The sequence below is a fragment of the Poecilia mexicana genome, unplaced genomic scaffold (genome assembly GCF_051168715.1).
Source record: "Poecilia mexicana isolate PSO_F unplaced genomic scaffold, ASM5116871v1 scaffold_14, whole genome shotgun sequence".
Lineage (NCBI taxonomy): Eukaryota > Metazoa > Chordata > Actinopteri > Cyprinodontiformes > Poeciliidae > Poecilia > Poecilia mexicana.
The window spans coordinates 6,707,986-6,780,074 of NW_028263383.1; the positions used below are offsets into that span (position 1 = coordinate 6,707,986).

Genomic DNA, 72,089 nt, shown 5'->3' on the forward strand with positions numbered 1-72,089 from the left:
TATGGATTGAGCTAGTTAATATGAGGAGGTTGAATAAATGTCAGCTACCCACTCACTTCACAAGCTTCACAAAACAGTGGAATTTGTGTTTACAGCTTAATGACCTCCTGAAAAGTTTCCCTTCAATGAAATAAAACAAATAGATGTGCTGTCCTAACTCTGGTATCTATAACGCAGCTGGTGCAGAACCTTAGATGGGCTTGAAGCAGCAGCTATGAATAGAATATTACGCTGATATTTAATCAGCAGATGACTAAAGCAGAACACTTTTAAAGATGCATGAGCAGATAGGTTGGGAAGACAAACGAGGGCTTTTGTGTAGACGTTAAAACTGTGACCCAGGGGAAACCTCAGGTTGATCGAGGCTGAGCAAAGACTGGAATGCCTAGCTGCCATGGGAGGAATGTCCCGGGAGCTGCATGAGAGCGGTGGGAGTCAGGCGAGCGGAGATGTAAACCTAGCGGTGAAACGTGATGAACGGTTGCCAGCGCCGCTGTAATGACGGGATTTTCTGCTCTGTTTGTGCTGCAGCTAAATTTACCTCTCTGCTTAGTTAACTCTGTGTGTTGATGCTGTCAATGTCAGACAGCTGCTGCTTTGTTAAAAAAAAAATCACTGGTTCTCTCATGCACTGACTAAAACTATCATTTTGCATTCAAATGACTTTCCTTCTTCATGGAGATTGTTACTGAAAAAGAGCTAGCCTTGGTAATTTTGACCAGCATGTGTCCTATGTCCTATGTGTGATGATGTTTCAGTTTAATTACCAGATCTGACCAGTGGCTCAGGCGTTAACTCTCTACTTCCTCTAGCTGAAGCCTAAACATTTGAAAAAGTTTGACATTCCACTACATGAAACAAGTACTGAAGTGACATATGACAAAGAGCATGGCTTTAGCTCAGCTGGGAAATCAGAGCTCTTGTTGGGGTTCACAGCAGAGATTGCTTTAAGAGCTTAAATTACATTTTAGTCTTTTTTTTTTCAGTAAGTCTTTTATCTCAATCTTTTCCAAAAGCAGGCAAGGATCTCTTTCACACCTTTCTGCCTTAAAACTTAAAATACAATCCACACAGGCAAAGAAAGGGATGAATGTGAAAATTGAATTTCTAAATTTTTTGTGTGTATTTTACCTTCAATTCACATGAAGAATGAATATGAATGTTAGGCCTGTTTTGTTTACAAAATGTATGAAACAGCTGTCCATCACAGCAAGTCAGAATCATTTGAATCAGTTAAACTTTTGAAGGAGTCGTAGTCTGTGAACTGCAGATTAATGTGATTAATTTTAACCTCTTTGCAACGGCTTTTGCTACCTCTTAAGCATCGATTTTATGGTTGTCTGTATTTTATTTTAAATGTGTATTTTATGTCAATGGTGTGTTTTAGCTGAATACTTTTTTAGCTTCTAATCCCAGTTATATTATTATCTCTGTCTGGATTATCGTTGTATTGTACAGCAGTTTGTCTGTCCAGGGTTTTTAAAGGCTTTATTAATTCATTTTACAGACAAAATATTGCAATTAAATCCATGCTAGTTGCTAGATTAATGAATTACTCCTCTCTGTGTCTGTGCAATTATTTGCTTAATCAGAAACATTAATTATACCCTTAGTGCTTTGGAAAGAACAAGCATTACTCAGATTTCTCCTTTGACCCTGAAGTGTTCCTTTTTTTCCCCTCACAGCCGTTTGTCTTTGCAAAGTCCTCTGGAGCTTAGAATCTGTATTATAAAGAGGCACGGTGTGTCACACGATGCAGAAAAAAACCTCTGTAGGATTTAGTTTTGCAGTGCCAGTGTATTAAACAGTTAATTAACAGTTACTAAATGTCTCATTCCGATTATGCTCTATAAAATTGGGATGCTGTGTCCAGCCATTTTTGCGGGTTCCTTTTAGTGATTTTACAGGGTTCTTACAAAAAACGGTTGTTTATAATTTTAAAGGAACCCCATATTTTTGCTTATTTTTATGTTTTTACTTCTGTTTCCCAGAAGTAACAGCACGCAGCAATAGCAGCGTACACCTGTGTGTCCGCTGTTATAAGCCATGTGGATACAGGCGTCTAGACACAGCTCAGCTCAGATCACACAGGCTGATCATTTTAGCTGCACTCATGTCACTCAGTCCCCCACTGTTTGTTGACAGGAAACAAAAAGGTGCATCCCTCTTGCCAGAGGACTGCACATGATGAAAGTTACACGTTAGTCACCAGTCAGGCGTCACTGCTTTTCTGCCTTGTCATTGTGGTGACAGTTTGGTGTAAGAGGCAGATGATGATGCTCAACGGCACGGCTGAGTCGCTTAGGTGTCTGAACAGACTCACAACTCTGAGCAATAAAGGTCTACATAGTACCGTAGACCCAATTATCATTGATTAGATCTTTGACTGAGTGAGTTCAGACGGATCCAGACAGGTGAACTCCAATAACATTCCTTAATAAGTTTTAGACTGTTACTCATACTGAGCCGTGCTTTACTAAAGTTTTTCTATACCTTGAACCTTTTCGCAATTTATCACATTAAAAATACAAACTTCACCTTGCTTGATTGAGATTTTGTTTTGGGGACCGACAAAAAAGAGAGCGAAATTGAAAATTTGAAGGAAAAGCACATGAAAGATTTTCCTTAAAAATCATAAAGAGGTATGCAAAATGTACTTTTATTAGCTTTAAATCATGTTATAAAATGATCCCCTCATCACATACCTACCCAGTGTATTGCTTTGATTTACAACCCTCCCCAGCCAACTTGTCATCCCACAGATCACCCCACATGCGCCTCCTCCACTCAGCTCCTCCAGACTAGTGGCAGCAGCAATTAGCAAATACCTTAGGCCCCATAACACCTTGTCAAACTGCTTCTCAGTCAAACACTCCTCAGCATCATGCAGAAGCTTTGTTGTGCTGCAGGGGGCATATCAGAAAGGGTAGGAAGTTCTTAAAGAGACAGAGGCCTATTTAAAGAGACAGAGGCCTATTTCAAGGCATTCGAATCTAAAGTCAAATTTCTCATAAGTTTTGATATAGAGAGCTTTTTCATAGCAACTGAAGGTAACATCCCAACATGATTGTTTTATAAAATGACACCATGTGCCTGGAGAATACACAATAAACCAAAACAATGTGAGTGAGAAAAAAAATGATACTTTTAAATATTGTTGACTCAGTCAGGCACAGTTTTCTGATTCGGATTCTTAAAAAGTGGGATTGATGACTTATTTTCTTCTACTTCACAAGAATGTCTTAATGTTATGTTTATCTCACAAAAATCTCAGCATTGATGTTTGGTGCAGCAACCTGAGGAAATATTAATAGATTTAAAGAGTATGAATGCTTTTTGGACAATATTCAAGATCCAGTTAACATGTGGTTAACTGGATCTTCTGTCCAGTTAACCACATGTTCCTGTTCTGAGAGTTTCTGTGCATGCTTATGTTGAATAACAAAATGTACATTCACTGACATTTTTCACTGTGTGTGATGTTGATCTGTGTGAGCAAAAAGCCCATGGCAAAGTTCTTTTGTTTTCACAAAGCATTTGGTGTACTTTTCTTCTGTGCTTACAGCTCTTACGTAAATCCTTCCTTTGACCTTTTTTCCCTCCCTGAAACCACCCATATTATGGCAAACCTCTGAGCTGTCCACCTTTCCCTTTAACTGGCTGAGTCTGATACATTCTCACCTATCTGGACCCGTACTGTGGTCTGGTCCCAGTTTGACCAAGCTATCTGTTTGTGTTGCTGTTGTTCAGCTCAAGGCTTTTATTCTTTTAGTTATATAAAGAAACAAATTATTTCAGCACCAGCTCCTCTACCCTGTGGCACAAGCACTTATTTCCTTGAAATAATTCTCCGTGCATTTACAGAAAGGTACAGTCAGATAATAAAAAGAAACATGAGGGGACAAAAATCCATGCTTCATGTTCTATTTCTTTTGGATGTTTCACAGGATCTCCATCCATGTAAGGTTGGTATATAAGCTTACATAACTGGCTGTTCCGATTCTGATATTCTGTGTGCTAGAAGAGTAAGTGTCAGTACAAAGAGACTTTTACATTCACATTCAACTGAAGGGAGACACAAAATTGTTGTGTGTACAGAATACACTCTGAGAGGCGAATGATCTGTGTCCATATGTCCATCCGAGCTGCATGTATCTGTTCCTCATCAGAAAAATCTGATGATGCTTTCATTCCAACCGTCTCCTAATGAGCTCTGCTTCCAAGAGATGAAGATAAAGTGATTTAAATACCTCAGCAGGCACATAATTACATTGGCTGCTTATGTGTGCACAATGCCTAGCAAAAATATTCACATCCATTGAACATTTGCAGGCTCAGCTCTGATCAGCCTTCCTGCCCGAGACAAATAGAGAAAACCCCCTTGGTGTGATGCTGCCGGTACTATGCCTCAACATGGGAATGGTGTGTGGCTGTTCAGGGTGCTTTTTGGTCTGATCTTACAAGAGCACATGTTTAAGAGTCTGTATTGTTCCCTGGATAGTGACAATCGGCAAAAAGGACTTCTTCTGGATTAACTTTAACGAGGACTTTCTTGTTGTTCTTTAACAAAGGATTAGTTAAAGTGTGCACACAAAACTTGGTAATGAAGGTTTGTACACTTTTGAGAGCCGTTGCATAAGAACGTTTTTAGCTTTTGTGTGCAAATTCTGCTAAAGTCCTTTATTTGAATTTGTTCCTAAATAATAATTGAATGCTTGGCTCTACATAATCTTGATCAGGAATGTCATTCACAGAAGCCATGTGAGGTCTTGTCGTTTAATGCCACCGGCGGCAGGTCCAGTAAAGCCTTGCTTGGCTTAAGACTGTGATGACATCACATTTAAACCCCCCGCTCTTTGTGACTAACAATGCAAAGAGTTTTGAGTGCTCAGATGAAAGAAAAAGGAGAAGCACCTTTTTGTAAGCAGGCGCTCAGGTGAGTACATTTTGCTTTTGTCAGCCTATTTTGTGTGAAGCCTTATTTCTCACACAACTTTCTCTCCTACACCTGTTTTTTCTGAGGGCAGCCTTAATATTAACACAGCTGGCTAACTCTTAGTTTAAGGGAAAATTAATTTTTTTCTTTCTAAGCACTGATAAAGTGGTTTGCATTAGCATTTGCTCTTTTTTCAAATGACCATCTATACTTTAGTCATACTGCAGGAACTTCATCAGAAACAAAGTTAGCATGAATAAGGTGTAGCGTAAGTCATTATCACTAATAGTGGAGGTTTCAGAAATTACATTTACATTTCAGTGTTAGTTAAATGTTTATCTTAGTTCACTGACATTTCTTTAGCTGGATATCAGAGTAATGCATTTTAAAACTCTGTGTGCTGCTCGCAGCACGTGGCTGTCAGCGGTGTGAAGGGGATGAGAACTGATAGCTCTATATATAGACATATATGTATGTGGAGGCTGATGACTGGACTGTGCAGCAGATCAGAAGGCTGCCAAGCATCCTAATGAGACCTTTATTGATTTAGTTGAACAAATTCAGTAAATTTTAAAAGCAAGAATTGGGTTTAAACACATTTTAGATTTTTTTTCCAATCCAGACATTGAATTTACTATCACAAGTTTAAATATTTACATACAACACCAAGGATATTGGGTGAATTTCCCAAAGAAAATTGGTTGGGACATTCAAGAACAATCTAGGAGATTAAGTTGTTTGGACATAATGGTCAAAGGGTCAAGTTAAGACATTGAAATCTCATGGTACTACAAGCATGTTGGTGGCAGTATAATGCTAAGGGACTGCTTTTATGCCAGTTGCACTGGTGTCATGCACATAGGGAGCAAGGAAAAGCGTAAGGAGCGTTTCTTTTAAATTCTTCATCTTGAACTTGAACCGAACGGCTATGCTTAAAAGCATATCAGATCTGTGCCAGAAATCCAAGAAATTGGCATAAATTATGCAATTTCTATTAAAAAGAGTGATCAAATATCCACTCATATTATGCCAGAAGTTGCTTCTGTGTGTTGCTTCTCTGCAACTTCCTTAGCAAAATTCATCCATTTATCAGAAGAAATTCATTAGACTTGTTTGCTGTATAGAACTACACAGTATCACAGTGGATGGCACTGTTTCCTCGTGAGTTTCAAATTGTAGCCTCTATATTTGCATTGAGTTCTCTTGGTACTCCAGCTTCCTCCTACAGTCCAAAAAACATGATTGCCAGGTTAATTGGTCTTTAAACCACACTTTACCCTTGAATATGTGAGTGAATGAGGAATTCTCACCTTAAGTGCTTTTACAACTGTGATTTTTGTGTAAATTTTATACTGTTTTAAAGTAAATAATGAACAGAAACATGTTTACACTCTATTGAATAATTTCTTTCTTTTAAAGATTTAAAAACATTAAGGTCAAGCATTTTAAGGCAAAAAACAGACCATGGTAATTACATAGTGACAGATCTGTGGTAAGCAAGCTTTTAAACACTTTTTGTTTTTGAAGCCAAGGTGTGATGCTGTTGCTCAGTTAGTCGGTTAGAAGTAGGGCAATGTTTCAGGGAAAACTGCCAAGAGAAACTAGTTAAAACATCTGCAGTAGAGCTCTGGGATGCAGACAAACCGGATTAAAAGCACCGAGCAAGCTCCTTCTTTATTTTGTGCACCTTTTTTGTGTGAGAAAACATGACAAAAGCCTTTGTTGATAGAATGATCATGGAAAGAAAATCTAAATTTACAATGTACTCTTAAAAACTGTGTGATTAGTATTATTGTCCTATTGACAATTTTTCCTCCATCTGATGCATTTTGAAGGAAATGGATTCCATCCATAATTGGTAGCTACTTCACTGATTTTCTCATTGAACCATCAGCAACTTAAAATATTATGAGTTTTGCTGTCAGTACAAGCTCAAAGAAGGCTTTAGTTCACATGCAGCTCAAGGAAATTATTTATTTTGCTGAAACTCTGCATTACTTTTTCTGCTGCCAAAAATGTACTTACAGTTCCCAAAACAATTATATATACATATTATGTTGTTTTTGTTTTTCTACAAACTCACTTTTTATTTTTATTTTTTATTTATTTTCATTAATGAAAGATGGTTTTGATTCATTTTAAAAAAAAAAAGAAAGAACTTATTAAGCTTTATACCAGATTTTTATGGATTCAGTGTTTTATCCAGTTTTTTCTCTTTAGTTCCTGACCTCCGTCTCCTTCAGCTCCTCATCATCTCGCCTAAGCACCTCACTGTTATACATTTGTCATTCATCCCATCCTTAGCTTCTTATATCCCACTTATTCACCTCATCCCTCTCTTATCGGATCCTCAAATCCTCCCACATCCTTTTACACACTTCTCTGTAAGTTCTCATCATTTATACGGAATATTGTGAATGAATTTATACCTCTCAAACCTTTCCATATTTTTTCACTTTACTACAATTAAATGATAGATCAACAAAATTTAGTGCAAACTTGTGAACTGGAAGCAAATCAAAATAGATTTCCAAATTTTTTTAGCACAAAAAAAAAAGAATGAAAAGTGTGGGTTGTTTTTAAGTTATGTTCTCTAACAAACCTCTGAGGCTTTCACAGAGTGGCTGTATTTGTGTTAAGTATTTTTGAAAGGCAATATCTTTTTACATTCCATTCTTGCCAACTTATTTAGGTTATTTGCTGACTGAGAATGAAAACACATTTTGGATCTTGGAGTCTCACCAATCTCCAATCAAAAGACACGGCAGATGAACCTCAACATCAAACTCTTCTTCACCCATTCCACCCCTTTGATGAAACCTACATCGATAGCTTAATTATTTTTAATCATTAGAACAAATAAAGGCTGAAGTGCTGCTTGTGGGATATTATTTATTTCCGATGCAATGCCTAAAATGACTCTGTGGAAAGATAAAATTCTCTCAAATTGTTCAATCAAGGTAAAAACTGTTTCCTGAAATCAATTTTGAAATACTAGTTACCAGATCAAGTTTTACTAACCCATTTTAGAAGACCATGAAATATTTGAAACCATATCACATTGTGGGTGCCTCCACAGCAAATTCCTTGCTCTTTGGACTATCTCTGAGTTCTCTCCTCATCCTCTTGTCCCTGACTTCCTGCTACACCCACCGCAGCAGTCTGCAGGCCCATGAGTTTTGCATGTTGGGAGATTTTTAGAAAAGGTGTGGGAGGAACCAGAGGAAGCGGTACGGGGGAGGAGGAATGACTGAACTCAATCCGCACAGATTAATGGCAGATTGATGGGGTGAGAACTGTCACCTTCTGGCCCAGATTATGCTCCGACCACATCATAAGGACACAGTGCTTCAGCAGAGAGTGCAAAATTGAGTTATTGGCAGAACATTAGCGCCTTGTAAAAGTGTGCAATTTAATTTCATTATAAGTCCAGCTGTTCTGCAAAGGCTTCAGATGTTTACTGGAGAACATATGTGAACAAACATCATTGAAGACCAAGGGACACAGCAGACGGGCTGAGAAATTAGCCCAAAACACATCTTGTGTTTCTTCAGCATGGTCAAAGATGACAGATGGAGCTAAATGGTATGGTAATAATAGAGGAAACATGTAGACAAAAATAATAAACACTCAAGTGATTTAGAATTAAATCTAAATACAATTGAGAATTTGGGACAAATCTGAAAATTCATACTCACAGATGCTTTCCATCCAATCTGACTGAGTTTGATGTGCAAAGCCAACAGATACAAACAGTACAGAAAAATGACCATATATAATACTTATTCAAAATCAGCCCTTAATGGCTGCTGTCCTGTATGCTTGTTCAACACACCTGAACCAGACAAAAGGTTCATTGTCAGGCTCCTGATAATGAACCTTTCATCATTATCTAAAAGTAAATGGACTGAACTTATATAGCACTTTATCCAATCATTTTTGACCACTCAAAGCACTTTACACTAGAATTACATTCACCCATTTGGACTCACACATTTATATACTGATATGCAGCTTGGTAGGCAATTTGGGGTTGAGTGTCTTGCCCAGGGGCACATTGACATGTGACAGGAGGAAGCTGGAATCAAACTAGCAATCTTCTGATTGCAAGACAACTACTCTACCCACAGAGCCACAGTTGCCCCAAGAGACAGATGGTCTCTTGGGGAGACCATCTGTCTCTTATCAGATAAGAGGTCTGATAATGCAAGGACACATCTAAAACATGCAGGAAATTGGCCCAAGTGGAAACAGCAGTAATGATTCAGGAAAGACTATGTTTGCAGAATTTGACAAGCTGTGAAAAAAGTTGTAGGGATGTGAAAACCTTTCCAAAACATTGTGTAATGAAAATCCACTTTCAGTGAATCATGTGAGGCTTTTTTTCTTGGTTGCTTGTTGGGCTGAGGCTTACAGTCCAAATATGTTTTAATAATTGGACAGGAGACATTAGTAGTTAAATTCCATTGGCTTGCCTTTATTTTCTAGCTTGTGTTGGCTCTTGTGCTTGCTTATACGGCTGGTTAAAAAAAAATAAAATAAAAAGATGCTTTCCTTAAAAATATCTGAAGGAAAGATTAGTTAGTAACAAGAATTAATCATCTTTCAACAGACCTATACAATCATTGCATTTTAAAACTACACATTTTTATCTCGAGGCAGCAGTTTAGCATGATGGACATTTTTCTCTTTTTGTCTCTACTCTCACTCCCTCTGACTAGCACAAATTGTTGCCCTATGATGCAATCCTGCCATCCCCGCTAGCCCAAGTTCCCCAGCCAATCAGAGCGCGGCAGTAGGAGGGTAACCAGTCGACTCGTGCTTGTAAACAGCTCTGACAGTAGGAGGGCCTTTTTAAAATCCCAGCCCCACCCTCTGTTGTCATCTCCGTTCAGCCTGTTTCAGTGCGTATGATTTTACATGGAAATAGGAAAAGGAAGGGGAAGAGAGGAGATGAAAGTGAGCAGTAACGTGTGAGTCAGGGCGTACGGTTGTTCCTCAGGGAAACTCTCACGGACCAGCTATGAAACCTTCTACGCGGCTGCTGTCCTCTCTGCTGACAGTAGGTAGTGACTGTCAACTCTTGACTCTCTCTTTTAAGCCTTATGTTCGTGTTGTTTGCATGTGTGACTGTATTGGTGTTTGCACAGGCCGTCAGGGCGCATTTACTGGTGTTGTACAGGTGCATCATAGTGACCAGAAGCAGAAGAAAATATTCGTTGTATTTACAATATCTGCCTCTTCTTCCTTATACTCAGCTGTTAAATTGTAAGGTTAACACCGCACTGCTTTGGTCTATATTTAAATACATAAACCACAAGGAGGAGTACGCATACACTATGAGACTTTTACAGCAGAGGTTTTAGCTCTGAAAGAGAAAATGAGCAGCTTTTGTGTTCTACAAAGTCCACAGTGAAAGGAAGCATTGTGTGCCTGGGTGTTAGCTTTTCATTACAACAAAACAAATGCTGGACACATGCATTGCAATACACACCCATAAACAGTTTAGTTACACAGACACACACAAATACACACATAATCTGATTCTAAATTTTTTGGGGGGGAATTACTGAAGCCTGAGGTCATCCACAACATCGCTGCTGCTTCACAGTGAGCATCATTCAGGGAAATTAAAACACTCATCATTTTTATGGCATCAGCTGACAGCTCCCTGTAAGATGCTTCCTTTCATGAATACATTTTTTTTTAAAACTTCCTGCAGTCCTGGCTCTGTGGGCTTGGCATCTAGCTACCCCGTTGCGTTGGACTGCAGAGGCTAAATTCAAATCTGCACGCCTTCAATCACTTCAGAGTCTGACAGTCGACCAGTCACGGTTGCTTAAGAGCATCAAATCAAAAAACTCTGCCTCACTTTGGAGTTTAACTGTGCATGGATAAGTGCTTGGAGATATCAGCAATTTTCTGAATGCATTTAACATATATCTATGATTGTGCTCACCTCTTCTCTGATGCGGAGCAAGAGCTGTTGGATGTGATTTCTTTGCTCCCTTTGCATCAGTTTTGAAAATGTATTCATTTAATAAGAACTGAATCTGTTTTAAAATGCCTCTTCATGCTTCAGTCAAACATTTCAAGTGAAAGCTTAAATTAAAGTGACATTTTTTTGTTATTTCCTCCCTGTGCCAATAGATTCAAACACATCAAATGAAAATGTATTCAGTCCACATTTTATTTTCCTCAATTTATACATGAGATATCAAACTCCATTTACTCTATTCATTTAGTGCTTTATGTATTGATTGATGGCAGCCTAAATCTTCTTGGAGTTTATTTGAATAAACTCAGCATACCCTTTTCCTTCTGAGTTTTCCCATACTGTTTTCACTACAAAGTTTGTCATTTGATGTCTGAACTTTGACTGTACCCTAACAACTGGTGTATGCTACACCAGTTGTTGCTGCTCTAGCTGTAAGTTTAGGGTTGTCCTGCTGGAGGATGAACCTCCATCCTGGCCTCAAGTCTATTAAAGCCTCTAGCAGCTTTCCTTTAAAGGATTATATGTTTAGCTCCATCAATCAACAACAATCAGAGTAGTTGATTCTGCTGAAGAAAAGCATATGGTTCCTATCTTGCTATGTATGTTGGCTTTGACAAAAATATGTATTTTATGGACCTAAGCTTTAGGGAATTAATCGCCTTTTGTGAAACTTCATGTCCTGTCAAGTCTTTGTTGCATGTATGTTGCTTTTGAACATCCCGATTTAAACATAGCGTTCATGCATTGGAGTTAATGGTGCAGAATTCAGAGTTCTGCTGCATCGGGATGGGGTTTGTTACTTTTGCCATGATGTGGTTGCCTGTTTTACATTTATCTTCTAACCATCTCGGAATGAAGGTTCAGTGCTTTGCGAGTGCCCTTAAGTGTTCATATAATTATTAGCTGGATTAATCATAATGTATGTTGGGGACCTGTAAGGTGATGCATGCAGAGCTGATTGGTATTTGGTAGAATGAGATTTTAATGTTGGGTCATTTCTGAAACATTTGGATAGTGTCTAATTTAGCATGCTTCATTCTGTTTAAAAGGCAAATATGTGCTTTAGATAAGGTGTCTTAGCATGTAAAAGAATGTAACAGCCTAACTAAGCTGTCAATCAAATTGTGTGTGCTGAAGTATCCTACTCCTATTCCTAATGGTTGGCAGTCTTGTTTGTAGCGTACATATTGTCAGTGATTTCTTCATTCTGCATGTCGGGCAGCAATCAGGTCAGGGTCTGGCTAATGAAGTTGAACTCAGCTTTAAAAATTTGACATTAATCAGATTTAATTCATGATGTAAAACAGGGGCAAAGTCTGCTTTTGTACATAAAGCCAGACTGGTTTGGATGACATTGGATGAAAACTGCTTTTTGTATATTCACTCTGTTTTTTTTTTTTTTAAACTCTGTTTAGTTAGTTATGTGAAACATTTAAGTGTGATAAAATAAATAAATAAATAAGAAGAAATTCATAAAGGGCTAAATACTTTTTTCACAGTATATAGTGTGCTTCTTCGTATCTGGTTCATTAAAAATAAACTCTTCCCTTTTAGTTTAAAGCCAAGAGCAGAACAATGCATATTCACATAGATTTAGAGAAACTTAAGATACTTACTGCTAAACATTTTATTTGTTCACACTGTTCTCACATGGTGAAAGTTCTGTGTCATTTTCATGACTAAGAGCAACAGACATGACCTTTAACCCCTTCAAGGGCTGCATGTCATTGGATCTTCTCTGCAAATACTGGAAAGATACAGTTATGCTCTTAATCACCAAGATTGTATGTTTGCGTGTGACAATGAGGCATGAGTACAGATTGGATATCAGGGATTGAGGGCTGCATTATATTCAGGTTCAACAGATGTGCAGAGAAGAACAGAGTGGGGTGGGGGCTCATAAATCGAACTAAACCTTTGAGGATGAACTTAGATGTTCTTTTAACTGTAACAGTTGAAATCTTACCTCATACGTTCAATATGCTTGTTTCAGACACAAACTGCTCTCTGCTTAGTCTTTGAGCAAGGAAACGAGTGCATGCCTGATGCATAAATAATATATATGCTGACCTACTGAGCAAATGTGACCAAACCACATGGATGGAACCAGTTAGCAACACCGAGATGCAAACTAACATGTGCAGGCTAAAGCTCTCAAAGGACACAGCCACAAGAAATGTCCAGAACAAAAATACATCTGACATGGTGTTTAATTGTTTTATTGGATTCTTCTTTTATAGACCAGCTACAAAAATATTTTATCAGCTGCTGGCGGCATACTTTTTAAGTATAAAGGTTGTGCTTGCACAAATGAATATGGAAGTGGGCCATGCGTAGACAGGAGTGGTTTGTGTTGCTAGGCAGAATATCCAGATCTGCAGCTGTATTTCTAGATGAGATTATGTAAAGCTGGTGGCTCTGTTGCTCTGCTGACCCACAAAGATTTAGCAACCATTATATTTCAGTGTCTACGGCATTTAACATATCTTTCAAAGTGGGGATTTCAGAACAATTCAGGGCAAATATTTTCTTTCATTAAGTGTCTGAATCAAACTATGTCCAAAGGGATAGTTCAATGTATAACCGCAGTAATGTGGGAAACATGAATGTCTAAATGAACTTAACCATATTTACAACAGCGCATATTCTTTAAAATTACTATGTAATTTGTGAATATAGTTCAGATCTTTAGTTCTTTTCAGTAAAACCAGGAGTTCACTGGTTAAACAAGAAGCATTTACATCAAACTCCTGAAATTATTATGGATACTTTTGAGGTAATAGATGAGTGACTATGGTTTCACATGGCATATCCATATGTGGTAATGGCACTTCATTTTAAAGAAGCTTTATCAGAAAACATTTATTTTGTGCTAAAGGTGTGTTTTACAATACAGATTAGCTTTGAAAACCTATAAAAAGGCTGATTGTAATTTATTCATGTTTCAAGCTTTCAAAATGTTAGTTTTTCTGGCTTTAATATATTTATATCTGTGCTTTAAGAAGCCCAAAGTACCCAACCCCAAGTGATGCTTTTTATTGCATGTTGCAATAAAAAGCAAAATCTATAAATCGATTAGATCTATACTTCTCCCAGTTTACTTCTCCCAGTTTCACTATATAGGCTCTCATTCTGGTTTTCTGTTGTCCCATAAAAAGATACATTTCCATTGTTTGGGAAATCCTTTTTTTTTTTTTTTTTTTGTTGCCAAAAACGATTATATTTTAGCTCCAGTTACAGGTACCATCATTGTATCTAACAGTTGGCATGTTTTCCCTCACTGTGAGGCAAGTTAGAATGTGGCTGCATTTTTACATGTTGCTATCCCTGTTGGCACTTCTGAGCATGACTCAGTTGTTGAATTATGTCACATGCACCATCTACTCAATTTGGATATTCTGGCCTTAATCACTTCTCTGCAAATTGGAGTAAAATGCAAAACAACTCTGTTTTGCATTTTACATTTTTATCCTGGGGCCACTTATGCATCTCCCTCCTAATCTCTAATTTTTTCTGTGTGTACTTATTCTAACTAGTTGAACCATCATCAGTTTTATCCACATACCAGAATCCCTAATTCATTGGTTATTTTGTGTATTTTTTTAAACTGTGGATACAATTTTTTTTCTTTGGTATTACTGTTTTTTGTTTTGTTTGTTTTTTACATACTCAGTGTACACTCAGACTCCTATCTCGCCTGCTAACTGTTTTTTGGCTTTAACTTATAAATCCCAGCATAACAAAAACACTTCACACCTAATTGGAAAGCAGAGTCTAGAACCTGAGCACCTTGTTTGGTTTTTTTTATATTTTTCTATCCCCGCAGGTTGACTGCTGTCATTCTCTGTGGCTTTAAATGTCCACTGCTATGGCCAAGCGTGAGGCTGGGAGCGCCAGCCCTGTGGTGCGTCAGATAGACAAGCAGTTCCTGGTTTGCAGCATCTGTTTGGATCACTACCACAACCCCAAGGTCCTGCCCTGTCTACACACTTTTTGCGAAAGGTAACCATTGGGATTTGTAAACGTTGCACAACCAAGCCTGAAATGTCAGTCTCTAATAAATGTTGCATTTAAAAGAAAAAAAGAAAGGGGAAGAAAAAAAAAAAGGATGCAACACACTTGTTGAACTCTAACTTCTTCTGTGGTTGTGGTTCCTGCATCATATTCTGTTAACTGTGAAATTCTTGTTAGCACCACATCTAATTCAAATCCCTAAACACAAAACAACAGCTTAACATTGTTGACTCCTCGGAAAGGCCTTCTTTAGAAATGGAGAGTGTCTTTTGTTTTTAAAGACACAATTACAAAAACTCGGTCTAAAATGTCTCCTTAAAATGGAATGCATTCATTTTGTCTCTTCACAATAAAACATCCTTTTAATTTTTACATGAATATCTCTGTTAATGTTGTATCATGTTACATACTTGTTAACTTTCTCCCTGTAGCTGTCTCCAGAATTACATTCCTCCGGAGTCTCTGACACTCTCGTGTCCTGTGTGTCGACAAACATCCATCCTGCCTGAGAAAGGAGTGGGAGCTCTGCAGAACAACTTCTTCATCACTAATCTCATGGAGGTCTGGTCCTACATTACGTTTTATATCACAGAATCTGTCTATACCACAGATGAGGCATTACACAATACATATATACTGCAAAAATGCTAATCGGATACAAGCACACCTGTTGCTTATTGAAAATAAAAGATTAGAACAAATGAATAAAACCTGTATGTATTGCCTGTGTGAGCTTTTTTTTTTTTTTCGAGCTGCATTTAATTGGAAAGACATTGTGAGAGGGAGGGAGGACATTCTTCCAGACTGAGGTCATTCTGAAGACTTAATCTCTGGGAGGTTTTTTTAAGATCACAGCTTTTGAGAGTTTAATTAACAGTGACTGGAAATTTAAAAAGTAAATGTTTATGTCATGGATTAAAAACACTTTAAGGTGATTTAAACTGACTGTAAATACCATTGTGTAATTTCACAACACAATGGATTTAAAAGAAAGGGGTATTCACAGACGTGATTATTAAAAATAACTTATAATGAGGATGGTAATGTGTTGTGTTAGGTCCTGCAGCGTGAGCCAGAGTGTTCTCGGCCCGAGGCCTGCAGTGTGTTGGAGTCGGTCAGCGCTGCGGTAGCAGGGAAGCCTCTTTGCTGCCCAAACCATGAAGGAAAGGTAGGAAATCCTTCTCTGCTCGCTGAAAGATCCTAAATTGTCTTATTTTGTGCTTTAGATAAAATGAAAGCAATGTGAAATATTGACATCTTGCAATGCTTACTGAGAGATTATGATTACGTTTGGCTCCACCTGCAGGTGATGGAGTTCTACTGCGAGTCTTGTGAGACAGCCATGTGTTTGGACTGCACAGAGGGCGAGCACCGGGATCATATGACTGTTCCTCTGCGGGACGTAGTGGAGCAGCACAAAGCTGTGCTCAAAACACAGCTTGATGCCATTCACAGCAGGTCAGAACTTGATCTTTGAGGGGGATTTTAGCTTTGCCCCTTCATGCAGCGATTTAATTTCTTACCGAGTATCATCCTAGAAAGGAAGTTTTAAAATGTAACTTTAAAATTTGAGATATATATTTTTAAGGTCAGCTGAAAATATCTTGATGAAAACCTTTCCTTTGGTTGTCTTGTAGACTTCCTCAGCTGACAGCAGCTGTTGAGCTGGTGAGCGAGATCTCGCGGCAGCTCAATGAAAGAAAAACTGAAGCAGTAGCAGAGATCAACAGTACGTTTGAAGAGCTGGAGCGGGTGCTGCATCACCGCAAGACAGCCCTCATCACAGACTTGGAGAACATCTGCAGCTCCAAGCAAAAGGTCCATTTCATACACTTTCAGACATGCAGTAATTGCTTTTTTTTTTTTTTAAAGTTCTTGCTCTCCGGTTTTGTCAACCCATTTTCCACTTTTTTTTGAATGCAGGTCCTCCATGCCCAGCTTTCCTCTCTTCTCCAGGGGAAGGAACACATCCAGAGCAGCTGCAGCTTCACAGAGCAGGCTCTCAGCCACGGGAATGCAACTGAGGTGGACTCATAAATTATAATTTTCTGGCTACTCATAAGCCAACTAATCAGGAAATCAAATATAGTAGTGGATGTTGCATTTTTTTAAAGGAACAAAATGGTTAATGTTTTGTAAGTGTAGGTGCTACTGGTTCAGAAGCAGATGAGTGAGCGGGTCACAGCTCTGGCCAGACACGACTTTCCAGAGAAGCCACATCAGAACGCACATCTAGACTGTCAGGTACTATCCGCTGTTTGCTATGATTCAAACTCATCAATTTTAATCACCAGCAGCACCAACCGCTTTAACACTTGTGCGTTGATTAAAGCAGCAGTTGTGTCCTCTAGGTGGAGACTGAAGGCCTGCGGCGCTCCATCCAGAACCTGGGCGTTCTCCTCACAACATCAGCCGTGGCACACACGTCTGTCGCCACAGGGGAGGGACTGAGACATGCAGCTACTGGGCAGCACCAAACCATTACTGTGACAACAAAAGACAAAGTACTGACTTTTTTTAAAAAATTTTTTTATTCTGAGGTTTTAGTGCACCGTTATCATTTGGAATGCTACTTTCCTCTCTGAAAGTGTTTTATAGTGCCCTTTTACTATTTTACAGTGAAGTTTTATTATATTTTGTCATATTACAACCACAGATTCACTTGAGATTTTAAATAGCAAACCAACACAAAGCAGTGCTAGACAGAAAAAGGATACATAGGTTTTAGTTTAAGTCTTGTCTGACCAGACATTCTGTTTGCCTTCTGCCACACATGACTTGCAGGATGCAAGACTTATTTTTACATCTGTCAGCAGGAACTTCTTCACCCTCTCCTAATAAGCACCCCACTTAAGCTGAGCTGTGGACCACTGTAGCTCCTAGAGTCTTTGAGTCTTTTTGTTGCTTTTTGATAAATGCTGTCTTTGTCCTGCTGGTCCATTTAGGTGGATAGCCATATCTCAGTAACTTTGCAGTTGTCCCATAGTCTTTCCATTTTCAGTTGATGGATTGACAGTGCTCTTTTAGATGTTCAGATGTTTTAACGACCAAACAGTGCCTTAAGAAGTTCCAAAAATGTATCCATTAGCAGCAGCTGTATTTATATTTCATAAAAGTTTTATACATTCTGGTGCTCTGTCATTTAACTGGATTCTACAGCCAACTAGATTTTGTTTGCGGGTCAGAGTAGACATTGCTTAATGCAAGTGCTAAGCATATTTTCAAACATGTAGCTGTCAAACATTTTGAAAACTACATATCCTTTTCCTTTGCATGAACTCCAATGCGCCTGAATCAAACAATTGACTCATTACTTAGACCTTTGAAGAACTTAAGTCAGCCTTTTTGTTCTGGTGTGGTTAAGCATGGATTAATCTGAACATTGCAGGGCAGTCAAGGAGTTGGAGACTGCTCAAATAGAATTAAGTTTGGGGCAAAATGTGAGTTATTTGGGGTTATGAATGTAAGGCACTCTACCAAATCGAGTTTATTGCCACCAGATATTTTTATTTACACTTTACATATATACTTACACTGAAATTGTCTCTTTACAATGAGTTCCATAGTAATTGTTGTCATTATTTATAGGATGGAGAGTTGGTGAGGACAGGAAATGCTGTTTTAAAGGCTGAGATATTGTCGGCTGACGGTAACAGAGCTGCAGAAGTAGAAATAACGGACAACAAGAATGGAACGTATGAAGTGGGCTACACGTTGCGCTCCGAAGGAGAGTATTCATTCTGCCTGCTGCTGTACGGTCAGGCCATACGTGGCAGCCCATTCCGCCTGCGGGTGGTCAAACCGTCAGACGTGCCCCAGTCTCCGGATGATGTGAAAAGGAGGGTGAAGTCCCCGAGCGGGACAGGAGGCCACGTCCGTCAGAAAGCGGTGCGACGGCCTTCCAGCATGTACAGCACCACCAAGAAAAAGGAGAACCCCATTGAGGATGAGCTCATCTACAGAGTTGGTAAGACAAACTTCTAGGAGATATTTCAAAATGTCTCCTGTTAAGTAGGTTAACAATTTATAAGTTGTTTTTTCTTATTGCGTAACATTTTCTTAGTAAATTCTTGAAACTGGCAGATAAAAATGTTTCCAACAACAAGCAGAATTTTCATACTTTTCTCTGTCAAAGTAGATGCAACACAAAACTGGTTACATGCGCTGTTTACTTCCAAACTAATCTAATATTACCCACAAAAATTTGTCAGTGTGCTGCATTACCTACCTCTCAAATGAGAATTTCAAGTTTTAATTGCATAATAACATAATTCAAAACCGCTAATTGCCTGGTAGACTGGGAAGTACTCAATAATCTTTGCTCAGAATTAGCAAGAACATGCTAGTATGGGCTGTCAAGGATAATAAATCATACACAGTGAGAGTGTTAATAATAAACACAATTACTGAATGCCTAACTCTCCCATTAGGTTCCCGGGGAAGGGAAAAGGGCGAGTTCACAAATCTGCAAGGAATCTCAGCTTCCAGCAATGGTAGAGTGGTGGTGGCTGACAGCAACAACCAGTGCATACAGGTGAGCCAGACACATAGAAGCAACTGTGTAGGACCACTGTGGACTTAGAGACTACAACTTATGCGCTAAACATGAGTTCTGCAAATGGCTGCAGGTATTTTCCAATGATGGGCAGTTTAAAATGCGCTTCGGGGTCAGAGGTCGTTCTCCAGGACAGCTGCAGAGACCGACAGGAGTCACTGTAGACATGAACGGAGACATCGTGGTGGCCGATTATGACAACAGATGGGTCAGCATCTTCTCCTCAGATGGCAAGTTCAAGGTACACGTCATACACTGTCTCTTTGATCTAGGTCTCGGTAATGCCTTGTGAAAAAAAAATCATTAGTACTAATAAGCGCTGTAGCAAATATTTGTCTCTGTGTCCACAAAATGTAATCTCAAAGTGCATTATCTTGGTTGCTAAATGCCTACTTGAGGAATATTTTGAGAGAGCACATAAATTCAAATGGAGAAAGACCTTTGAGGTCCAGTGGGTTCCAAAGCCCACTGGAACCCACTGGACGTATGAAGTTCAGGCCTATGATTAAGGCCTGAAAACAGCCTTAATCATAGAAAAGAGCAAGAGTGGCTATGACGGGGTCAGATGACTGTTTACTTACTCAGAACCAACATGCTGTTGTGCTTCAGGTTACGCCTACTCTTTGTCCTCTCTCTATTGGTGAGAGGATTGACTTTGGCATCAGCAGATATTCTGTCAGCCCAGGAAGGTTCCTCTGAGGAGGCTGTTGGTTCTGAGGTACAATCTGGATGTTTTAGCAATTCCTCTCCTCGAATCAAAAATCAAATTGTAACCAACTGAAGAAAATCAACTTGATAGATGAGATGGATTTTCTCTACCTCAGGTTGATTCTTGCAATTGGATCTGTTCATTGATGGTTCTATGCGCTTGGTTTGGTCAACCCATAAGCCTCCCTTAATCCAACTCTCTTCGTCTCCAAACTAGAGCATTACTGAAAACAGAGGGATGCAGAACAGAACAAAGCCCTGTACAAAATACCCCTACAAATCCAACCAACAGGATTTTAGTTTGTTCAGTAATCCTTTTTGTCTTCTACCACAGAATAAGATTGGTGCAGGCCGTCTCATGGGTCCCAAAGGAGTGGCCATGGATAAAAACGGACACATTATCACTGTGGATAACAAAGCCTGCTGTGTCTTCATCTTTCAGTCCAATGGAAAGCTGGTGACTAAGTTTGGAGGCAGAGGGACGTCTGATAGACAGTTTGCAGGTGAGGAGGGACGCTAAGTCTATACAGAACTTTTTTGAATCCTGATGGAGAGGGTTGCAGACAAGCTGTCACAGAGAGTTTTAGGTTTTCTATAAATTGAAAACAGTTTTCAACCTCATATTTGTTCTATAAAGAGCTTCACGGGATGTTTCTCATTCACCTAGTCACACAAATATCCAATGGTTCCATAAATTAGCGCCATAACACTTCTTTTTGTCTCTGTAAAGAAATGTATTTAATAAATATATTGTGCTACATCTGCCATGAACTGGCAACTTGTCCAGGGCGTACCTTGCTTCTCGCCTGATGACCACTGGGAAGTCATTGTGCTCCTGTATGGGTTATAGTATATGATTAAAAGGGGCAGGGAGTAGGATGAGGTAACATGCAGAATTGACTTTTCTAAGCTCTATATCATGTTATAATGTCATCCCCTCATCACACACATACCTGGAGTGTTGCTTTGGCCCATTTATATACATTTTGAGGAATCCTTGAATCTCCCATGGCAGCCATTCAGGTGTCTCCTGTTGGTGACACTTCCAATTTTTCATCTGTTTACCCAAAACGACCGCAACAATTAGGAAAAACCTGGTAGATCTATGTGTCTGCTGAGCTTATCATGGAAGCTACAGCGCTCCTAAGATCAATTGTAAACGGCATCAGCAGATGGCAAGGAGAAGCATTGTTGGGAGGATGTGCTTGAGGTGTGTCAGAAAAGGTAGAAAGAAGGTTCTTAAAGAAACAGAGGCCAATTTCATGGCATCGGATACAACTATGATGCAAAGTCATTTTTCCAGTTGTTTATTTACCTGTCCCTGTGCCACAAAGCATGGTAAAGTAAATTAATGCTGCCAATATGGTGTATCCATCCCACTATGATGGTTGATGCACATTACATACACCAATTAGTTTATTGGAAACTCTTTGCCACCTTTTAGCGGTCCATGTTGTGCCCAATTTTGCTAAATTGCTCAGTATATATGTGTGTGTGTATTTTTCAATTGTTTACTATAGTTGAAATAAGAATTTAATTAATTTTGCACCTATTTGATGAAAAATAGAAAATATTTCTGTTTTTATGAATAAAAAAATACATCAATGACATTTAAATTATTATACATGACATAAACCATTGATGCCTTCAAATTTTAATCAGTTGACGATTATCTGTAGAATTTTGGCACTTTGGGCATTCCCTACTTTATGGGACAAAGGGTGAATTCAGTGTTTCCTTTTAGTTGTGACCACGCATGGCAAGGCTGAGGATCAAACCAAATCTATTTTAACCGGAAGAAAATTACTCTGTCCAACTCGGTATTTTAATCCACAATTGAGAAGCTAAATAATTACACTATATTTTTTGTTCTTCAGTTAATGGAATATGAGATGTTAAAGTTATTTGTAACTTTAACATCTTGCTGACATTGCTTGGTTTGTAGCAGCAACAGAAGGCGACTCTACAGATTGCCCTTAAGTGTTTTCTTTCTCGCCTGTCTTTATTTCTGATGACGTGCTTGTTCTTTCTTTCTGTTCTTCCTTCTGTTCTTGATTCAGAAAAACTTGGCCCAAACTTTAATAAATCTGGCTCAGTTTTCAGTAAGTACTAAGTGTGGCCTTGCTGCGACCTTAATCCCACGGTGTCCTCTGTCTAACCCAATTCCCTGATCACGTGTCTGACTTCCAGAGAAGACAGATTGTTGATAAAGATGGATGAAGATATACTTGTACAGAGATTGCTTGAAATTCAGCTACAATTTCATGAATAACAGAATCAACATGTTGTCATGTACACTGTGTGTTTTTTGTGTGATTATAAAAAAATAAGTTGCAAAAATACAGTGCTATGAAAAAGTATTTGCTCCATTACAGGTTTTCTTAGTTCTTGCTTTTTGTCATGACTGAATGTGTTTTAATAACGGACAGATATTTTCAAATAATTTTTTTGAAATGTCATTTTTAATTTTTATTTTAAAATACTAATCAAATTAATGTCACGCCATGTGAAAATATAATAGCCAAATTGTTGATTCATTAATTAACTCTCATTTTTATTTATTTATTTTTTTCAATTTCTCTAGTCACACTTAGGTCTGGTTGTTTGTCTGAATTCTAGAATCGACAAATAACTTAAAAATAATCTGTCTGACAACATAAAGTGGAGTAAAATATCTCAGAAAGCAACAGATTTTGCCCTGATCTTAGGCAATTCAAGAACAGATGAAAAGCAAGTGACTGACATCTGTCAGTCTGGAGAGGGTAGCAAAGTGATTTATAAGTCTTTGGTTCTCTAGAAAACCTGAAACAGGAAGAAATGTTTGCCGGTTGACGGGAAGCACACCAATTGCACTTCGGAGGCTTATTCATGGAGTCACAGAATAACCAAAGGAAACATCTATAGTCATCTAACGGTGAAAACCACTGATAACTACAATATCAGAAAACGGTGAACAGAAAGACACATCTTATGTTTGACAGAATATAGCTGTTTGTGAAGTGCCAAATAAAAATACTTGTCTTTGAGTGTGTATCCCTTTAACATCACTCATAAATCTAACACCAACATTTATGAAAACATCAGACTTATTAAAACAAGAGTTGATCAAAATTCAGCAACAGAGACGTAAGACTAATTGCCAGTTATTGTAAGACCTTAATGGTCGCTGTTGGCAACATGATTTATTGATTTTATGAAGTGCTGCTTTTTGAGATCTTTTATCCTTCTTCATGTCAGACTGTTTAAGAGATTTTGTCATTCTACATGTCAGGCAGTAGCAAGCTCATGGTGTGTGTAGTGGAATTGAACTAAAAACATTTAAGACATTAAAACAAAACCAGAAGAAATCTGTAATGGGCTGAATACTTTTTTTTTTTCACAGAACCATCCAGATGTTTTTTAGTGGTCTCTGTTAATCAACAATCCTTCTGTGTTTTATGAAAAACAAATGTTTGATTCTGAAGAACACCGAGACGGATGATCAAAAAACTCAAAAATAAACGCAGCTAACCCACGTTGCAATTTTTTTAAACCATCAGTACAATCACACATCTGTTAGCATGCACTAACAATGCAAAATATGATTCAAACTGGAAAGTCTTGCTCCTTACTACTATTTTAGAAAAGTTTCTAAATTTAGAACAGTACATAAAGTGTTTTACATAAATATGAACAGCAACAATCTGATCAAACATGCTTGACCGGCCTCATAACTGTGACAGGATTTGTGCAAATAAAATGAATATGTTTTTTCCAAAACTTGTATGATTCTGTCTCTCTGTTCAGGTCCACACTTTGTTGCAGTGAACAACAAGAATGAAATTATAGTGACAGATTTTCACAATCACTCTGTTAAGGTAAAAGAAATAGGATTCCTGCAAGTCTTCATATTCAGAGAGTGTATCTGGTGGTATGAATTTATTACTACTTGTTGCAGGTATACAGCGCAGATGGGGAGTTTCTATTTAAATTTGGCTCTCATGGAGAAGGCAATGGCCAGTTCAACGCGCCCACTGGTGTGGCTGTAGATGCTAATGGAAACATCATTGTAGCCGACTGGGGTAACAGCAGAATACAGGTAATGTTCATTTTTCTTTTCATCATCATTAATATGTAGCTATCATAATGATAACCTTAAATTCCAACTCTTTGATATAATACCACACCTTAAAAAATATATTTATACTCTGCGAGCTTTATATATATATATATATATATATATATATATATATATATATATATATATATATATATATATATATATATATATATATATATATATATATATATATATATATATATATATATACATATAATGTGTGTGTGTGTATATTTCAATTGTTCACTATAGTTGAAATAAGAATTTAATTAATTTTGCACCCATTTGATGAAAAATAGAAAATATTTCTGTTTTTATGAATAAAAAAATACATCAATGACATTTAAATTATTATACATGAAATAAACTATTGATGCCTTCAAATTTTAATCAGTTGACGATTATCTGTAGAATTTTGGCACTTTGGGCATTCCCTACTTTATGGGACAAAGGGTGAATTCAGTGTTTCCTTTTAGTTGTGACCACGCATGGCAAGGCTGAGGCTTTTTGTCATACTTAAATGTTTAAGATAATGAAAGAATGAATTGAAAGATAACCCAAGTAAAAGCTATCACAACCATTCATGACATTTGTAGTTTCTTCTCAACTGAGATCTTGATTACATCTTGGTCACTTCCCAAATCTCATGACCACAGATCAGAGTAGAAAAGTATGTAGACTGGTAAATTGAACATTGAGCTTTTTGGCTCCATCTTCACCATGTCAGATTGGGTCAGCACTCGAATCTCTGCAGACACACCAATCCGCCTAAAAATGTCCCATTTTCCCCTCACAAGACCCTGAGACACTTAAACTCCTCGTTTTGGGGCAGGACCTTGTCCTTGACCCAGAGAAGGCATTCTACCATGATCTCGTATTTGAAGGTACCAATCTTCAGCCCAGCTGCTTTATACTCAGCTGTGAACTGCTGCTGTGATATTCAAATTAGTTTCACAATCTGAAACAAAGATAAAAAAAAAAACAGAAGAAATGTGTAAAAAGAAAAAAAAAACATTTCCTGAAATGGTTTTTCAGAGCACTTTTTAATGGTTATTCCATTATTGTCAAAAAATTAAAAGGAAATCTTTTGTTTCTAGGTTTTTGATAGCACAGGGTCCTTCCTGTCCTACATTAACACCTCAGCAGACCCGCTCTATGGGCCCCAGGGCCTCGCTCTCACCTCAGATGGACATGTGGCAGTTGCCGACTCCGGGAATCACTGCTTCAAAGTTTACAGATATCTGCAGTAGGTAAAGGAAAGGCATCAACCAAACCTGCTTGAATAAATTAATATTTCACATTACTAGCTGTCATTAAGTTGCAATGTTCCTGCAGCCTGTTTGGGCAGGTTGATTCCTTGTTCATTTCTTTTCAGTGAAGGGTAAAGAAATTGCAAAAATATTAATATTAGAAGAAGAGAAATAAGTTTGATTTTTGCCAGTATATCCACCTGGACTCATCCTGCCAGATGTGGCATTTTGTGATAAACCTAATTTCTGGATTAGATTCATGACTTTTCCAGCAACCAGCAAGACAAACAAGCATGTACTATTTCCAACCATATTTTCAGAGGAAGGTAGACCTATAGTTCAGTACAGTTTGTAGTGAAGTTCTTTAAAAATGTTACAAGCAGTCAAAACCTTACCTGCTGTAGTAAACTTTCATGTGTTCTTCTTTTTGTTTTAGTCCCAGAGGCTGAGGCTAACATCCAGTCTAAAAGGTCCAAAACCAACAACTCCATGGAGACAGTCTCGAATGAGTTGAAGTTGATGCTAATGCTTATTTATGAATATTTAGAGAATAGGGTGAATATCATTGCAATGCAATGATCTAAAACTTTATAAAGCAGTGTTTGTATAAATCAGTGTGTTTTGGTTTCAGCCTCTGTAAACAACAAATCAACAAAATGAAGAACACGAGCGTTTTCTGCTGCAGGGAAGATATTTATTGCTCGAAACTTTTTAACAGAACATCATTTCAAAATCCCAAGAGGTGCCATTTTGTCACTGTGCACCAAAAATCCTGCTGATCCTGCCTTCCTTTTTTTTTTTTATCTGTATACAAAACAGAACATTTTGGAATGTGTAGTTGCAGGTCAATTCGTCACTCTGTACTTTTTCATCCTGCAAGACCCACCAGTCATTAGTTGACCTTTCTGCAAGGTATAGTTTATTCAATGAAGGATAACATCCAAACCAGTTCCACTTCTACAGGAAATTTCTTTTTATGGTCTTGCTGTTGTAATAACCAAAATAGATTTCTAAAAATTGACCCCATGGCTTTTTGCACTTTTGTCTGTTAATATCAAGAATTTACTGTAATTGTAAATATGCATATGTAGGTGTACATATGGATTTATTGTCCATGTTATATTGCTACAGTATATATCCTACATATTCCAGCATTTAAATGAAACTGAGATCATGCCAAGCAGTAGCCACCCGAATGACTGAAATATTAGAACCAAGTTGTAAACATTTGCTGTATTTTATTTTTCCAGATTATTTAAATTATTTTTGATTTTCTTTTCTTTATGATTTGTTGTACAAATTATTTTTCTAACTGTCGCGTTGGACACTTTACTCTCCGCCAAACATTGTGTTATAAGTTGTAGCATCTGAAATCTGATTTCTCCTCCGACTTCCTCGAAGAGCTTACATTGTTTAACGTTGATGTTACCCTCTGCCAAAATGTGTTGTTGTAATTTGCTTTTTAACATTGCACAAAGTACAAATATTATAAGAGTTCTATCATTTTACATGGATAATATATGCCTGTATGTACAGTTCATTTATCATGATCAAAGGTGTATTGTACATTACAGTCATTTTATTATTGTTACTGATAACCAGCACTTTTATCATGGACGGTTTAGAGTATTTGTTTTTATGTGTGGCTCCAAAAGGAGCCTATTTTTTATGTGTGTTTATTAAAAACTGTTTAACTGTCTTTATTCTTGTGTTTTTCATTTGTTGGAAAACTGTGTACTGACAAATTATTTTTCTCCGTAAATCACACACCGTTATTATTTTTAATTTTCCATGTCTTTAATTGTCACTAACTAGTTTGTGTGAAATAACTAAAGCACATTTAAATAAAACGCTACATCTACCAAATATGTGTACGGCTGTATGCTAGAGGAGATCAGACAGAAGGCAATTACAAGATGTATGTAATCCTGGAAAATTGTTGCAAAAATAAACCAGAACAGTGAGAAATGCTGTGTAAACTGTGTTTTATTTCAACAGACTTCTGTTATTTCACAAATGTGCCTTGAATGATTCCTCTAGTTAATAAATTACAATTATGATGACTGCTTTTGTTAGATTAAGCATAGTCCAGAAGAAAATTTAGTTTGACACTGGTTGAAAGTAAGCTGCAAATGATCAACTGCTGTATTTTCAAATTAGCAATCTGCTTCATTTGAAAAGTGGTTTATATCGGAATCAATGTATGTCTTCTAAATACTTCATTCAGCAATAAGGGGTTTGTAAACCTGAAGATCAAAATGAAAAGGGCTCTATGGCAAAGACACATCATACCTAAATGGGACCTTCTTGAACAAATATTTTAGTGACAAAACAGTGTTTACAGTAATGTTTCTTTGTTAGATTTAGTCATTTGTACTGCATTAAGCCCACATCTCAATAGAGAAACAGCAAAGTCGCCTCTGAGTCACTACCTGGCCAGGAGGAGATGAAGCAGTTTTCTCACCTCCTCCTTAAATGTTCTGCATTAGTAACTCGGCAGCACCAGATTGGTCTGTTGTGGTTAAGAAAAAAGAAAACAAAATGGACACCAGACACTTACCCACTTACGCATCAGAGGGCTAAGAATAGTATTTTAAAGGTAGTTAAAAAGTCTCAACTTCAGCTTAAAAGAGAAAATGTGAAACTATAACTAATTAGAACATAATCCTACACACAGCTACAAGTGAGAACAGGCATATTTCCAAGTCCATTTAAAAAGACTTAATTTTTGGAACATAATGAGATGATATACCAAAACTGCAATTATAATGATGGCATATGAGGATGAAGTGGACTGTTTCTGTAAGAAAATCAATAAATTATAGAATTTTTTTTGTTTTTGTTTTATTGAGATGAAATAGAATGAATATTCATACAGAGAGCAAGAGCCTTAGCAAGATTCTGGAGTCAAAACTTTGTGACACAACTGAAAATAATCCTAAAATGGATAAGCAAATTAAGTCAACGAAACTGCATGAATAAACCCATAGAGGTATAGTCATGGATAAAACACAGCGAGAGAGAAAAGGAGATGCAACAGAAAGCTCCCATAATCAAAGAGCAGTGTCTTCAAGTTCAACTTGTCTAATAAAAAATAAAAATAATGAAAAAAATAAAATAAAAAATGTGAAAAATTGCCATCTTTGTGGCCATTCAAAACCACAAGTCCAAGAAAAAAAAGTAATAAAAAAAAGTAACAACAGACAGAAATACATAACAGTACAAGTTTCAACTTTTAAGGAACCAAAACTAAAAAAAAAATTTAAAAAAATCATAAAATACATGGATTTTAAATACAGGTATCAATCATATGTAACAGCAGTAATCAATTTAACAGAAAACATAAAAGAAAGAAGACAACGCTAACATTCAGCACTCCATAACTATTTCAGTCAAATCCAAGTTCTTGCTTTATTTTTTATTAATGGAATGTATAAAGCTAAATATTTACCCACTAAGTGGCTAAATATATGAAAATACAGCTTAATTAGGAGCTGCTATGTTCAAAGGAATGCATCACTTTGACTTGTAGCTTGTCATTCGCTCAGCTGTATAAAACATTTCTTATTTGTTAAGGTATCTCCTCATGGCTACCTGTGTTCAGCACTGTAAAGTTGTGCTGCAAAAAGGGACTTGGAAGTAAACAGTAGGTCTGGCAACAGTTTGAAGCTGTATAACATAAACTAAGGAAATGCACATGTAGCTTAAAACGTTTTTGATAAAACCATTCCATAAAACCAGTCTAACCCGCTTGATCTAGAAACATGAATTTCAAGTTAATTCCCCAGGCAAGCTGGCCAAACTGAGAACAGAAAGCAAAAGCAAATGTAACAAAGTTTGGCAGAGCAGGTGTGAATAGAGCATAAATTAGGATGCTTTAATCACCAGGAACACCTGAGGCATCTGCAATCCCACAAACACAGTGATATATGTAAACAGCAAAGCACCTCTCCAAATCCACCACCGTAGTAACCAGGGGTGTGAGCCTACAGTTTGTGTCTAAGTTGGGGGCAGGGGGGAGAATCCAAGTTGAGAATGTTCACCCGGGAAGCAACATCACATCATCACTACTCCATGTCTAAAGAAGATGTCTTTCCAACAGGCTAACCTGAAAGCACGAGCTGGACTCTTAACACCTACTCATCACACCTCTGTTAATAGTAATGGCATATCTGCAGCCTGCTCCCTACGTCATTCTTCCCTGGGCTGAAAAAGGGATAGACAGGCTCCTCGAAGCAGGTGTCGAACATGTAGAGTCTCTTCATTGTAACAGCATCATAGAAACTAAGGCGGCCATTGTCATAGTCCAGGTACACTCCGACACGCGGGGAGTTCCAGTAGTCAGCGAGGGGAATGCGGCCATCTTCCACGTTGGCGTAGAGTCGGTCCTGCAGACAGAGGCTCCAGTATCCTGCGGATGGAGTGAGACTGACAAAGCCCTTTCTGTTGCTGCACTCAGTCGTCACCCCCAGGTACCACACTCCTTTGTCCCTCACATCCACCTCCCAGTAGTGCTGGCCGCTGGCGTACTGGGCTGTGGCGAGGACTCCGCAGAACCGGTTGAAGCGGCCTGGAAGATCCAGCTCCTGGCTGCGAACCCGTCCCTCCTCCACTTTGGTGTCAAAGTCTGAGATAAGGAGGTTCGCGTGAGCGGTGTCAGGGTCTAAGGTCAGGTTCTGAGGCACTATGCAGGGAGAAATACGGAAAGTTTAGTTCACCTTACTTTAATCATGATGAATTACTATTGTGGCACTATTTCTGCTGCCTACACCTACTGGTGTGCAGAACGTGCATCATCTTCTTCCACATGATGAGTTGGAAAGGCCCTGAGAAGTCTGTAAATTCAGTCGTACAACTGACCGGCTCAAGGGATGTGAAAGACTTGCGATGTATTGCTCTGGAGAGGAAACAAATACGTTAACCTTTTATACTCTTTTTTTTTTATTTTTTATTTTATTTAATGATGGTCTTCAGTTGTAGGTTACTTACTCATTAAATGTTCCAGAAAGGCTCTGTTGGAGTAAAATTAGATGTTACCTTAATTGTTATGCTGGATGTTATTAATAATTTACTGCACGTTAACCAAAGTAACAGTATTCATTAAAGGTTTTGGTTCAACTGGTGCAACTGTCTACAAGACCATTTTTATCTGATTTTTAATGTCTTTTCAGCACACTGCGATGATGCCTTCATGTTCAACTCACCTCAAAGTTAGTCTTCCCACCAATGTGATTATGAATATCTGCTATGAGTTTGTCCACATCTGCTGCTTCACTCTCAACAAACTCCAGGTTGTCGTCAATGACGGCCAGAGAGGCTGCTTCCTCAGCATCCAAGCTCTCCAGAAGAGAATCTCTCTCATCCAACAAGAACTGGACCAAGGCGCCTACATCTGCTTCAATCTTCTCCTTGAGTCGTTGCTTCTTCAGCTAGAAGACAGAGAAGTTTTAATATTTATGGTAAAATAATGGATATAGGATCAATTTGAAGAAATCAGACACCGTACATGACTGAGTTTCTTACATTTGGACACATGGCTGTTCAACTTAATTTTTTACAACTGATACATTCAAGCAATAAATCAATGCGATGCTAGACATAAAACAAATACAGCATTCAGGAAAAAGACACTCATGCTAACCGACTTATGGACCTGGAAGTGTCAGAGTTTGTGAATGCTGTGCTGCAGAAGGACCTGGCTCACCATCATAAAACCCACCATGAGTTCTATTGTTCCTCAGAGGGCGCTTGAGTAAAATGTGAAACTATCTGTTAAAAAAAATAAAGCTAAGGCAGAACTAGAATGGCTAACCTGGCAATCACCCAAACATACCAGTAAATGAAAGGAGTAGCTGAAAGTTATGAAATAAAGTGTGTCACTAGCTTTTTATTAAATTTGAACTGAGGGACTCAAGTAGAGTTAAAGACAAGATCTTCATCTTACAGACATGCTGCAGGATGACTTAAAAATAATAAAAATGACGTTGATGGTGGCAACCTACTGGATTGTAGCCACAGCTGCCTTGGGGCAATCTGAGAACGGCTATAAATGCAAAAAACCTCTCACAAAAAAAAAAAAAAAAAAAATCACCTGAAAGTGAGGTTTGGGGCTGTTGTAGAATTTTTATTAAGGAACGAGAATCTGTTTCAATAAGTAGAGAAAGATTAATCTTTGTCTTCAAGTTTCTTTATTCGAAGGCAAAAGCGTTAGAAGACCCGTCTCACTGAGCGCAGTCAGGAGAAGAGCCCTGAACGACACACATTTCCTTGGTGGGACTATATAGCCAAGGAAAAGACCCACCCACAGACTGGTCTCATCTCTATTGCCAGATGGACAACAGAGACAATCCTGACCCCCACCTCATAAACTATCCCTCACCTCTTGGAGGGGATAATTTTTATGGCAGGGAAGAGAGCAGATAAGGATTTCAGGAGAAACTTCTAATTCTTCTTTGTCAGTTACTAATGGGTGCAGGATCAAACAAGGGTACAAACTACATTCCACACATGTCAGTCCTTTAAGACAATAGCCAGATCAAGGATTTTACCCAAGATGTCTTCAGGTCTCTTATACTATCACAGCTGTGGAAACATCTAAACATTATCTGGAAACTTTTTTAATGGAAAAACACATCTTGCCGAAATCACAAAACACAGCAGATATAATCAGTAAATAAATGGTAAAAAGTATCATCAGTTAAAACCGAAACTTTCTATTACAGGGCAAAATGTCCTTGTTACAAGGGACTGGTAGTTATTTAAAGCATCTGGGGTAAGACTACCTGTTTGACAGTGGGATGTCCTAATTTTTCCCTCGGACAACATACTTGTTCTCTGCAGAGACCAGTGGTGTCATATGTAATATGGCTGTAATTCTGACAAAAATCTTAGACATCAATATGGGAGAATTTATGTTGAAATAACTGAATACTAAATGGAGATCAAGTTGTCTATATGTCTGTATTCTTACTACAAACAAACATTTTACCCAGTACAGAGCTTAATTTAGTTCACTGTTATACAAAAATTACAAAATATTAAGATTAAAGCAATACTTAACACAATGCAAGACGTTTTTTTCCAACAACCAACGGAAATAAATTGAACTTTACATACCCGAATGTCATTTTTAGTCCTTTCATCTGTTGTCTTAATTTTGGCATACTGTGACTTCTGCCAGTTGAGCTCCATAAGCCTCACTTTCAACTCCATCTAAAATAAATGAGCATCATAATGTATGTAGACAAAAAAAAAAAACAGAACATAATAAACAAGTGAAAAAAAAATGTCAATGTTACAAGTAGGATGTATAGTAAATCCTCTAAATTTACCATTTAGATTTGCAGTTTTAGAGACTGATCTTACCTTCATATCATTCACAACTTCTGGCACTGGAGCCACCTGATGGTGTCTGAAAAACATAGCCTATGTTCACTACTCCAGTTATTTACAACTTGGTATGGAGCTTTCTTAATAAAAACACAGATCTTGGTGTTATTGTCCCCAACTCACAAGATGGCACACAAAGGCTAGCCTGCTCTGCATGTCATTTGAGTCAAACAAACATTGCTATTGTCATTTTCTGTTTTAAAATTTCCAAATGCACTTACAAAATGACACACTTTACTGATTTGCCAAATTAAATAAAGAAAAATTATGTAGCATTTGAAAAGTATCTTTTTTGTTAAGCAAATTTCAAAAATTAGTGCAGTCGCATTGCTTTTCTCCTCTTTGTTAAAGCTTAAAGTACAGTTGTAGTTTACTCTAATCTGTAAAACTTTGTTTTGGCCTTATGTCACAAACAAGGAATGTGGTATGACAATAAAAAAGTCTTTGAATAATTGAATCAACTGACATTTTTCATTCACCACTGAGCTTACTTTGCACAGATGTTTTCATATGAGAAAGGGGTTTCAATACAGTTTCTCTTCACGATATTTCGATTTGTCCTGTTTTCATGTAGTTTTTATTATATTTTAAAGCACAACACAAAAACACTTTTTATTAAAAGATACTTCTTAAAAGATAAGAAGACACTGACCAGGTGGCTGAAAATCTGACAAAATGTGAAACAATCTAAGAGGCACAATATCAAAGTTTATAAAGGGGAATATTCAGAAAGTAATATGATAATATTTAGAATGCTAATAATTTCCATCTGCTCGTGAAAATGATCTTAATGGATGAGAACAATGCAAAACACAATAAATAACAAAATAACTGCGTTTCACCTCGAATACATCAATTCTATAGTAAGATATGATGGCAGCAGTCGCATTCTGTGGAAAGGCTCTTCTTCAACCAGGACAGAGAAGCCAATGAGTCAATATAAGATGGATAGAGCTAAATTTATGGCAATCCTCCAAGAAAACCGGCTATGGGCTGCAAAACACTTGAACCGGGGGCAAAGGTTATCACAGATCAATGTGACAGAATGGCCCAGTCAAAGTCCATATCTAAACGCAATTAAAAAGCCTCGTGAATAATTCGAGATCTTGACTGAGACCCGATCACAGTACCTCAGAATAAGGAATAAAGAGAAAAGATTGCGTTTACCTCAGTTTAATCTACATTTTAAGGCAGTTATTGGAACAATGCAATCAATCAATATGTTCAGTTACAAACAGAGAGTCACCCACCTGTCTGCAGCGCCAGGCCTCTGCTTAGTTCACTTTAAGGTTCAGACCGATACAGGCACAGAGACCAAGGCGCAACTGGTTTTTATCTACTTCTAAACTACTCCCTATAAGGAGTTTATGTCTATGTGCCCTTCTTATCTACGTGTGGCTCCAAAGCCTTTGTGGTGTGTAAGCTGCAACACTGTTCATGCAGAGCTAAGCAGTGCAATGAAGCATGAAAGGTCATTTAATCTACATAGGATGCAATCCAAGTTATGCAGAAAACAATACATGATCAAATCTCCAAAAAGCTTCTAAGTACTAGAAGCCTTACGCAATTTTAAATCATACCATAACAACAATTAAATTATGAAATGACAACAACTTATACACATGTATTGGTTTATTACGTGTTAGTGGAAAACACTTAAGTCTGTAAAAAAAAAAGTTGATTGTGGTATAGTCTAAGAGTTTCACATTATTAGCCCATTTCAGCACATAGTATGTTGAAGAAATAAACAGCTGAAGTGTTTCAAGTTTTCTAAAGGAAGGCCACAACCAACCTGTGAGCTCTTGATTCCCTGCAGACAACACAAATGGGCCTCTTATCAGTTTGGCAGTAGAGTTTGAGCTCTTCACCATGTTGTTGACACTTTCCATCCGGTTTCATAGACTTGGAAGGAGCAGAAGGAGAACCCAGATGCTCCAGGTCGTCCAGTTTTGAAACTAGATTCTGCACCAAGTAGTTTTTGGTGAAGCTCCTCTTGTTGAATACCTGAGAAAACAGAAATCAACAGATACATTGTTAGGTAACTAAACTTCCGTTAGCTAAAACGAGATGTCATAGCAACTGTATCCAAAGACAGTGCCGAGTAGAGCTAATCGATGCGACTTCACATTTCTAAAGTAAACCTGCTGTTTGGTTAAACCTTTTACGTTATTTTTATTAACAAAACAAAAACAATTGTTCAAGTCCTCTTTAAGCTTAAGGTTTTCCTGAAAAATAACTTTGGTAAAAATGATGAAACTGTTCGTTATTAATTTCCTGCGTAAAAAACAATCTTCAATGTCTGTAAAAAACAAACAAACAAACAAACAAAAAGACAGGGGGAAAAAAGCAGTTAGCGTGTATCAACTTACAGTCCGGCACTGAGGACACTGATACCCGTAGTCTCCGCCATTTTCATCCCAGTGCATGCAGATACAAAAGCGACAGAAATTATGACCGCACTTCAGTATGACTGGGTCTTTGAAAAAGTCCAAACAAATAGCGCATGTGAGCTCTTTCTTCAGGTCGTCTCCAGCTGCTCCAGCGGTCGCCATGTTTACGAGCCAACAGCGGCAGTTTATCAACACACCGCTGCTCCTACAGGAAGTGAGGGGAAGGGGAGGAAAGGAGGTGAGCGGGGACTTTGTGTTGCGTCATTCTCCGTTCTAACCAATCAGACTTTACGCTTTCTGGCCGCTTTCACCGAATATAAAACACATTTTAAATCAATCTTTTATATTTCTTCCGTCGATTAACTTATAGTTTTGGCATGTAAAAAATGTCTCCCATAAATGTTTAATACTGCTCACTTATGTCCGCTAGCTTTCCACTCAATATATAATTATAACAAAGGCTTGTTTGTATTTTAAAAATAAATAATCTCTCGCATGTTGTTTTAGAAACAACCTTTAATTCGAAAACATTTCTTCCTGGAAGGAGAAGGAAAATAAATTCCAAGTAAGAAATACATTGGATCTCAAAAGTATGCCCAAGCCAAACACTCAGTCTTTCGTGGTTAAAAGAAATCGGACTATTTCTACTTCTTTTAACCAGACTGTTTCTTAAAAAAAAAAACTTTAATATGAGATTTATCCCGTATTTCACTGAAAAAACAAGCATCTTTTTGATATAAAATAAAATAAAAAGCAGCAATAACTTTGTTACATGAATGTACACACTTTCAGACCTAAATCTATTTTTCATGCACTTTTTGACTGTGGACACGTTTAACAACTGGTCTTCTTGGGTAGGTCTACACACAAAACCTTTTGCAGTAAACCTTAGCTGTTCTGTCATGATTTTCTTAAAAAAAAAAAAAAGAAAACAGAAAAAAAAAGTGAATTCCCATAATGCCCTAGTTTGCAGAGGTTACACAATGAAACCTAATTTTACAAATGTGTTAATCAGGAAAAGTGCAGTTAAATTCTCTAAGACTTATTTTGTCCAAGACCAGTTCAAATAACACCAAGACCAAATGCTATTACAAAACTTACTGCACATAAAGACTACTTACTGTTTCTGAGACAAATTTCTATTTTTTATGACCTAGGTTATAAATTATCATTGAACAGTCATATGTCATACTCTCAAGCTGTTTAGTGACTGTGCAACATTTATATTTTAGGTCGATATGATTATGGTTTCCTACAATGATGTTGTAATAGTTTTGACAGAGCTGTGATGCTTGTTCTGCAATGCTTTGGTAATTACTCCCAACATATGTTATTTTTAAAATATTGAAGAAAATAATCAATATTTACTTTAACATGCCATAATTCATATTTGTATTTTACACACATAACATGAAACTCTACAAATACAGGTTAAAAAATAACTCACGAGCAAGGAGCAGTAAATAATATTTATTATTAATTACATTTACATAAAAATCAATTCATAAAAAGACGATACCAAGATTGATTGTGCTGAAATTCTGGTGTCTATGGAGATGACTGGCTGTGGAGTGAAAGTTACATTGCATAGCTTGTAGTGACATGTGAGTGAAGTGATGCAAAAAAGTGCATTTAAAATTATTGACAGTGGCATTTTCTTATTCATCAGGGTACAAAAAAAAAAAATCAGAGTTAGGTCTCAGCAGGCTCTTATATCTTAGCATTTCCAAATGATTCACACATTATCACCACATCAGCTTACCCTGATAAATATCAGCCATATTTATACAGTGATGACTCACAGCATCATGAGACAAACATCCAACCACACTGATCTGAACATGTTCAAAGCAGAGTAAGACACTGATTTAACAATACACATAAACGGTACATTTCAGAAGTGATCTTAATAAAAATCATGGACGTATGTGAAATGGCAAAATCTATACTTTGTCCCATAAGCAGCTCGTTTGTGTGGATTGCTTGTCCCAAAACAACAAATCTACACAGCACTGCCCAGAAATAAAGCTGAGAAATACACAATGTGGGAGAAAGAGAGGTCAGATCTTCAATTGTGAGTATATCTTTTCATAATCACAGCACCAGACTAATCAGTAGTGTAACAAAGAGGCTGAAAGTGGCTTTGTGGAGGTTCTCTTCAGTCAAAACTACAACACTGTGCCTATTCAAAGCAAAAGAAAAAACTCCTGAGATGAGCATTTTTTTTACAAGCATACCTTAACCTGTGTTTAAAAAGAAAACAACTTTACATTAACATTTAATAAATATGACAATATTCTATCAGAAACATAGTGGTTCACCAATAATCAAAATGGTTCATACAAGTAAGCACACAACAGAGTTAAAAAAAAAAGAAACATAGTTGGAAAAATATAATACAATGTCATAAGGTATATAAAAAAATTAATACATACAATGATTAAATTAACTAATAATTGAGCAAAAGTCCTTTCAGATGTTGCTTATCTACTGAAATTAGATATGCACAGTTAAGATAAGCTATAATAAGGAAGTGACTGTCATTTTGTGTTTTATTTTCCTCTATAAATTGGGAAATCCTGACAAATCTTTCCAGAAAACACTCCACAGGATGCTTGCTGATCTTCTTAAAAAACAAGTACAGTAATAGAAGATGTCCTTTGTGTTCAAAAGTATGCTAAAATGGCAAAATGGATACTGCAACCTTTCACCTTTCTAATATATCCCCAGTATCCTTAATTATCTTTTGCAGCCTGCAGAAAATGTAACGGTGAAATGGTAAGTACTAGAACCTCCACTGTTTGATGACAGCAGGGGTGTTTTCATTGTTGTACTTTCCTACTGTTTAAAACTGTCTCTACAAGCTGCCAGGAAAGGAACAAGAGTAATCAGAGTTTTCTCCTGTCTAGAGCACAGATTGCACAGTGACGTGCTCACCAACATGCATGCCCCTTCACACTGCTGGTGTTTTACTTTTCAATCAGTAACACAAAAGACAATTTTGGCTGTTTGGGAATATTTTGGTCACAAAGACTAAGACCTTTACAGTTTAGAACTGAGAGGCTCTTGCCCTTATTAAGGTAGCAAACTACAGCTGGGAAGTTACAAGTAACATTTATGCTAATTTGCATTGCAGCTGTCAGTTTCTCTCGTTGAAAATCTTTGGTTGTGAGATTGAATCGATGACCTGTGGTCATACTGTGAAACAGGCTCATTGCCAGTCAACAGCGCTCTCACAACTAAAGATGATCTAAGACAAATATCAAGCAGAAAAATCATCCAGCATTGCTGCTGCTAAGACAGAAATCACCTTCTTGTCTTCTTTTGACTAGCCCTAAATGCTTCCAAACCTCTCTTTTACCTCAAACCTCTTCCCTCTCTTTTCAGTGTCCAGCTCAAAGAACAACAACTGTACCATCAATAACTACAATTAATATAATCTTGAACTGATGTCTCTGTTGAACTTTTTTGACATTAATGTGTTGCAACAAGAGTTACTTTTAAGATTTTCTTAAAATCTTAAAAGTTTCTTTGACATATTTAAGCTCTGTATGATTTCTGGATTTGCACACTGTTGCAAGCTAGCTATCTGAGCAGATATTCCAAGTAATTAACAAGCATCAGATAGAATATAAATAAAAAAATGGAGGATATAAACTACTTTAAATGGGATGCATATTCAACTTTAAAAGATTAGGAGAATGACTTGAAGAAATTACTGATTGCTTTAAAAACTGAGAATTTAATAATTAGTTCAATAATTTAGAGCAAGTTTTCTGATGAGGGTGGAGAATGAAAAAAAAAAACAAGATGTCATGCACTGACAAATTAATATTCATCATAAAAGGATGTAACAACACTGCTCTTTTTTTTTAACCTAAAATCTGACCTGTTCTCAGTGGTGTTGTTAATAATTTACAGAAGCCAATGTTTCTTCTCTGGTGATCATTTGCTGCCAAAACAGAGCAAATATACAGATTGCTCATTTATTGCAATCAAATGCTGAATCATTTTGATTCAGCTTTCATCTCAATTCAGCTTTCATCTCGATTCATAGCCTGTTATTAACCTGTGAAAAATACTCCACTAATTGCAGGAATAAAAATGTTCACTCTATGGAAGCCACAATTTAAGATTAATATATTTTGACGTGCAGCTGTAAACAGCACTTTAAGTAGTCATGTTCAGACAAGTCACCTTCACATGGACATGTTCATAAACATGATTATCAAAGCAGGCAAAATAATTTTAGCTCCACTGCTGTCCAGTTGTCTGAAAAGTACAACTCACTGCTCCAGAAACAAACTTCTGTTGCTAATTTATTGCAAATGCAATCAATCTTACTGCAACGCCACAAGGAATAATGCAAATAGAAAACATTATTATTATTATGACTGGATTATAGGAATAGTTGTTGCTTTTGATTTTAAATTAAAAAAAAAACTTGAATCATGGTATGACATTTCTGCTTAAAACTTTTGTGTTGATACTGAAATACTGTGATTCCTTCATGTTTTTATTGAAGGTTTTCATACTGAATGCTACCTTCCTCCAGCAATGTATTTTTCACTTAGTCTGCATCATCCCTATGAACACTGGGGTCGACTGTCCTGAAGGATTCGTTTCTTCAGGCACTTTTAGACACAATAAAGTCTTTACCCAAGATGAAAAACACTATGGTTTTTAACAGCAGAAGCTGAAATGAGAAATAAAAACATGGCATGATGGTGCTGTACTGAGTGCACTCACGTGAATTCAGTTCAGTGGTAACATTAACAGGCACACTCTAAGATCATTTGCTCAACTGAATGTTTTTGGTGTTGTAAAAGTAACTCAGAAAAAGAAAAGGAATATATAAAATCTCCTCCCACGTATTCTGTGTGTCCGTCTGTCCAATTCATGCATTCATGGCTCAGACCTCAGAGCTGTTGTGGCAGTCCTGCATCCTCACCACCAGCATGGGTTCGGTGCTGACAGAACCTTTCACCACCTCCCGCACTCCCTCGCTCCATACCTCCTTCCCATCCTTTTGTCTGGATTTCAGTACCAGTGCAATGGTAACAATAATGAGGACTGTCAGCAGCAGCCCCACCAGGACCCCCACAATGCTCACTAGACTTTCCTCTTGGTCGTCAGTGTTCAGCTCACCAAGTTCTCGGTCACCAGGGAACAACTCATCTGATCCCCTCAATCTTCTCTTGGTGCGGTCTAAAGCAATATGCATAATGTTGGTCCCTCGGTTGTTTTCTACTCCGATATCTTCTGCGACTGCTGGGATTTTGTTGTGAGCAGATCTTTTTCTGCGATGGCTTTTTGTGCCTGATGATGTCAGAGTGGAAACAAAAGAGTGGTACTCTAGGCTGCGTCTCCCAATGCCCCTGTTGGTGTTCTCTTTGGAGCGAACGGTGTAAATGGTGTGTATAAACCATTCGCGCCCTGCAGCAACCTGAGGATGAGAATAGCTATGAACACTGAGAAAAACGGTCTCAGTAATTCTGCATTCTCTACATTCTACTGCATAAAGCACATATGTAAAAGCATTTTGTTTACTATCAAAATAGTCACATTCACAGCCCATACTTTCCAGGAAATAGACACATACTGTTTTTTTCAGTGATACCGCAAGATATTAAAGACAATTTAGTCAGTTTTTAACTCCAGTCCTTATGTGTTGGTGTCCTGCAACTTTTAGATGTCTTTCTGGTCTAACACACCTGCATAAAACGGCTTAATTGCCTCCTCAGCATACAGCCATGTTCTACAGAACCTTGCTGATGACCTTAACATTTTATTCAGGTGTACTGAAGTAGACACAAAAACACAAAGTTGAAGAACATTGATCTTCAAGGAGTGTAAGACCCCCGATTCAAAACACTAGTAAATCCATTCTTCTGCCTCAAGCATTTACAGCATGGAATCTCCTCTGGTCTTTATAAAAATGGTTAATGGATTAAATGGCAGAAAGGCTAAAAAGCTTCCATCAGTGAGACATAGCATACCTGGAACATGGCTGTAGAGTCCAGCCTAAACCCATCAGATCCTGACTTTCTGACAAGAGATACAGCTGATGGGTCGTCTACTGCCAGCACCGCATTGAAACTGACATCTCCAAACACACGTGCCTGAGTCTCTGGCTGGGCCTTGTCCTGGCAAGTCAAACGATATTGATTTTTAGATAAAAGAAGGTAGAGGAAAAAAAAAAAGTCACACTTTTAAGTTTTAAGACTTTTGTTTACTCACAAGAATCTTGAATCTGTACAGCAAGGATGGAGAGTCAGCGAGACAGCCAAATTCAAACTTAGTTGGATTATATTTGGGCACATAGCCATCAGCACCAGTGCAGAGAAACACCTTCTCTATGCTGCAGAAGAAAGAATCTCCCAGATTCTGCACTGGATCCACCATGACACGACCATATATTGTGTCACCTAAAAGAAGCAAAGAAAGTGTCAATTCTATATGCTAACATTGTAAATCTTGAATGGCATGCAGCTTTGCCAAATGAACACAGGAAATGGGAAGTCTCACCTTCAGAAAACGTGACGTCACTTTCCTGTTCAAAACCCATAGAGCCATCAGAAAGCCATATGCTCTTCTTGGACAGCAAGAACATCTGAGTATTCAGACTAAATTCCACTGCAACTGGGTCGCTCACCTACAGAGAGATTAAGCTATGTCAGTGAGTAAAGACAAAAATTGAGAGTGAAATAAATGCAAATTTTTCATGAGTGGATTTTCCTTCAAAGGATTACACTTACTTGCTGAAATCTAATGTCGAGATCAAAAGTGAGATATTCTCTGGGATTGCAAACAGGTGGAACCGTGTATTCCTTGTTCTGAGACGTTGTACATGGGATCAAATTCACTGTGTATGTTCCAGAATAATCTCTGATCTGTATATGAAAAATACAAAAGTAAAGGGTTTTCCAAAAATTTGTTTGTTAAAAGAAAGGAAATATTACATAAGACCAGTTAAAAACAGGTTTTTATAGAATATTTCTCAAAAAAGGCAGAAATACCGCCTCTATGAATTGAATTTCAAAAATAAAACTTTTCAGTTCTATAATTTTTGGGGGGATTCATCTGAGCTTTATATCAATATTTTATATAATGTTAACAGCACTCAGAGTAATTGTTGCTTCTCTGTTAAATACAATCTATTACAGGTTGGAGATGTTTAACACTTTTGAAGAAGTACAATAATACCTAAGGTTAGCACCCAATGAGTCTCATACTGTCCTAATCATGGCATGAAAAAAACTGCATGTCCTCTTACAGCAAAATCGGAGAGGAAGGTCCATTGCTGGAATGGCTGGTTGTAGGTGGGCTCAGTCCTCACTAAGGTGAGGTTAAAGGTCAGGCCTGGGTGGTCCACACTAATCACCGTGGATGACCTGGATGTTGCTAGAGACATTTTAAAAAGCTTAAAAGTGATATCAGCATCAACAATATTTATTTTTGTTTTAGGAATCAGCAAATCTCATTGTAAGATCATGTCAGTCAGTTTTACCGGTTCTTTCGATTCTGCCTGAAGAATGAGACTCAACAAACAGACCCCTGAAATGAGCTTTGGTGCGGAAATTCATCACCAAACGTCCCTGCTCATTGATGCGCATGCTGGTAGGATACAACGATCCTATGAAAAAAAAAAAAAAAAAAAAAAAAAAAAAAATATATATATATATATATATATATATATATATATAAATTCAAAAGAAAATTCATTTCTTTAAAGAAACATTACTCTTTCTGATATGGGGACTTACCCTGGAGCTCTGCCTGTGGGGGGCTGCTGATGCCCTCCTGCCACAGGATTGCTGTGTCATACACAAAAGTGAGACGCAGCTCTGACTGGAGGTCAAAGTGCTGCCAGCCACCGGTGCCCAGGGGTGAGTGGAACACATAAGACACGTAGAGAGGCACACGCAGGGTTACGTAAGATTGGACCAAGTTCAGCACCTGCAGGAAATTTCAAGTGGAAATTAGTTGTTTCTATTTAGCTTAAAAATAACTGAATGCAGACATCAGATTTTTTTTTATAGTTTTGTTATTTAGATAAGTCTCTCATAGAGTGAAGCTCATATTTTAATATAAAACAGTACATCCATCCATCCATTTTCTGTACACCCTTGTCCCTAGTGGGGTTGGGAGAAAAAGGTACAGTACTTGGTATTTACTTTAAGCAGTTTAGTAAAACATTTCACAATCTTTCAGATTAAGGAATGATTGTAGGCTGAAAACCTATAATAAGTACAGAAAAGATGTAACAGATGAACACAGTGCTCTCCTCCTCAAGGTCCTTGAAGTCTTCCACTCCTACTCAGTGGGTTCAGGATGCAGAAACGCCTCCTTGTGTTGTACACAAACAACCAGTGATGGAGGCTGATACTGACATCTCTTTTACCTTTCAAAGCAACTTGTTTCAACAATTAAAAGCTTTCTACTGATCACAACTGAATATTATATACATATTATTAACATAATTAAATAATAAATAATTCACTGCAAGTTATTTAGTGTTATTTAAATGTGGTAGCATTTTGTAAAAATGCTACCACTAGATGTCACTGTACACCAATATTTTGGTTTTATTTACTCTGCCTTTAAAGATTTGAATCACAGGACTTCACTGAAATTAGATTAGAAGTTCATCTTTAAAACATACAGAACTTACACATTATATTTGACTGGTGTAGAGTGAACATGATTTGGATATTCATATTCTATATTCTACCAAGCTGGATGAGAAAATCCCATGCTCTAGTAAATTTATTGCTGTGCCATGTTCTTTCTATTTTCACACGATGGACTGAGCATTGCTCCAAGAGACGCCCAAAAATTGGGATATTGTTTTATAACATAGCCCTGCTTTGAATGCCTCTGTAACATCATCACTGACCTGTCTGATGCATCCCCGTCAATGTCACACTTTTCAGATTTCAGCTCGTTATTTTTAAAATTAAATCTTTATTGCAGTTAGTGTCAACTAATCTGTGCTCTTTGATTTATGTATCCACCTGGAACCAGAAGGCAGTGATTACTTGGAAATGTTTTTTTGTTGTTGTTTTTTTTTCCCAGGACAATTACAACTGGGACATGGGTCTTGTGGATCACAACCCTTGCATGTAACTGCTGTGTGTTGCCAGCAAAAGTTATTTTTTTACCTCCTCTCCATCTCCCTCTGCATTGCATACGCACTCACATTTATACCAAACTCCACACATTCATCAGTCTAATCAGCAAAAAAGAAGTGGAAAGTTCAAAGGCTGGAGGAGAACAAAAGACATGAGCAGGGGTCATTTTCTAAGAAACTATATAAGAACCACTGCAAAATTGCAGAGTAAACACCACAACACCTGCAGACTGTAAATGTAAACAGAAATTTTGATTTTCTAAGGATCTGATCACAATAAGTATGTTTGACAGAGCTGTCTAAAAATCGTTTGAAAGATAGATTTGTGGAAATCTTCAAGTATAATGGCTTTCAATTGATGATGTTAACAGTTTTGTGTCAATCTAAGCAGTGTTCAACATTAAGCGAATCAATAGCTGTCTAGACTCTAGAGAAACTTTGAGTGTTTTGTGTGCTTGTGTGTACTTTCTCACTGACATCACAAACGGGTGTCCGGAATTAGCAAACAAATGCACAAACCTCCACTGAATGAAACATTTAAAGGAGAAAAAGAGATATGGTGCTACTCCGTCTGTGTCGCCTCCTCATTCAGACGTCGGTGTGTAAATAGACTGAGCATACGCAACAGAGCACAAACGGGCAACAATCCACACAAAGGCAGCAGTCGGCCAAATACACACACAATCTCTAAATTGAATTTTAAAAGCAGTTTCGGACAAAGGTTACACACACCTGTCCGTCTGTGCCTATTGTACCTCCACAGTCCGTCAGCAGCTCAGACATGTGGTAGTAGCTGCTGAACTCCCACAGACATGCTTCCAGGTTCAGGTTCCTGTAGAAGCGCAGCGTGCTGTTCCCCCGCAGAGAGCTGCTGAACTGGTAGGGCGCAGACTCCCCCATGCTCTCTGGGCTGCGTGTCGAAGCAGTGATGAAGCTGTGACCTGTGGTGACCTCGTTGAAGTCAAGCAAATTTGAACACCGGTGGTTTCCGACTCGGGTTCCATCTGGACTCAGAGTCAGGTCAAAGTTCATGAGGGGCCGAGTGGAGATTACTGGAAGCATACCTGCAAAATTGAATGGGAAAAGATTCCAGGCATGGTCAGGTGTCTTTGAGAGATGCCATGCTTTGCAAAACTTTATTTTAGTGGGATGTTATATGAAAGACCAACATAAAGCAGTGTGTAGTTGGAAGGTGAATGTAAAATGATGCATTTCTCTCAAACTGATTTCTAAATAGTCTAAAAAGTGTGACCTACATTTGGATTTTGTTCCGCACAGCAACACTTTGTACAGTCACCTTTTGCTCTAGTTACAACTATAAGTCCTTTATAATATGTCTCTAACAGCTTTTTTAGACACTAAAATATTTAACATTTGTTCTTACCCAGACTGTTTGTTTAGGTGGACAGCAATGTTTTAGTGTGTTCACAGTTGTGCCTTCTCTATTTTCAGAGGATGTAATGAATAGTGCTCTGAAACATGTCCAGTTTTTTACATAATCAGAGTCAGATGAAGGAAATGTCAAACCAAGCCACTCCCAGAAATAATTGATTTTTTTTAATAGGTTTTATTGGCAGTTTTATTGGCTCTTGTGGCCTTTATTTGATAGTTAATTGGCATGAAGGTTGGTAATGAGAGAGGGGGAAAGACATACAGCAAAGGTCACCAGGTTGGGATTTGAACCTGTGACATCGAGGACTAAGGCCTCCATACATGGGTTGTGCTTAACCCCTGCACCACCACAGCACACCCCAAATAATTGAATTCTAAGACACACCACAGATCTAAAATTTTTATATTTCTTCATTGAGAATGAGAATATTATTTCATTTGATTTGATGGTTTCAGCACAGACAAATAAAAATGACTTCAAATTGTTTAAAAATTAAATTTAGGATTTAAAGGAATTTGTAAGCTTACTCTTTTTAAAACTGCAAAAAATAATCTTCACTGTTTGATGGTTTTGCTAATGCAGTCAGAATGTCATTTTATTTTCCATGTTTGAGCTCAGTTTATTCCCAAATTAATCTTACCAATTGTTTATAAAGGGGCTACAATATCTATTTTTTACATACATACATTGTGCCATTTTAAAGCACAATCAAGTAACTATGTTACCTTCAGTTGTTATAAGACTAAAGGAAACTTAATAGAAAAGCCTGCCCTACTCCAATATTTTACACACATTTGTACTATTATTATTGTTACTTAAGTCTATCACATAAGCAATAATGAATTATATTGATTATATTCTTGAGGGGCAAAATGTAAAAAGGTTTGATAGCAAAGAATTGGAAAAAAAATACAATAAGCTTAATAAGCGATGAATAGAGAAGTAAAAACAAAACAATTAATACCAAGGAGTAGCCTTGATGCTGGTCTTTTTTTTTTTTTTTTTTTTGCCAGGATTCAATCAATATTCTGGCTGCCATGCTGCTGCTGATACCCAGTGGTGAATATTACTCACACTACATTACACTTGACTTCATCGATTGAAGCAGACCTGCCTCCAGCTCCAAACTTACCATCTATGTGAGGCATGGTGATGGTCACTTTGATGAGGTTAGGGTGCTTTGGGTTGTCTGCTCCGGTGTAGCGCAGCTTTGCAGAGAAAGGTTCAGCACCCACAGTTCCCATCTTCCGAGGCTGACACATACCTTTTTTTACGACAGAAAATAAAAGCGGAGACAAAAGCACCGACTGCAAATCAAAGTAAGAATGGCTCACCAATGTGCATGAGTCTCCTTTGGGAGAGAAAAAATAGATTTGGGGATTTTTACACAAATGATTGTTACCAAGTCAGGTAGTGATTTCCATATTTGCAGGAATACACAATGACCACCCAGTGAGAGCAGGTCTGGACTTGTTGCTTTCAGGATGTGTAGGTGGAAAACAGCATAAATGATTGCGTAGCAACAGCAAAAACCAAGCATTCTTTTCTCTTTTGAGAAATGACTGATAGCTCTGAACCATTCTCAGAAAATAGCCTGTAGAAACATTAAATTATGGCATACTTGAACCATCATAATGAGGGGAAAAGAGTGCACATGTTATTAAAATGTTCTATTTTTGCATAAAGCTGATCCATGTCATAAAGAATCACTTTAATTCACAATCTAAAAGTCAATTTTCAAACTAACACCAAAGTAGATGAAATGAAACCAATTTAGGAAGGAGACAGAAATATCATTTTTCATTACCTACTGGTATTGCATAAAATGTTGCAAGTCCTTGAGTGGTTAAATGTTGGGAAGGAGTAGCAATCCATTTAAAAAGAGGTATTCAAAGTAAATGAATAAACACAATTCTCAAAAGGTCTATGGAAAAAAAAAATCTGAGATTTCTGAAATGCAAAGTTGTCCAAACTACCTTAATTACATTTTTGTTCATGAGCTTGTCTTTTTCAAAATAGGTGTGTTGCACACACATAAAAAGCAATAGCCCCAAAAGTCCAGGCTTCTCAAAGAAGAGAAGGTTTTATATTACTCAACAGAAAGCTCCGTTTTAATATTTAAAAATCCCATTTCCTGAAGATTCATAATTCCTAAAGAACAAAGCTCTTTCTTTGTGCAGTGAGGGAGCAAATCGCTATTAGATTTCTCTTGTTTCTCTCTGGGGAAGTGGAAATGCACCGAACGGGGTTCCTTCAGTGTTTGCCTCTCACCTTCCTCCTGGCTGATGGTGACAACGGGGCTGCTGAGCTCCAAACCTTCCTCCCCATTAGAATTAACAGCTCGAGCAGCGCACCGCACCCTCGAACCTGCCTGGAAGTAGACCGAGTCCAGCGTGATCATCTTGGAGGAGGTAAAGAACGTGTCAAAGTCCACCTCCCTCATGGGGCTGGTGACGCCATCGGGACCTGCTGGGGCACTGATGAGCCAGCGGTAGCGGGTCAGGGTGTTGTTGATGTGCTCGCTGACACAGATAGGACCCGTCTTGTCATAGTCTGGGTATTTTGTGTTGCAAGCCTGCAAGATGGGGCACAGGAGGTGTGGGTGGGTATAAAAGACAGCAGAGACGATCAAATCCAGATGTTTCAATATGTTATGTTCTTATAATGGAGTGTTTATAATTAGCTTTTGGATATTTTGTAGGGTAGAGATAATGGATGAAGAAGTGAGCTTTAAAGAGATTCTGCAGATTTGCTTTTAAACCTGTTGACACTAAGCCCCTCTGGTGTAGCACTCAACACTTTTTTGATTTTTTTTTTTTCTGACAAGACTACTTCATTTTGCCTCCTTGGGGAGCCTCGCACACAGCTGACCACACTGCAGCAAAACAAGCACATCCACTCTCCTGTCTCACGCGCTCACACACAAACACACTCACGATCCACACACAGCAGCCACCTGAGGATCAAATGACTTAACACATCACGAGAATCCACTTAAGAGTCTCACCGAGACAGTTTTTGAGAGTGGAAGTGATCTCCCGTGTGTGAAAGAGGGAGGACCGCAGCCCAGCTAAACCGCGCAGTGTGCCTTTATAATGACAGGCAGGCCAAAACCTGGAGGACAATTTAATTATTAGCTTCCTGGGTGGGTGTGGGGGTGGACGGTAGTGGGGTGGAGGTGTTCTAATATAGTTTTGCTGTCTTCATTAAGGGAAAACGATCAAATTTGGTTGATCGTTGTGGTTGGCAGTGCTATTTTTTTTGTGTCAATTTCTTAAAAATAGTTCCAGTCAGATGTGCTGCTTGACTCACTGTGACACAGATGACTGGGTAGCCAGCTGGTGGGTGGAAGTTGTCCGCTGTCCTGGCGACATCATCGTAATGAAACAGTGACATGACATGGGGTGAGGAGGGGAAGGTGACATCAGCCATGCTGTTGGACTCCTCAATGTAAACTATAGCTTTCGTCACCTGTTCAAGAAAGAGTTTGGGAGTGATGACAGCTGCCTGTCTTTAAAGTCTTTATTCAGTTTCTTCTTCAAACTACACCCTTTTCTGTTCCTATCTCAGGCTCTTTTAGTGTGCTGGCTGCTCTTTCCTTTTCTTAAACGATCTATTATTTATTGTGAAATATTTTCATTACAGCAAAGTGCTGCTGTTGTCTGTTCAGCATATTCCTAAAAAACAGATCCCTAGTCTCTCAGGAACTGACTGACCTGAATAAATATGGCTCTATACATCTTTTCACATTTACGGTTTGTAAAGCTCTCCAAATTAAGTGCGATAATAATATTGTGGTAAAAGGAATGAAAGCATGACTGACCTGAGTTTCAGCCACCATGTTTTCATCAGGCTTTAGATGGACTGTAAAAGCCTCCCGCATTTCTCTGACTCCATCAGGCAACACCTCCACCTCTACGACATGTCGCTTTTCCCCCTGTTTAAACTCGATATCTGGGCACAGTCACAAACAGCTTTAAATGCAGCTAATGAATTGCACAAAAACAGGACAAACACATCGTTAGCAAAAGTGTTTGTGTAATGTATTCACCTCTGTCATATTTATGCGGTAACAAAAACAGGCGCCATCAAGGCCAGGGTTCTCTTTCATTATGCTTAATGTACGGATCCACTCAGGAAACAAAAAGGCAACACACATTAAACTGGATGTTTTAATACCAGACAGTGTGTATGTTGGTATTTCTGGCAAAGTGGTGTGAAAATCCTTAAAAGAAACTAATCATTTGATTAGATAAAGATTTCTTAAAAGATCCCACAGTGAGAGGGATCTTTGAGCATGGATACCCTAAGCGTCCAAGACTCAGTGGGTTGTTGGTTTGAATCCCGACTCTGTTTCTGCACAGTTTCAAAGGTCTTTCATCTTTTTGAAGACTTTTGGATTAAAAAAAGTGATGCTGTGACATAATATTGCAAAAAATGAAACACTATGTATGAAAGGAATGAGAAATGCAAGAATCAACTACAAAGCGGGTACATTTTTAAAAAGGCTGGATGTCTTCGTCCACACAAGTTAAATGTGAGACTTTCTGAAAGAGTTGAATGGAATCATCCAACTAGCAGAGTATGAACAGATGACTGAAATTCAATTAAAAATTACATGACCCCTTCACCAGAGTTTTGCAGACATTTCACTTCGTTTTATGAAAGAAATTAACATGCCTAGCCAATTTAGTTGGTACTTGTTTTTTTCTTGGTGTCTTCTTTTACAAGTACAGGAAATTATTTTAAACCTTTACTAATTCAAAATGAAAATTCAGCAAAAAGATGTCTTAAAAGTGATGTTTTTGTAAAGCTGATTTTTTAAAGTTTTTGAGTACTTTTAAATGTCTTTGTAATAATAGTACTCAAAGGAAAAAACAGATAGTAAGTTGGTTTTAGCATTCTTGCGAAGAACATCTGTTTTTACATATTTTGGTGAACATCAATTGTATTTTGCACATTTGGGAAAATATTGCTTTTCCTTAAGAAATTTTAATCATTTTTATGCAGATTTTTGTATTCCTGCTGACCTTCAATCAATCAATCAATCAATCAATTTTTGTTTGTATAGCACAAAATAAAAACAGCATGTGACATTGAATAAACAGTGAGAAAGAGAAATAAATTTTGAAAAAAAAAAGATTAAAAAAAGACAAAAATATTAAAACCCGCGCCCCTTTTAGGACTTCAGTTAAACGTCGTTTAACTGGGACTCTAACCCTCTGGGAATTTAGTCAAAAATACCATTTGACAAGGACTCTAACCTCTCGGACTTTAGTCAAAACGCCGTTTGACAAGGACTCTAACCCTAATTTAACCATAAGTTGAGATTTAAATGTACCCAGTGTTTCAGCTGTTTTACAGTTTTCTGGAAGTTTGTTCCAGATTTGTGGTGCATAGAAGCTGAATGCTGCTTCTCCTCGTTTGGTTCTGGTTCTAGGGATGCAGAGCAGACCAGAACCAGAAGATCTGAGGGGTCTAGACGGTTGGTAAAGCAATAACAGATCTTTAAGGTATTGTGGTGCTAAACCGTTCAGTGATTTATAAACTAACAACAGTATTTTAAAGTCTATTCATTGAGCTACAGGGAGCCAGTGTAGGGACTTTAAAACTGGTGTTATGTGCTCTATCTTCCTGGTTTCCTGGATCAGCTGCAGCTCTTTGATTGATTTATTAGTCAGACCTGTGAAGATGCTGTTGCAGTAATCAATGCGGCTAAAGATAATCACATGGATGAGTTTCTCTAGATTGCGCTGAGACATTAGTCCTTTAATCCTGGAGATGTTCTTCAGGTGATAAAAGGCCGACTTTGTGACTGTCTTAATGTGGCTCTGAAGGTTCAGGTCAGAGTCCATCACTACTCCCAGGTTTCGGGCCTGATCGCTGTGGATTGTGCTGTGCATTGATTCTAGTTCGCTCCTCTTTAGGTCCAAAGATAATGACTTCAGTTTTGTTTCTGTTCAACTGGAGAAAGTTTTGGAACATCCAGACATTTATCTGTTCTAAGCATCTGTTCAGTGATTGGATGGGTTCAGAGTCACCTGGTGACATCGTAATGTAAAGCTGTGCATCATCCGCGTAGTTATGGTAGCTAATCTTATTTCCTGTTATAACCTGAGCCAGTGGGAGCATATAAATATTGAAAAGAAGGGGTCCTAGGATTGAACCTTGAGGTACCCCACATGTGACCTTTGACCTCTCTGATGAGGAGTTTCCGATTGAAACAAAGAAATCCCTGTTCTTTATGTAAGATTCAAACCAGTTGAGCACTGGACCGGAGAGTCCGACCCAACTCTCCAGTCGATTCAGTAAAATATCATGGTCAACAGTGTCGAAAGCTGCGCTGAGGTCCAACAGAACCTACAACAACTTCTACAACAACTTCTAAGGTGTTTATAAAGTTCACCTTGAGACACGGGGTAATAATCCATTCCTGAGACAGCTGACCCATCTTTGGTATGAACCCGAACCACTGAGACTTTTGATGTGTCGCCAACTCGTACCACAGGGATCTTCACAGTTGCCACAGTCCCAGTTTCCTTCGGTTCATTAATGTTGAACTTGGTTTCTGCAAACCGAATGATTGGTTCTGGAAAATAAAAAGATGGCAAGTACAGCAAAATAAAATCTTAAAACGGCCAGATTATAGAAAACTTCCTATTCAGTACCGCAGCCTGAAATATCTGACCAATAGTTTGTTCTTTATCTCACTTACTGTCAGCTGTGTCCTTTATTTTAAGCAGAGCCTCATTAAGAGATCCAACTGATGCGCCAAACTGTGAGCTGCTCTTTGGTGTCCCCAAGACCAGCCTGAGCTCTTCAACCTCCTCGTACAATGCATCATCAACCAGTGACAGGATACACGGCTTCTCCACCTCACCTAATGTGAGGGGAAAAATCGTTGACACAGAACAATTAAAGCCTTAAGTTAAAAGCAGAGATTAAACAAATTTGACTGTTCTCCAAAGCAGTGGTTCCCAAATGATTTAAAAACTGACTCAGAGGAATAGCAGAATTTTTAAAGAAGTCTTTGGAGAACTAAAATTGGAGTTATTCTTTTTTTTACTCCTGCACAGAAGTACAAAAAGCTGAATGTTTTTGTAAAATTGTCCAAAAAATAAATTATTAAGGAAGGTTTTCTTTATGGTCTTCATGGACATATGTGCACAAGCACAGACATAGGGTATGCATGTGAGCACAATATAAGGACTGCATACTGTCTATGCAAAGAGTGGGGTCTTTCTAAAAGAGATTAGAAACCACTGCTCTAAAGCAATAACATTCTTTTAAATGTTAACATTAACTCAACATAAAATTACGATTTAAAATATACAAAAAAAAAACAAACAAAAAAACCCATAAATGTTTGATAAAATATACCTGGTGAAAAAGTGATGATAGAAGCATCTGTGTTGGGACGCTCCTCGAAGTCAGAGGCAACTTGTGCGGTGCCCTGACGGGAGTAACAGCGAACAGAGGATTTGTGCCAGATGTCACCACTGCGGTACACTGTTGCTGTTATCTGACCATCACTCTCCTCTCCGCTGTAAACCGGTTCACGAAAATGGACCTTCGGCACTGGCGATCAAATGAAATGAACAATGATAAAATTTCCATTGCATCAAGGATGACCTATATATGACAACAATGCAATGAATGAAAACAATAACATGTAACATAGTATTGATGTGTTATTATTATCATTGCGCGTATTGGTGTGTTAAAACCAGAGAAATCAAGATACTTTTCTGAAGGGCTTGACAGAGAATTATTCAATAAATATAGACATCATGAATCACGAGGCCAGGACTGTAACCTTATGTAGTCTATGCTTATCATACAGTATGTTTATTTCATGTTGAAAGCTATAAACAGAACCGAATATGTAAAGGTAAATTGTTATTACTTACAGTCAGACTGTGAGTCATTGATGAAGACTGTGGCTTTTCTAGGTTCTCCTAGAATACCATTCACTGGCATTCTCAGCACCAACTCAAAGCTCTCGGCCCCCTCCAGCTCTGGTTGTCCCATATCATCCAAAATGGTGACCTTAAATGTCTGCATGCTGACACCTGGGGCAAAGTCCAAGATATGACTTATGCCCACATAGTCAACACCAGCTGCAAATAGGACAGAGAGAGGGGGAAAAAAAAAAAAAAAAGGGATTTTGTTGAGGAGACATATAGAATAAAGACATGAGGATTAGTAATACATTTAATTATTTTCAAAATATTTAAAACCAATATTTGACTGGAAACCTGCCTTCAGCAGAGGCACGCTCCACCTTCCGAGAACGGACTGTCACAGTCCCCGTTTTGGACAGATCGGTTCCTGTCCTCCATACTTTGACCTCCACATAGCCGTCACTTTCATCCACATGATACTGGACCTCTCCAAAGTAAAACACGGGAGCTGCAGAACGGTGACACAAAAAGTATGTTGGCTGTCAACATAAAACATCTATTTATGCTTAAATGTGTTTGAAAAGTTGCAGGGGTTGATCAAACGCATTGACAAGTCCTGACTTTAAGCTCTTTGTTCAAGGAAAAAACTTGCCATTATAATGAGTTCAATATCCCTCATTAAGGTGCCAGGTTGTTGGTGTCAGCTGGTCTCAGTATTTCACAAACTGCTGATCTATGTTATGCACAAGGATCTCTTTCAATATTATTAAGTAAGCAACAGTCTAGTAAATGAAAATGCCTTGTTGATGTTAGAGGTGATGGGGGGGATGGATAGACTGGTTTGAAAAGACAGAGAGATAACAGTAGCTCAAATAATTTGTTACATAAAAAAAAAACGTTATAAGTAATTCTATCTATGAAAGCACATATAATCAAACCTGTGATAAGCATAAAGTTGTTTTCTCAGATTAATTTTTAGATTTTATGTACCTGTTACTCCTGATTGACTGATTTATTTACTCCTATTTTATGTTGGTAATGATGTTTCTCATTCTACACTCCTCCATTTTCTGCCCTAGCTGGTATCCCACCTTCTGAGTTTTCTTGTCCTCTTCCTACGTGTAGTTAAGTTATCTTTGCCTGTACATTGTGTTGTCTTTGTCTGTAGTCTAAAAGGCTTTGTTTCTGCTAGCCTGTAGTGTATGACATGGTTTCAGTTTTCTGGGTTTTTAACCTGTCTGCAGATTATACACCATCCATCCTGTGACACCTTTTGCCTCAAAGATTTGTGGATTATTCCACCTTGTTGGACAATTTATCTGTGCGCTGACCCGTTTCTCCATTAAAGGAAATGAACAGAGTTCCTGTGTAGTTTGTACATTTGAGTCTTTTCTCTCTGACTTGTCAGCCTAATAGAACCACAAAGCAGATGGCAGCCGGGGTAGACCGCACTGACTGTTCCCTCCTGTCAGCTAGGAATGGGAAACTGAGGCTAAAATTTGCACAAGCTCACCAAAATTTGGCAATAGTTTTAAAAAATACCACTTGGTTCTATGAGGCTTGATTTCAGCTGGATCCATGATAAAAGCATGGACCCATTTCACTTTGCAGCAAACATCCACGCTGGTGACAGCAGTGTAATGATGTAATGACGAGGCAGCACTACGAGGATCATGTTAACAGATGCCCCTAATGTGTTTAATACACTGGGGGTTGATCTGTTGTAGCCTGAATCACTAATTCAGAAACTCCAAAAGACAGAAGCGGAGGATTCGACAACTGTCTGGATCAATAACTATACATCAGTGACTGAATTATTCCTGTTTTTTTATTGATATTAGCTCCATGCAATTACTTTCTGCTCTGTTGATGTGAATAATACCTTCAACAGCTACCAGAGCCTCAAGGCTCTCTGCATTTTTATACTGGATGTTTCTAAACTATTTTAGCCTGTTAGGACTATTTACAATTATGTTTTAGTTAACAGCTATGCACATAACTTGATTTAGTTCATTAAAAATGTTTTAAATATGTTCAATACCATGTATTTGTACGTCATAACAAAAACATGAAACACTGTCAATCTTCCGCGAAGATAACATAATACCGTTTGCATAAAATATGAAATGAAAGTATCAAATATAGACGTGCAGATGTACATTTACACTCTTCTTGTTGCAACACAGGCTTGAAAAACAATTACAGAGCTGCTGTTGTACTTCAGCATACAATATAATGTAACCAAACCTAGTAACGATTTTCTCATTGAAAAGCAAAAAGCATAAAAAACAAAAATAAATTAAAACCTCAGCTTATAATACTGCTACTGTTTACTGGTGTAGTAACAACATGGAGCATTTCCATTGGGCCGTAGACCAATAGAACAGAGACCAACCTAAAATAGCCATAAAAGCAAATGTTCATCGTTGTGTACCATGTGGAAGGTCCCGTCATCAGTTTACAGTTTACCTACTGCTTCAGCTTCAGTCATTTTACAAAAGTGATTTCTGGTGCCGATTTCCTGACTTTGACATCTTATTCTTTACTTTAAACCCCACGTACCTATTCCATGCTTGAGTTTAAGACCAACATTTCAGTGTTTCTTTGTTGTTGCCACATGCTGGTTTAACATGGACCTGTCTGCAGGCACATGAATTATTTGTAAAGGCACAGCCCAGGGACAAGGGTCAAAAACCCAACAGCGCATTAGTCTGACGTCAAACTGCAGGGAGGCCTGACCTTGCAACCTTTCCTGTCCTCTCATTCAACTTCTCGGTTAATTGTCATTTTGCCCTTTCACACAGAAACACTGCCTCTGTTCATCGCCTTTATTCGTTCACACAAGGCCAGCCTTGGAGGGCAAAATGTTACGCTCTTATGTTTTCAGACAACATGATAGTATTTAAACTATTAACTCCTTGGTAGGAGTTTTCATCATTTTAACACAAGAGCACACAATTCATCAATCAATCTGTCAGTACTCTAAAAAATAAAAAGGTTTACAGAATTTCAGCAGCAGCACACCCCAATTCCTTTTTCAAGCTTTTGCAAATACCAACGGAGCACACCGAGGGTGAAACAGTCCCACTGGGAGAAGGCTGCGCTTCTTCTCCTGACAAAAGAACTAAGTACTTTTTACAAATGAGGATGAAGTTAACACTGAAAACAAAGTCTCTCTGCATGCATGTCTTTATCTCTGGATGCTGAAGCAGCGAGATGACAAGACAGAGAAAGTGCCAGCCTCCTCCCCTCCCTTTTCCAAGAAAGCTCAAAGGCTTGTTTGAACAGGGATTGTTTCCTAAGGCAGTAGAGGCAGTCCAGTGTGTATTAGACAGATGCATCTTTCACAAGTTCTGCTGTCAAATGATACTCGTTCTCACTTGCTTCTTCTTATATTCTGGCATGTAATCTAAAAATAGAAACTGTCATATTACTTTTGTGAGAAGATAAAGCATCAAACCCCCCCTCCAACATCCACCCATCTATCTATCTATCTATCTATCTATTGGTTTTATTTACGTGCTTTAACTGGGCCAGCAAACAAGAACCAAAGCAGTGAATATAATAAAGGCTTTAAGAAAATTGTCAACAGTGCATTCTGACTAAGTGTCATGGAAGAAGTGACAGCTCAGGGTAACACCGAACATCAGTGCAGCCTGTGCCCTCTCGCTCCCCTCTTTTACCTTTTTCTCCCACGCACAGTCAACAGATGTAGCGCTGGTTTGAAGTTCATTTAGAATTTGTGAATTTTCATGTTGGCAAAGTAAAAGAAAACAGCACAGAATGAGTGGATGACAGGAAAAAGAAAAAAAAAAACACCATACATGGATAATGGCATTTGACCAATGGAAAAAGATGGGTCAGTTGCATGCATTTTTTTATTTTCTACCAGTATTAATTGATGAACTGTGTGTTTTTGCTTAACATATGACATCAATTTTGGCCAACATTTCTTTGTGCACAGAGAGGACCCCCGTGCAAACTTGTAAACATGGCCTTCATGTCTGCAGTCACACATGTCCCAACTTTTACACCACTTGATGAGTGATGAATGAGAGCAGCATCCATTTTCCCTACTGGGGCCACGCCTCTGCTTTAGCACTTCAGTGCGTGACTGAAGGCTGGGGAAGGTGCGAAAACAAATTGTAATAATTACTACTTTGTGGGTGTCTGAAGGCATTTGTGTCACCACTGCGCCTTTAAATGTACTTTATAAAGCATTCTCAGCTGCACTTTTAAGCATTGTCCGGTTTTGGGAATAAAGCTAAGAAAGAAGACCCTACAAGTCTGTCTTTGTGTACCAGTTTGAAAAAAAAAATCCTCTTTCAAATAATGAATACCTTCATCTTGGTGGTTGAAGATTAAATAAGACACAGGAAATCACAAGACTTGTACAATGTAAAAGGTTTTCAAAGATGTTACATATCTATACAAAATGTGCACTGCCTTGCAAAAATCTTCATACCTATTGACATTTTTCACCTTTTTCACATCTTTTGCAGCTCAGCTGCTAACAGGTTTTCTTCCAGCATTGCCTTCTATGTATCTCAATCTATCTTCCCATCTACACTGACCAGCTTCCTGCCTTTGGTGCAGAATAATATCTGCACAGCTGGATGCTACCGTCGCTACGTTTCATTCTAGGCCTTGTGTGTTCAGAATAATTTGGAAGGTTATCTTTCTGTGACACAGAGGGTTTCACATATAGACCAAACAGCTTAATTATAGTGGCATCTGACAAGCTTGCCTTCTTTCACATGTGTTCCTGCATAGCTTGGGGCAAACAAGCAATGCAGGAGCTATTCCCAAGCAATGCTTGGAAATAGGATATTTTCTGGCTTTCTTCCAACAATTGCAAACTCTGAATGAGACTTTTAATGGTTTTGTTTAACAGTGGCTTCCTTTCTGCTCCTTCTACATAAGATCAGATTTGTGGAGTGCAGAGCTAATATTTGTCTTGACGACACATTCTCCCATTTGAGACATGTATTAAATTTGCTCTGCCTTTTCTGCTAAGAAAAGCGGTCAAGCCTCAAGTCAAAATGCTGCCAAAAGCTTTTTTTTTAATGGTAAATAGTACATGTTATTTTATTGCATCTTGATAAGTGAGATGCCAAATATTAGTGGCCTTCAATGTATTGACTTGAGTCTGTACTTATGGTTTTGACCAACTGTGGATCAGAGAAGCACTACGATTAAATGCGAAGGTAAACACCAACAGGTCCAAATTTAGGATGTCCTCAATGACTGCAAGCAAACATTTCATTAGTACTGAATAAATAAAATAGGTTAAAACTTGACAGACCCACTGTGACTATATGCAACCAAAACAAAACAAGCTCAACATTATTGTGCACGCAACGAGGCGATAACAACACTCACTTCCAGACTTAAGAGTGTAGCCAGGCAGGACGCAGCAGACATGAACTGTAGAGTTTAATCTGAGACAGTACTAAATCGAGCAGACATCCTAGAGCCTTTTTTTAGCTGATGTGGAGGAAAGTGAGTGTGAGAGAGAAGTGAGGCAGGCAGTGTAGAAGAAATAGATGGAAAGGAGAACGAAATAGTTGACTTTGACCAGGGGAAAAAAAAAATGAGTGTGAGAGAGCAGCGACAGTCACTTGAGAATTTTCTCCGTTTTTGCGGTTTTCACACCATTTTCTTTTGATGCAGCGATTAAAGTCTAAAAATAACTTATTGTGGGCAGACAGAGTCAGATAAACAGGCATGCAGACATTAATAAACACATGCTGTTGTACCATTTGTTTTCACATTTTCCTTGGAAAAATCAAGGATATTAGTGAGAAAACATGCTGGTCTGCCTGCGTAGAGGTTTTAGAGAGCTGTCAGGTGCCGTATTATCCTCCGGGAGACAGAAATTGACATATCATCTCTCTCAGGAGTTGGGCTTTTGCAAACACATTTGCATTTCTTTGAACTATGCACCAAGGCTGCCTTAATACTGTCAATTTACTAACATTCAAAATTGTGTCAGATTCTTTGTTAATTTGCCCCAGATGCTTGAACAGAAAAAAAAGTTGAATCCCTATAAAGGAATTCTTAGTTGTAATACTTTTGTTTTTTAATCAGTTTGCCTGAATGAACTCTCCCTGACATAATATTGTTACACAAACAGCTTGATAAGCTCATTAAATAGGAAGCCTGGGATTATTCTTAAAGGGAAACTGTCAACAGTTTTGAAACCAAGGCTTCATTTTTTTCTGAAAAGGACTTTCAGAAATCTAGAAACTACCGGGGAGGGTGTGTATTAGTAAACCATACGGCTGATATATTAGCAGTGCATTTTCTAAACAGACTAAAATACATGTAAATAAATAAAAAAGTTGCAAAGCAAATTTAACACTGCCTTAAATGTAATTCACAACATCACTAAGATATGGCATGCTCAACATTAAGAAAGAAAGTTTACAGGGGAAACATTTAGTTGGTCTGAAATAAATTTAAACCACATCCTCTAGCAAAAGACGGGTGAGGAACCATCCTCCATAAGAAGTCCATAACTGAATTGTCATAATTAGGGCCTGAGGGAGGACCTGATTGGACTGGGCAGGCAAGAAGGAACTACCTTATGAAAAATCTAACAATTTTTAATTGAATAAAAGTTCTGCAGAGCCTGGTAGTTCATAAATCGGCCAAAGACAAAACAGTGTTAGATAAACTGGAGGTGTAACCCCAATGGACAAACCTGATGATATCCTAATTAGTCATTAATAAGTGCCTTTCTCCAGTGGTCTTTGGGCAGATACACTGAGAGCCCTGTCACTTAGTCTATCACAGGGCAACACAGAGACACATAAGAGAAACAACCATTCAAACTCACTAAAAAGGGAAATGAACAGCAACCAATTAACTTAACTGTTGGAAGAAGCTGGAGTACCTATGGAGAATCTGTGCATAAACAGGAGGAACATGCAAAGTCCCCAATGAAAGACCCAACCTTCTTGTTGAAGGGGAACATTGCTAAAATTTGCTAAAATCACATGCAGATTTGTGACTGCTATAATGTTCACTTATGTAACTTCTTATTAAATATTATGTGGTTTAACGGATTCTGTGATTTAATGTTTTATTTTCGTTTTATACCATCAACTGACAGGTTGCAGATGGAAATCAGTCCCTGTGGCTAAAAATGGAACATTTGCATAATAGATTGAGCTACCGGTACTTATGATTTTTTTAAATAGGCAAAATAAAGTGCACACTCTTTAAATTATCATGCTAAAGATAAAATAAGAACATGTTAGACAGTGATTTTAAAAGGGCTTTATACGTAACAGATCTTGCTTGAAAAATAATTATGATGCTATGATCAAAAGCAGTTTGGTGTTTACAGTGCTCTTGTGTTCACAATTATGTTGTAACTACTTATGGATAAATAGAAAATAAATCATTTAAAGTTTCAAGGTGTATGCTAATGAAAATTTATTTGAACGGTCTTCTAATCCTTGACTCTTGACAGGAACAGATAATAGCTTCTGTTTTTTTCTGCCTACTATACTAATGCTGTAATTGAGTTTAGGGTGGGAACAAGGAGGTAATCAAAACCTATTGTTGATCTATCAGGAAGACTAATTTGGTCCAGTTCAGGTGAAGTTTTACTTTCCATTTCCACAAACCTACTCAAGTAGTGAACCAGCTAAGCAATGCTGATAAAAAAAACTGAAGGAAGTAATTAAATATGCAATACTCTACATTGTATAGTAAATTAATCGTTAATCCTGCTTCACACTATCGGGTGTTGTGCAATGCATAAGCAGTAAGCAAAATGAAACATCTGACAGAAACAGGCTGCAATGGAAATGATTTATTGTCAAGTTATATGGTTTCCTTAATTAAATGCTCAGTGGAAGAAGAGTTTGACTACGACAGTGGTCCCTATTTAAAACTGAGTACATATTGGTCAAAAACAATAGCTTCTTTGTTTCAACTACTGGTGTCTTTTGTTTGTTCCATTTCAGCTAAATCCAAGACTTAAGGGATTTTTGGGGTTCTGTTCTTCTTTGCATTTTCGACAGCATCCCAAGTATTTTGGAAAACAGGAAGCAAATAAAGGCTTTAGATGGAGCTCTTCTCCTCCCTCTGCCAAAAAGGTCCCTTACATATGAACATCTTCTCTTTCTTGCACAGTTCTTTTACATTATGTGACAGCCAAATGAATGCACTTGTTTTCTCACTACATAAAAAGACAAGTAATGAGGACAGTTTCTACTGGAGACAGCAAAAATAGAAACCAGTCTTGTGTTTATACACCAAGAGCACAAAAGCCAATGAAAACAAGGAATATGTTGAGTGCCATATGTGGGCCAGTCACACTATACAGCATCTTCTGTGTTTATTAAAGAGCTGTCTTAAGAACTGACTTGAAGCTTGAAGTGAAGTGAAGCTGGAAATAAAACCAGGGGTGATGTAAACACACACTGGCTGCAATCAAACACAACATTTTAACAGAACGACTTAAACATAAAAGAAAAAATATGAAAGTAAATAAAACTTAAGGAGTTTTTCATTAACCATGATTAGTATATATATGTATTTTTTGATACAATTCCTTTTTTCCTTATATTTTTAAGTTATCTGTCTTTTTCTGCTATAGTTTTCTGCTATATATCAGTGTAACTACTGCATATGAGTTGTTGATGGTCTTAGTCTTTCTTTCAATGTTTTTTTCTTCTGAGAAATACACTTTATAATTAAGAAATATTATAATTTCAAGGCTATATTTGTAGAACAAAAACAGAGAAAACCTTAGGCTGTGACATTCTTCTATCTGTGAATGCTGAGCAGACCAGAGACTGGTCCAAAAACAGAAAGCGGACTACAGTTAATTAAAAAAATCCCCACCTCTATGACTTTTTAATATTTTGTCACTATGTGGGATTTTATTTGAGAGGCCAACACAAAGTAACACACAGTTAAGTGGAACTGATGTGACTATAATCTAGATGTTAGCAAACACATAAAACAACAAACCAAACTGTGGCTTACCATCGTCTATGTCTTTGAGGATGCTGACTGTAGTGGTAGGATAGTGCATTCCTAGCCGACCTCCAACAGGCAGGGTCAGAATCACGTTGAAGCTCTCCACTTCCTCGTACAGAGAGTCATCGATGATCACAACGCGACACGTCTTCTCCCGCTCTCCTTTGTCGAATCGAAGGATGCTGCCGTGTTCCTCGGGACGTGAAATGTAGTCCGAGTAGGACAGAACGGTGGTGGGGATCGTTCCTGTGGCAGAACCTTTGGAAGAACCAGGAAAAAAGGAGTGCGAGGAGATGCTTAGAGAGTTTGTGGAGGAAACTGAAGATGGCGGAAAATTAAATACGACTGGAAAGGCAAATCTTATGGGGCATAGCCTGAGACTCAACTGTGCTTTAAACCGTAGCGGAGCTAACGCATGAAGATAAAACATGGTTTGGACTATGGTCTTTACTATGACGTATTCCTGACATTTAAGTTGCTATTTCTTCATCAGTATTTAAAGTCTTAATTATATGACAACAAATGGTATATAATAAATAATATTATTAGAGCAACTAAAATATTTTAGAGCAATCTCTATACCTGTGCTCCTGTTGGCAGGTGGAAGAAAAACTGTCACCTTTTCCACACTGTGTAATTTTTACTGCTACTCTCCATTCAGGAAACATTTCTATAGTCTTTATTTGTTTATTAGCTTTGTATTCTTTTTCTTTTGTTTTTTCTTAAAAGATACACTTTACCCAGTGATTGTATGCTTAGTTGTGTCCGATTGTTGCCCTCTGAACTCCACAGTTCACACTATGCTTGACTCTGATGTTTTGTTTTATTTTTCATGTTGAAAGAGAGTTACTCGTTTTCACTTGCTCAGGATAAGGGAGAGTTGCAAAGTCAACCACTTAATTGCAGCTGACTGATCTTAAAGAGATACGTCTTAATTAACTTTAACTGATGAGCTGAATTAGACATCATTGTCTCACAATTTGGATTAAACTGAGTTGCTCACATGGCTTCATATGAAAATATTGTGCATATTGTGATCTGAAAATTTCACGTTTACATTTTGTTAGCTTTAACTGATTAAAAATGATTTTAAATCGTTAGACTCTTCTGATCACACTGATCTGCACCACCTGATTTTAGTAGTCTCAACAATGTGGGAGAGATACAAAGGAAAAGGAGCAGATTCGCACCCTGCTGTGTGGAGCAGACCACCATCAGTTCCTCACTTATGTCTCCACTGCGGTGTACGGGGATGAAAAGCTCCCCAACATCTTCCTCTATTGAATGAATTGGTTCAGGAAAGAACACGGTTGACTCTGGAAAAAGAAAAGCAAAGAAGAGAAGAAAAGGGTGAAGTTAATGACATGTGTAACGGTAGGCTGTAATCCACAGAACATCAGGTAGTGAGGAAGTTATGCAGACTAGTCGCTCTATGTCTATGTATTCTGTGCTGGTAGAATATTACTTTTATCTACTTAGGTGGTCATCCTGCAGAGAGGTTATGCATATGAAAAAAAATCAATCTCCATCACAGTTTTCTGGTTTGATGCAACCAGAGGGGCTCTTCAAAGACACCCCTACAGAGCTTTTTTATTTTTTTTTTATACCTCCTTGCATGTGGCAGACAAATACAATTGCAGGCCTCCCAAGATCATCACGCAGAGCTTCATCACCTGGGAGTTTCACTCATCGACTCTCGTGTGCACAGACGGGTCAGCCACTCACTTATTTTTATTTTTCTTCTCTACTTCTTAGTCATCTCTTGCCTCTGGTTTGTGACTGAGAGAAAAACTTAGATTCGTTGAAAGCATCATCTATCAAAGCAAAAACCTCGTAGTGTGGCAACAGAATGGTTGGAGTTGCTTCCCGCACAGCACTCTGGGGCCAATAAAAATAATTATAAAGTGAACTAACTTTCAGCTCGTCTCAGATCTTCTGGTGCTGTCTATTTTCGTGGAGAAAATGAGCGACTGAATGAAGGGAGACTCAAAGAGCACTTGTGGATTGCTTTTGCAGCATGAACACCAATTAAAGGGCCGGAGAGTAGACAATCCAAAGAAATAGATTTATCTTTGAAACAACATATGGCGTAAGAGGAGATAAACACCTGAGAAGACTCTTTGAGATGAAGCCATCAATATAAGACAATCTTACACACAGTGGGAGGTCAAACATTTCTCCTCTCTTGTGATAACACTTGCTAAATCGCTCTCCCTCCTCTCAATCTTCCAGCGTTTCTCCTTTCTGCTACAGCCTATAATCTGTCACTCCCCGGGGGAAAGTCGTGGCGCTGGAGGTTTGGGCGGGAGGGGGTGCTGCAAGAGCAGGATACCGGGCTCCGCCGCCTTACCTATTCCTTTCACACACTCAAACGCACCATGAATTTCCACTCCCACTCCATGCATATACTACAAACTTCGTCTCACCTCATAGTACTTTCACGTCTCATTCCACCATTTCCTCCTGCACAGCCCCTTAATCCAGTCAAGATTTAGAAAAGGCAAACTTTTCATCCAAGTGGGTCAAGTTCACCTTCTTGAGAAAAACGCACTGTCATTTTAAAACATTCATGGGGAATGCGAAAAAGTAGCACGCTTGTAAAGACGGTGCTGAATCTAGAAGTGCTTGCATCTAATCTTGTTTTTATCTAGCAGAAAAGAAAGCAAAACAGGAACTCTGTTTGGCTTTTATAACTCTGTATAGCACTTCTCAAATATTGATAAATCATGAATTTTCTATGGATGCAGGAATGTGTTCTGTGTAGTTTTTTCTAGATGTTTTGTCTATACTTTGAGCACCTTGTATAAAAAAAATAAAATATGCCACACATGCAACGAGAAAACCAGCAGTTGATAACGAACACACAGGTTCCATCTTTTTAAGCACAAGCAAACCTCTATAGGTCAACAAAGCCGCTGACCTTGTACCTTCATAGAAATACAAAGATGAAAAAGAAAACCATACTTCACATGAATGTAACAGCACTGGTACAAAATGCAAACAGTAAGAGTGCCACTGATATATAGCATCACTGCGGAAGAAAAAGCAAGCAAGATGTATTACCGACTGTGGCGAGAAGCAGTTTCTTGCAGCATACAGTCAAACAGCAGGCTGCCACCTTCAGCTTTAGTCAGCACTGTGCATGGATTATATATGGAAGTTTACAGGAGGAGACTCAGCTATTGCAAAGGAAATGGGCTGCAGCATGAGCCCAGTTCTGTTGGTATTAATCAAAAAGTGAGGAGGATGAAAAGAACATATGCACTAAAAGCTGAGAGGACTATAAAATGTTTACAAAAGTATTCACAACGCCCGAACAGACAGTGCTCTGATACCTGAGGTTCCAACCCATCTGTGGTACCTTATGAAGCAAAACTCATTCAGTAAAAATATGATTTCCAGCACGATATTATCTTTCCCTGTCTGCTCTTGGGTTCAGCTCTTCTGTAACTAACGGGAAAGAGCAAAAGTGACTTTTTTGGTCTGCCTGCAAGACTTTACATGAAGCAGAAGACTAACATTACCTTGAATACACTGCGGCCACAGTGAAACGTTGGCAGTGTCATGCTATGCTATTTCATTAGCCGGGTCATGGGAGCTGGTCACAGTTGATGGGAAGGTAGATAAAGCCAAACAAAGAGTATTAATAAGTGGAAGAAGACCTGTTGGAGATTGTAAAAGACTTGAGACGGAATGGGGAGATCAGGTTCTATCAGGGTATTACACATAGAAGATCTATTCACGTTTTGTGGCAAGACTTGAAAATTGATCAGACATTCTCCATCTAGTCTCAGTGACCTTGCGCAATTGTGCAAAGCTGGTAGAGATATTTCCAGAAGACTTGCCATTGCACATAAAAAGTGGTTATACCTACTATTAACTCAGGTGAGATGAAATCAAATTCATTTCTGCACATTTCTAGGATTTTATTTGGAAAAACATACACATTTTCCCTCTGTTCATCTTCCACAATGCACCACTTTTGGTACATTTTATTTTCCCAAATAAAATCTGTAAAACTAAAAATTACCGTAAAACAATATTTAGCAGCTCTAAAAGATATATTGCACAGTCACACAGACATTTTCAGTGCCCTTATAAGAAGAAACTGTTTGCCTAAATCTTGGAACGGTTCTAGTTAAAGCTTAGCGTCTCCCTCCTCGAATGTAGATATTAACTAGACTGAAATGTTCTCAAGGGAGGGAATCTTCAGGCCAACCGAAGGACCACACAAACGCTCGTTTCATCATTAAAGACCACACTGTTAATGCCACAGGCAAAGCCAAATCTTCTCTGGGCCCATTAGATTACAGAGGGACACATCTCTGTCACATAAGACTGTCCCTGGAGACAGCAGAAAACAAACCAGCTCCTAACCCCTCCTCACACATATCATAATTAATCCACAAGGGAGGAGGATCGGAGGCAGGAAAATGAAGCGGGGAGAGCCTGAAAGCTAGAGAATATGTCGACAAATGAGCAAGAGAGTTATGAGCAACTGTGTGTTTTTAATTACGTAGAGGCTGAGCTGGAGAGAGGGATAATGCATACAAATACCAAGAAGCAAAAGTGACAAAAGAGTAAATCTAACATTGATTGAGCAGAGCTGTGCCACTTAATATTCCATTAACGTTTCAATTTTAAGAGCGAGAGAGAGTAAAAAAAAAACTAGGGCAGAGAAAATTGCAATAAAACCCTAAATAAGAAGGTGAGCTCCCCGTGTGTGGGTGAGTGGAATGTCTGATTTTATTGCTACTTTTGTAACACTTGTTTTTTTTTTGTTTTTTGAAATTAACCACCGTGTTCATTTTGAGGAGTAAGAGTTAGAAACACCATTCAGAACAAAAGAAATGCATCATCCCTAAAATGCTTCTCATCTGGCTAACATGTCACAAATGAATTTCCATGCTGCAGCTGAGAGATTTCACCAACTCTCCATATCAGCAAGAGACAGTGTTTATACTGACATTTTCTGTGTTTCACTTTTCTTCATTTAATCATATATGCATGTTGCACATGTATCATTATGAAAAGTGTAATTGAATGTCAGAGAGCATTTTGAGCTATTTTCACTGCAAATGTTGAATCTCTTATTTTGTTTTTTACTTATATTGGTCAGGATGAAGTTAGAAATATCAAAATTTGATATATAATCTATAAAATTGAAATCCATATTAGCCTAATCAGCATTTGAGCAGAAAATCTTCTGTCATTCAACACATATATAAAAGGATAAAGCTCAGACATAATCCACAGTCAGTCCTGTGAAAAAGCCTTGTGCAGTTTCACACACGTAAAAATCTGAAACTGGCTTAGCAGCAGAAGCTGAAAGATGGGAGTAAATTACCGAGGTGTGAAAAAAGTATTAGTAGTATTTGCAGTCCTCCGTATAGAGCTTCTGTTTTATATTTTGTTTGTTAAACTTAAATGTTTTGGGTCTTTAAGCAAATCCAGCAACCTCTGTAAGTACAAAAATGTTTTCAAAATAGCTTAAGCAAAAAAAGATATCAAATTAAAGAAAAATTAACACATCTAAAACTATACCAATAAACAGATGAGAAACAATATATGACATTTAACAGACTGAGGAGAGTTACAAAAGATTTTTCTAAGGCTTCAGGACTCTAGTGAACCCCAGTTACCCACAAATTTGAGAAAACGCAGGACAGTGGTGAGTACTGAACAGCTGGCTGGCAAAAAGCACTCCAAGAGCGCATCAATGACTCATCCCAGGAGGCTACAAAAGAAACCACAATGACATCTAAAGCAAGAAAGAGAGCGGGAAAGAATGGCCTCCATGGGAGAGTTGCGGGGTGGAAACTACTGCTGACCAGAAACAAAACTAACTCCCATCTTGCTTTTGCAACAAAGACTTTTGAAACAAGATTCCAATATGAAAGTGAAGCTTTTCAGAAGGTGCATTTCCCATCAAATCTGGTGTAAAAACTAATAACATGTTAGATTTTGGGGAAATGATTCCCTGCACACAGAATGAACATACTGCATGGATATAGAGTGTTCATCAGCAGCACTGACCATCATCCGGGTCTAGGATCTCCACTGTTGCTGAGATGGGGAACTCCATCACTCCCATCACCGGTTCAGACAGCAGAATCTGGAAGGTCTCCGCTTGCTCGTACTTATCGTCAGTCAGAATCTGAACACGCCACGTCGCTCTCGTCTGTCCTGGATTGAACTGGACCTGCCTTTGAGACTTCCCCTTGAAGTCCTCATCTTTTCTTGCACTGCCATCTTGTGTGCCAATGCCTGCGAGGAACAAAGAAGACAAAAAGCACAAAAAGAATTAGCCATGCAAGATGAATTTAACCAATAGGCAAGAAGTCGAGGGAAAACAAAGACACAAGCAATGGGGGAGCAACAGACACAAGAAAGAAACAGATGAAAAACAGATTAAAAATTCACACCCTTTAACAGAGAGGTGAGGAAATGAGTGCTGTTTTTTTCTCTTCGCTGATCACTTAGAGCGGAATGTGTGAATGATATTTGTGACTGAAATATTTAATATACGGCCCGCTCTTTGTTACAAGAGAGATTAGTTACAATGCAGTGGCTTTTCAGCTCTGTGTCACATCATTTTCAACTAAATCTAATCTGAATAAACCCTTTAATGAAACTCTATTTCGCTGTGATATATCTAATGGCACCATTAAAATGGGGCTCTAACCAACTGGTAACACTGGCTTTCAGATTAAAGACAACAGGGAACACTGGTGGCACTTATGAAATGCGTTACGTCTGGAAGTGAGCTGTTCATGTTCTTTGTTTACAGTCATAAAGCCCTTGGCGAACAAACAGAACCGTTACTACGCCAGGCAGACACTCATGCCTGTGAGTCCAGGACAAAAGGATTTGTTATCTCTTTTCAGACGTTCTGATGCCTGCACAAACAACAAGGGGGTGACAAACATATGCAGATGGGATTGGATACATATTGAACATGAGCACACTGCGATTATTGTATGCAGAAGATAAGCTGAAAATAAATGTTGCAACAGAACAACAAAACGCAGTCACTCTCATTCAAATTAAATTTTTTATTTTAGCGTCGTTGCATTGTGTACCAAAAAAAGCGTAAAACAGAATGAGAACGTTTTTCTGGCGTGTATTACGTACCGATCTAGACCAGGACAGATGAAGGAAAAATATAAAACATATAAATGTAGAATAAGTACAATAATGTAAAGTGCATAATAAACAGCAGCTCAACATTTTAACAGCTTGAGTCAGAAAGGTAAATCTGGTGGTCCTGGTTTTGATGTGTCATTTGCATGTTTACAGAAGCTGAAAACGTTCCTGGAGAGGGCTTTGGAGAGTCACAGCAGAAGGGAGTCTGACATCAGGAAACGGGACAAAAAGACCCATGTGCTGGAAAAAATCTAGGTCAAGGTGTAAAACCAAGGGCTGTTGTATGCAAGTCAGTGATTAGTTCATAATATGTAAGTTCTGGAGGATAACATGTTCTTGGAGCCTGTGGCTACATATAGGTTGCTAAAATCTCCCTCTTTTTGATCCCAAGCAGTGATATTTGATGTACATCATCACACAACAATAAATCTGAGTAAATATACAGTGCTGGTCATAAACAACACTGATCATCATGATGAACGTCATTGACTGATTATTCATTTCAAACGTATTTTTTTTTCCAGCTTGGTCCTGTATGTCATATAACAGCTTTTTTAAAACCAGAAATGGGTTCAAAAGCTTGAATGTATCATGGATTTTCTCTAATCCACAAAGACTCAAACATGTGCGCTTTACTAATATTTGAACAAAACTCCCTCTGCAAGATACAAACTACGGTTTATGCTTTCTGTACTCATTAACACACGTCAGTGTTTTAGTTTGATCGATGACAATTCTTGTCATCACAAACGGGAAATCTTAATTTACAATGAGTGACTTCCTGGAACTGACCAATAATTCAATAATTGCCCTCAGTGACCATCATGACCTGGAGCACTGCTTTTCAACAGTGCAGCCTTATCACCTAAATTTAAGACTAGCTAATATTCTTAACACTATGCCATAGCATATAAAAGTGCATCTTTTACTTTTTTACTTTCACCACCCATTCTAATAATCAGTTCATCCACATAAAATAAAAAATAAAAATAAAAAAACACATGGAATAAAATGTGCCTTTAGAGAAAGAAAGTGTTAATCATAAAGTCTGTGGAGTCTCACAGCTCCACACTTATTCTGCTCTCTGGAGAAAAAAGACACAGTTTGTGGGTCACATTGAGGTTCCCTCTGAGGAGGAGGATAGATACCCTCCAAACTGTTGATCACATTGACTGTTAGTCATGGATTTGAAGACCCTGATGTTTGTGTCTCAGAACAGAAGTTTCAAGTTACAAATCCCCCCAAATACCTGTCACACTCCAAGCTTACCTTATTTTTGTCTATTGAGACATTTAAATATGTGATATATAAATGCTTTTGGGGTGAGAGTAATCACTTCATCAACAGAAAAAAATGTTGTTGTAATACAGCTCATTTACACATGGAGGAAAACTGTAGAAAGCCAGTTTAGTGCCCAAAAGTTTCTAACCTCATATCTTTTGTATTCTGTTACATCTGTCTACATAAATCTGCTGTGATTTCGTTTTACTTCCGCATTTTTTCTTAGATAAAAAAACTACTATAATTCATAGAGTTTTAATCATAGTTTTCTATCACAGACCTTGGGTCTTCATTCAACTCAGTTTGTGTTAATTGGTCTCCTACCTTCATTTTCCATCCTCTTTCCACAGCTGTACCACATCTCCTCTAATTAGTTCATCTGGTTTCTTTGTCATTTTCCACATTTCACCTTTTTATTGAAGCTCCCGGTTCTTGTTTTGGTTCCTTGTCGGATTCTTCTATTACTCTATCTGCTATTCTGTCTGAACTTTGTGACCTGCTCTTCCTGCCATTCCATTTCAAGTTTTACTCATTATTTATTATTAAAGAAACCCTGTTTTGCCACAGTCAGTCTGTGTACCTGGGCCCTCCATAAACTGCAAAATCACACTTTCGAATCAGTACCAATGCTTATTTGTAGTCTAATCTTAATTTGCAATGAGGCACTTTACTACAAAAGCTTCTTCAGTCATGTTATATTTACATGAAATGACAAAAAAAATATTGTACTTTTAATAAATAAGGACATGCTGCAATCTGTGATGTGCAATTGTGTGCACCTAAAGATAGAATGAACATTGAATTTTTCAGAATTTATAAAGACCAAATCTTTAAATTGCAGTGTCCTGTAAAAGTTAAAAGGTCGACATTTCGATGCAGTTAAAGTTGCAATT

At 38.0% G+C, this 72,089-nt stretch overlaps 4 protein-coding genes across 4 annotated transcripts; 1 reads left to right on the top strand and 3 right to left on the bottom strand.

The window, feature by feature from the left end:
- The first annotated feature begins 9,177 nt into the window (after positions 1 to 9,177).
- On the top strand, positions 9,178 to 27,528 carry trim3b (tripartite motif containing 3b). Its single transcript, XM_088012701.1, has 16 exons — positions 9,178 to 9,998; positions 14,761 to 14,936; positions 15,380 to 15,509; positions 16,006 to 16,116; positions 16,255 to 16,406; positions 16,586 to 16,766; positions 16,872 to 16,973; positions 17,094 to 17,192; positions 17,300 to 17,452; positions 18,537 to 18,915; positions 19,379 to 19,482; positions 19,577 to 19,744; positions 20,546 to 20,714; positions 23,998 to 24,068; positions 24,149 to 24,289; positions 25,408 to 27,528. The coding sequence occupies exons 2-16, from the start codon at positions 14,791 to 14,793 to the stop codon at positions 25,558 to 25,560; spliced, it is 2,259 nt and encodes a 752-aa protein (XP_087868827.1). The 5' UTR covers positions 9,178 to 9,998; positions 14,761 to 14,790; the 3' UTR covers positions 25,561 to 27,528.
- A 726-nt stretch (positions 27,529 to 28,254) lies between these two features.
- trim47 (tripartite motif containing 47) lies at positions 28,255 to 35,854 on the bottom strand. Its single transcript, XM_014983899.2, has 8 exons — positions 35,319 to 35,854; positions 34,742 to 34,953; positions 32,926 to 32,971; positions 32,677 to 32,772; positions 30,765 to 30,989; positions 30,550 to 30,572; positions 30,336 to 30,457; positions 28,255 to 30,244 (listed from the first exon to the last, which is right to left on the bottom strand). Exons 1-8 carry the CDS (start codon positions 35,499 to 35,501, stop codon positions 29,715 to 29,717), a joined length of 1,437 nt encoding a protein of 478 aa, XP_014839385.1. The 5' UTR covers positions 35,502 to 35,854; the 3' UTR covers positions 28,255 to 29,714.
- A 939-nt stretch (positions 35,855 to 36,793) lies between these two features.
- Positions 36,794 to 40,917, bottom strand: LOC148155445 (FRAS1-related extracellular matrix protein 2-like). The gene has a single exon (XM_088012599.1). It carries the CDS (start codon positions 40,915 to 40,917, stop codon positions 40,252 to 40,254), a length of 666 nt encoding a protein of 221 aa, XP_087868725.1. The 3' UTR covers positions 36,794 to 40,251.
- Positions 40,918 to 41,763: 846 nt separating this feature from the next.
- Positions 41,764 to 48,760, bottom strand: LOC106915936 (FRAS1 related extracellular matrix 2). The gene is made up of 10 exons (XM_088012600.1): positions 48,737 to 48,760; positions 48,137 to 48,440; positions 46,998 to 47,129; positions 45,205 to 45,536; positions 43,084 to 43,298; positions 42,850 to 42,956; positions 42,616 to 42,743; positions 42,098 to 42,232; positions 41,879 to 41,994; positions 41,764 to 41,767 (listed from the first exon to the last, which is right to left on the bottom strand). Exons 1-10 carry the CDS (start codon positions 48,758 to 48,760, stop codon positions 41,764 to 41,766), a joined length of 1,497 nt encoding a protein of 498 aa, XP_087868726.1.
- Between the last annotated feature and the right edge of the window lie 23,329 nt (positions 48,761 to 72,089).

Excerpts from the sequence above, each read along its gene's own strand:
- LOC148155445 (XM_088012599.1), bottom strand. The coding sequence starts at position 40,917 with ATGGGCTGTGAATGTGACTATTTTGATAGTAAACAAAATGCTTTTACA.
- LOC106915936 (XM_088012600.1), bottom strand. The coding sequence starts at position 48,760 with ATGTGCTTGTTTTGCTGCAGTGTG. Across the intron at positions 45,537-46,997 it reads CACCATGCCTCACATAGATG|GTATGCTTCCAGTAATCTCC; the intron begins GTAAGTTTGGAG and ends TCAATTTTGCAG. Across the intron at positions 43,299-45,204 it reads CAATAGGCACAGACGGACAG|GTGCTGAACTTGGTCCAATC; the intron begins GTGTGTGTAACC and ends AATTTCCTGCAG.
- trim3b (XM_088012701.1), top strand. The coding sequence starts at position 14,791 with ATGTCCACTGCTATGGCCAAGCGTGAGGCTGGGAGCGCCAGCCCTGTG. Across the intron at positions 17,193-17,299 it reads ACGCACATCTAGACTGTCAG|GTGGAGACTGAAGGCCTGCG; the intron begins GTACTATCCGCT and ends TGTGTCCTCTAG. Across the intron at positions 24,290-25,407 it reads GGGGTAACAGCAGAATACAG|GTTTTTGATAGCACAGGGTC; the intron begins GTAATGTTCATT and ends TTTTGTTTCTAG.
- trim47 (XM_014983899.2), bottom strand. The coding sequence starts at position 35,501 with ATGGCGACCGCTGGAGCAGCTGGAGACGACCTGAAGAAAGAGCTCACA. Across the intron at positions 32,972-34,741 it reads AGGGAATCAAGAGCTCACAG|ACACCATCAGGTGGCTCCAG; the intron begins GTTGGTTGTGGC and ends TATGTTTTTCAG. Across the intron at positions 30,245-30,335 it reads GATGCACGTTCTGCACACCA|TGCCTCAGAACCTGACCTTA; the intron begins GTAGGTGTAGGC and ends CTCCCTGCATAG.